Here is a 72,089-nt window from a genome sequence, read left to right as displayed (position 1 = left end):
AAAGGCAGGGTGTGTTCGGAGCAGGGGACAGCAACAGGCTCTGCCCTTGTGGAGAGTCCCCGGGAAACATACACACTCGATCTAACTTGAGTTTGTCTTACTCATAATCTTTCCTTCCTGCTTTTAATCAAAAACTCATTTCTTCTCCGTGTTCCCTCATGGCTTTTATCCCACCCTAAATGGCAAGGGGGTGAAAAGATTTCTTAAAATGACTAACCGAAGAACACATGTTCTGCCTACAACCAGCGGACTCCCTAGGACAGTCTAAATATGGGCTTCAATCTAAATCCAGGCTGAAGAGTTCCGACTGTGCTTAAAGACAGCACACTGACCAGCCGAGGGAAGCTTTTGCATTATAATGTGCCGTTTCTTTAAAGAGAAATGGCGTGAGTTTTTTGAAATGATAACCACTAGGAGAAAAGACACCGAAATTGCTCAATTTTAAGTAATTGCCTAACTAGGGAGCAGAGTCCCAGGAGAGGGCTGACAGAAATAGCTCAGGCTTTTTTTAGCTGCCAGTAGTTTAACTATATACAGAGAAAAATGAAATCTGTGTAATTAAAGTACAAGTATTCACAGTGTTAGAAGTTCCAGGCAGTTAAATAGGTAAAGAATTCATTCACATGATGTCAAACACTCAAATGTAAGGGTAATTTATACGCCGATAGCTAGAATCATGTACTTTAACCCAGTGACAAGCAGGTACAAGGAGCTTCAGGAAGGAGAGAAATGCACACAGTACAGTTTCACCCACATTTAATAAAGACATTTTTCCAGGGATCACTCTTATTATTTGTTTGATCACGATAGGTCTTTGAGAATTTTGTTGGAAAGCTAACTTTGTGATGGACATTAATGAAAACATGATGACGCTAGTCTTACTTCCCAATTCCCCGTCTCCCACACTGGAAACCCCAACTGGAAACCCCAGGAGCGTTGGTTTGAGCATCCTCTCTCTGCCCTCTGGTATTCCACCCTCTAGTGTTCCCATTATCCCCTTGTTTCCATGATCTGTCAAAGTACAGCCAATCTCTGTAATTAGGGATTTTAATAAGAATATGGTAGACTTGAGACTTGAGGTCAGATACTACTATTTTCTATTTTTCTGACTTGTTTTCTTTTTTTGCACGAGTATTCTGGATGTAACTTTTTGGAAAGCCAGGGGAGAAATGGCACTAAAGATCAAAATATTAGATCAATTTTTCCACTAACAGCTTTAGACAGCTACACTTTAGATGCCATAATGGCCTCCTTGAAAGCATACAGCTCGATGACTCTTGGTATGCTGTGCACACACTATTACCTAGGTGCTTCCTTTCTCCTCTCCCCAAACCCATATTCATCATTTCTACTCTCCCATCCCCCAAGTCCCTGGCAACCACTCATCTCCTTTGTCCTTATGGATTTGCATGTTTGTGGAATTTATATTGATGGAATCATACAATATGCAGACTTTGTTATATAGCTATTTCACATACGGTAATGCTTATTCATGTTCTAGCATGTATCAGTACTTAAGTACAGGACTTCTTCAAGTCAAACTGTGGTCATCTTCAAGAGCTGCTAGGCTTGCGTGCAGAAGATCACTGTATCTGGGCTTATTGACTACTTTCCTTCCCTTATAGAAGGAACAGATGAGGAAGGTCATGGGCCCTCACCTGAGTATCCAGCCAGCCGTCCCTACCAGTTGTATAGAATTTGTCCTAGTTGCATATAGCCTTATGGTCTTACTGGGTGGGGAAGATTGAGGGGAGGGGCTTCATCGACACTACCATCATTCCTTCTGGGTGATGGCCTCCCGTTGTGGCTGCTTCTGCCCATAACTCCTCCCCACTGCTCTGTATATAAGCTTAATTAAACTCATTGATTCTCCTTGGTGGACTTTTACAGAATCATACTTCATTTTGTTATTGGAACCTTAGGTGGAGGAGATGTTGTTTCTGTTATCACAGGGAAGGGATTTTAGCTGCAGTGCTTTATTCTTTTAAATAGTCTTATATGTTTAGTTGTTATTTATTATCTATGAATGATGGGTTTCAGGGGCTCCCTTGGAAGCCAAACTTCTCAAACATTTAAGTTCCATGTATAAAATGCATGATGAGAGCTGGGTGTGGTGGTGAACAGCTATAATCCTAACACTTAGGAGGCTAAGGCAGGGAGGTGGCAGGTTCTGGATCAGCCTGGTCTATGTAGTAAGACTGTCTCAAAAAACAAAATAATGACCAAAAACCTAACCAAAAGAATAAATAAATAAATAAATAGAAATGCCTTAGCATTTTCCTATGTATAGCCTGGCTCTATGGCTAGCTAGTATGGCTGCTGAGATTAAAGGCATGTATCACCATTGCCTGACTCTAAGGCTTGTGGCTAGCTTTGCTTTCTGTACCCTCAGGCAACTTTTAATAAATCACAAATAACATATCACCACATGAATATACAAGTTTTGTCTAGTTTCATAGATTAATGGATATTTGAGTCATTTCTACTTTTTGTCTGGGGTAAATAATGTTGCTAATGGAACATATTCAAGTACTTTCTTTGCATGTATACTTTTTACTTTCTTCTTGAATAAATTTAGGAATGGAATTGATGGATTGTATATTAAATGTTTGGAAATGTTAGCAGGCTCTTTTCCAAATTAACTTAGCATTTTATATTTCCCCAGCTTCCCTGGAGGATTCAAAATACTTCAAATGTGCTCTAACTCTGAGCCACACCCCAGGCTGAGCCACTCCAAGCTCTGACTATTCTTAAGACTAGAGTTTTGATTGTTCCTTTGTGTGAGAGAGTTCCTTGTATTCTCTAGACGCACATCTATTATCAGACACCAGTATTTTCTCTTATTTGTGGGCTGTATTTTTATGTCCTTTTTTTTTTGTTCAATTCACACTGAATTAACATTAAAACACATATTCATTTAGCCCACATAATACACCATTTTAAACAGTTATTTAAAACCAGATAAAAGAGCATTTAAAGCACAGAAGTTTTGAATTTTGATAACATCCAGTTTATCTATTTTTTTTTTACTTTGTCATTTGTACTTTTTATGTGATATCTAAGAAACCAATTCTTCGTCGGTGGAAATTTCTGTGCTGCCAGCAGCTCCCAAATAAACACACCGAGGGTTATATTAATTATAAATGTTTGGCCAATAGCTCAGGCTTGTTACTACCTAACTCTCACATTTAAATTAACCCGGATTTCCATTCTATGCTTTCCACATAGCTTGGTACCCTTTCTCAGCACAGCATGCCCATATTGTTGTTTCTCAGTATCTGCTGGTGACTCCTGACCCTGCCCTTCTTCATCCTAGCTTCCCCAATTTGATTGTCCCACCTATAATTCCTGCCTGGCTACTGGTCATTCAGCTTTTTATTAAACCAATTCTAGTGACAAATCTTTACAGTATACAAAAAGCATTGTTCCACCACACTTCCTAATGCAAAGTCACCAAGACTTACCTCCATCTCTTCTCTTCTTCTAAGATTTTTTACCTTTTTTTTGGTTATTGTTATTAATCTTATGCTGCAACCTGCTATCCATTAGAGAGCTCTTTGTATATGGTGTGAGGCATGAGTCTAGATTCATTCTTTTGCATGTGGGCATTGCATCATCTCAGTATTGCTTGTTGAGAAAAGATACTCTTCCACCAAATAATCTCGGCACATACATTAGAAATCAATTCACTATAAACTTAATAAATCATTTTTGTACTCTTCTAGTTATCTATATTTTGTTCTTAATGCCAGGACCACGTTATCTTGAGCAAGTGCTGTACCACTGGCCCACTGTGGTGTCTTAAATAAAAAATACCCCTCATAGTCTTGGGGATTTGAACACTTGGTTCCTAGTTAGTAGTACGATTTCAGGAGGTTTAGGAGGTATGGCCTTGCTGGGGGAAATGCGTCTGTAGGAGTGGGTTTTAAGAGTTTAGAGCCTTGGCTCACTTCCAGTTAGCTCCCTCTGCTTGTTTGCAGTTGAGGATGTGAGCATTCCGCTTCCTGCTCTTGACACTGTGCCTGTGCCTACTGCCATGCCTCCCTACCATGATGGACACTCTCCCTCCAGAATCCTAAGCCAGAAAAAGCCTTTCTTCCCTAAATCACTTCTAGCGATAGTGTTTCATCATAGAAACAGGAAAGTAACTAGTACAACAACATGCCTAACTGTACCACTCTATCTAGTTACTGTAGGTTTATAGTAAGTTTTGAAATCAGGAAGTGTGAACCTTTAAATTGTCATTTTTAAATTTGGCTGACTATTCTGAATCCTACCCATTTCCATATGAGTTTTAGGAAAGCTTGTTAATTTCTTCAATAATATGTAAAAGAAGATGGGATGTGGTGGCACCCACCTTTAATCCCAGCACTTGGGAGGCAGAGGCAGACAGATTTCTGTGAGCCTGGTCTATGAGCAAAATCAAGGACAGCTAAGGCTACAAAGAGAAATCTTGTTTCAAAAACCAATAGTAATAGTAATAATAATAATAATAGCTCTAGAGTTCTCAATAGTCACTGAGGAATAATTTATTACAATAACTAAGAACCACGGAGATCTAAAAAGAAACTCCATCCCCTTTTATTTATTTATTTATTTATTATTATTTATTTGTTTTGTGAGATAGGGTTTTAGTAGGTAGCCCCGGCTGTCCAGGTACTTTTTATGTAGACTGCTAACTCACAGAAATCCCCTTGCTTTTGCCTACCAAGCACATGAAACTACACCAACTCCCATCATTCTTACTCTTACAAAAATAAATAATCTACAAATATGTGAGTTATCTATTTATTTCCTCTCAACCCCAGATCCACTGCTCAGTATGCTCTTGGGTGACTGACAGGGTTTCAAATCATCTCCCTTGGCCATACCCTCAGTGCTAAGCTTTTTCAGCAGCATCTATTAGAACGAAGTCTACTGCTATTCCCAACAGCTGCTACATGGTGAGTCCAAAATGTGGGTTGGAGGACATCTTGGGAAACTCTGCTTCAGCAACATACCAAGAATGTGTAGACACTGTGATCTTCCAGTACAAAGCCAGCCTGGAAAAAAAGCTTTACAAAGGCTCCACATCATAGAAATTGAAACCCCAGAGGCTCCTTGTGCTCCTACATTCATGTTTGCACGAGGCTTGCCGGTACAGGGCTCTATTGAAACATTAATCTCTCTCCAGGCTCTGTGACTTGCCTGTTCCCTGGGTTCCCACATCCAGAATTTGTCTGTACTGCTGGTAATTGATCAGCTGGCACTGTAGAGGGCCCCAGACATCAGCAAAATTGACTCCATGATGGAAGTACTGCTCACACCATAAAACTCAGCATGTAGACAGTATCACCTGCCATGGTGAAAACAAAGGCCTAAGAGCTAGGAAAGTCTCTAAAATGAACTAACTTTGCTTTTTGGCTTCTGTAGTTCCACTTTTGGCTAACTGTGCCTTTTCAATGAAATATGTCAACTCAGGAATTTGTGTGTGTGTGCTTAAAAGCTCACCTTGAATAAGGCTCAATGCTACAATGGGGTCCTGAGTACCCAGTTTTAGCTGGCCGGCTAATATTTTCTATTGCCTTAAACCCGTGCCCTAGTAGTCCTCCCTGGTGACTACTGCACAACAGCACTGCCTGTCCTCTGTAGGGAAGCCTCTTGCTTTCTCAATGACTCCAGATCAGTCCTGGCCAGGACAAACTATTTTGTTTCCATAATGAAACTAAACTATACCTTCTCCATTGCAGTATGAGGGACTGCCTCTGCCCTTCCAACTTTGTTTATCCTTGGCTACCTCTCTCAAGTCTAGCTTCCTTATATTTGTTTACCTTTACTTTGCATGAGGGTTTACTAATTCTTTATTACATTTCTCTTGTTTCATGGGGTTCATAGTCTATTGGTGAGGGTATGGAATGATTTAATGAACAATACGACATGAACCTTGGAGGACTGTCTTTGAACTTGCTTATATTTTTAAGATGACTGCCTCTGCTTCACTTTAAGGGTAAAGACATTTACAAGACAAATTGTTCTGTTGATCCCAAACACATGTCCTTTACTTAGAACTGAAAAATATCTACTTGAGTTTTACTTACGAGGTTCATAGGAGTTGATGAAAAAGGCACTGGAGACAGCAGGAGAGCTATTCATAGGAACCAGTTAATTTCCCCTTCAAATGGATTATGTTCGCATACTGTTACGTAGAAGTGGCCTGCTTCAGGGTTCCTTCCCTTTGAAGTAGTCATTCATTATACTATTTAATTTAATCTCCTAGATGAACACCAAATGCACATTACTGTTTCCTTTCCTTTTTGCTTGCCAAGGCCTGTTAATTTTCCATCATCTCTTCACATATTTCTAATAAATAATTCTGATTTATGTAGCTATTCAAAGCACGGCCTTTGGAGAGGAAGAATTGGCATCACTTGGGATCTTATTAGACAAGCAAATTCTTGGCCCTGTGCCTTGGACTGTGGGCTTCCGATTCCCTAGTGTGTGCCACCCTGGCCATGCACTGCAGATCTCTTCTCCAGGAGATTCCCATGCAAGCCTAATTAACTGGTGTTCGGATCTTACTGTCCAGTTGGAAACTCTAGCTTGCCCCTGCATGGTCCCTAAAGCCACATTCCTCTCTCTCTCTCTCTCTCTCTCTCTCTCTGTGTGTGTGTGTGTGTGTGTGTATGTGTATCTCTCTCTCCTAACCCCACACCCTCTCAACAAAGCTCCAGTAACAAACAACAACAACAACAAAGCATCAGAAAGCCCAGTTGGACATTCCTGGCAACTATTGTAATTTCCTCCCCTCTTGCCCCCATCAGTCCAAGCCCCTGCCTAAGTAGTTCAGCTTATGACCATGCTTGGGCAGAAACCCAACTTGTGGCAGACACATCATCACCTGTCACCTATAGGTTATATAATCTCCCTGCTTTAGTTCAGGTGCCTGGCTTCTCTGGTCTCTGGGACTAGAGAACCCACCTGGCAGTTGCTTTGCTCAAATATACCTGTTCTACTCTTCCAATTCTGCTTGATCTGGCTTACTGTGTTCTTGGAGAAACCTATTATTGGTGTACCGAAAACTTATTACTTACTGACTGCATTTCACTTGGGGCATACATACTCTAGGATTTAAAAAAGCCATGAGCTTGTGAAAGCTGTCTGATCAATTCTGATTAAGAGTATGTGTCTCTAATACCAGCATCTACTGCTGATTGATTTTGTGTAGTGGGGGGTGGTGGGGTGGTGGATGGAGCTCATGATCTTACATGTCAGCCTGTGTTATTTGGAACAATTCTAAGCTGTGGGAACATATTTTTCTGTGCATTGAACCCAAAATGGCGTCAATGTTCTCTTTACCCATTATTCCCAAACCTCCTCAGGGGGAACAGAAACAAAGCTGGCTCCCACGACCCAGTCAGTGAGGTATTTAAGGCCCGTGTCTGCTCTGAGATCTGTCTTCTTGACTTCTCCTGAAAGTGTCTTTTAGATCCACCACTCTTAGGATGTGTTCTTTTTTCACCAACCTTCTGTTTAAAATGTGACCTCCACGGTCAGCAGTGGGGCACTGCATGGATGGCCCCAGGGTTACTGTCATGGGACTGCTGCTGGTCCTCCAAATAACCAAGCATGCTTAGACTTTATGAAATCTGCTACAAGTATGGATTTGTCACTGGATTTGGGCAGAACACTCACTTTCTCTGCACCTGACAATGGGGTTCCTGCATGGCTCTTAGCCTGAGGAAATGCTAGTGTTTAGGGAGCAAGCTCAGCCAGCGGCACTTTTGAAAAAAAAAAAAAGGGAAAGGGGTGGACTTGTCAGGAAAACATGACCAAACAAAAGCAGGGTAGAAAGCACTTCCATTGTTATTCGATTCCCTTTCTTGACAGGTGAGTCTTCAGGTCACAGAAGCCAGGCAGGACTCCAAGGCAGGTGTCTGATACCCAGGTATCAGAGCTTCCCCCAGGGAGTCAGTGTGTAATGATCAGCTGTGCTGATCTGTCAGTGTGCAAGGTTAGAGTGAGGACAAGCAGTCCAAATCTGGGTCACACAGCTTGTGAGGACAGCTCGCTACTAGAGAGGGAGAGGGGAGCCTGGATTTACAATGAGTAGCTACTGTCCCACAGACACACCGGGTGACTTTCAAGATCAGAAGAACAAAAGGGTAAGGCCCAGGAGCACAAAACTTCAACAGTGTCAAACAAGAGAGAGTTATTAAAACAGGGCTGGAGAGACAGCTCAGAAGTTGAGAGCACTTGCTGCTTTTGCAAAGGGCTTGGGGTTTGGTTCCCGGCACCCAAATCTGGCTACTCACAACTGCCTGTAACACCAGTTCCAGAGAAACCCATGCCTTCTTCTGGTCTCTCTGGGTTCTTGCACACCTGTAGTGCACTTAAACTGACTCCGGCACACATATACATGCTGTAAACAAACAATTTTTTTTAAAGAGAAAAGTTAAAACAAAGCCATAACCACCAAAAGTACAATTTTAACTTAAACCCAATAAAATGGTTTCATTGCAGTAAAAGGCTAAATTTCAATTGGCTCAAGGGAAGGGATTTGCTTACATTTTCAAACCGGGAAGAAGCAAGACCTTCCTCAAGAGTGGCTCCTTCACAGTTTAGGATCTTCCTCCAGATGCTCAGGCTTTGCCATGCTCCTCATGTTAGATTTAGCATCTGGCTGATGTTTTTCATGGCCACCAGGAATTAGTGGATCACCTCATTGGGAAGTGAGTGGGCAGCTTCTCTAACTGCCCAATGACTGTCTTGAGCCTTGTGTTGCCTGGCATGATCTGGTCAATCACCATAGCTACAGAGAACATTTTGTACCAGCGGACAGGGAGATTAGTATTCTTGACTCTTTTTTGTTTTTGTTTTTCTTTGATACAGGGTTTCTCTGTATAGCTCTGGCTGTCCTGGAACTCACTCTGTAGACCAGGCTGGCCTCGAACTCAGAGATCTATCTGCCTCTGCCTCTCTAGTGCTCTCATTAAGGGAATGTGCCATCACTGCCCAGCTGACAATGGATATTTTAAATCCTTCTCATAGGTGCTAACTAGTGGGAAGGATCAGCAACTTCCATATTGTTAAGCTGAAAATTAATTCCTCCAAAGTAGTTTCTAAGTTTTTAATTATAACAATATGTGTCTGTTGAAGACTTACAATCAGTTCATTCCTGGGCATTCAGGACATTCATAACAGCTGGCTCTTTGGGCATTCTAAAGTTTGTGGACAAGTAGTCAGCTGATTTTGTGAAGTCATCAGCCCCTTCAATTTGTCCAGGGGGGGAATATTTTCACACAGGAACTAGAAACAGTGTAGACAAACCGGTACTCTACTCCCTAGCTGCTAGCAAGTTACCTGTGAATCATTAGCATGTATATATTTTCCTTTTCAAAAGAATGAAGCTGAACTTTTGTTTTAAATGAAGTACAAACTGAACTCAAAATAGATAAAAGATGCAAACATAGCTGCTAAAGACATAAATGTTCGAGAAGGTTGCATAAAGATATGTATTCAGAAACAGAGCCTTCAGGAGGTAACCACAATAGATCTTGATGTGTAGTGGCTTCATGAATGGGGTTGGTATCTTTCCAAAGATCCCCGAGACCTATGTCACCTCTTTTCACATGAGGATACAGTGAGCCAACAGCAGCCGGTGAAACAGGAAGCAGTCCCTTGTAGGTTACTACATCTGTCAGCGTCTTGATCATAAACAGGGCTGTGAGACAACCTTGTACTGTCTAAGAGTTACTCCGTGTTTGGTAATTTGTTAATAGTGACCTGCATATACAATGACAGGGCCCGGGGCCTTTAGAAGATGTGTTAAGTCAGACTGCATTGGTCTTTAGGCAGTAAGTTAGTCAGAGCTCTCTATAGAACAGAACCAAACAAATGAATGCATGTTGGAAAAGAAATTTGCTAATTAGCTGACACAATATGGGCTGATTAGTCCAGCAGTGGCTGTCTGTACATCAGAGGGTCTGAGAACATTCTATCTGCTTAGTCTAGACAGGTTCCATGCTTTAGTAGTCCCTATCAGGTGCAGAAGGCCTGGAGGATTCCTGGGACTGGGGGGGGGGGTAACGGAGGGGGCAGGGACGACACTGGCCTTTAGTCTGTGTTGAAAGACTGGATCCCTGGGCCTGTGAAGGTCGGTAGTTGCGGCACAACCACAAAGCTGATGTTCTCATGAGCACGCAAAGAGTACCAGTGTTATGATACAGCACGAGGGGGACCTTGGCGGGAAGTGCGAGCTTATATGGGGAATTTTACTGGGGGAAGGGAAGGGACAAAGGGGAAGAAGAGAGACAGGAAGAGAGACAGGAAAAAGACCTACCCTGCTTCTTCTTCGGAGGACCAGTGGGGAAGAGAGACAGGGAGTGGGCGGAACTTGTCTCTTAAAGGGACCCTTTGTGCCTGTGTACAGAGCCATGGCCACAAGGTGCTGGGTCAAGCTGTGCCTGGATGCTAACAGCCAGTGCTTGCCCTCCGGTCTGTTTATATGTGGGCCAGAAGGTGGTTCCCCTAGGTAGTCCCACCCTCCCAGGCAATCCTCCTAGGAACTATCCTCACAGACCTACCCAGCAGTGTGTCTCTCACTTGACTCCATATCCAATTAATTTGACAACTGAGACTACCCAACACAGTGAGCAAGGCCGCTATAAAAACGAAAGTCTGTATGAAAGGGAAATGACCAAAATGCATCCCTGTCTATAAAGCAGGATGTCCTAGCTTAGCATATAATTGTGTAGACTCTCTGTTACATTAGTAGGATCGGAGGGAGGACTGGAGAGGCAACGTTCCATGGTGCATCGTCTTTTGTGAATCGGAAGCTTGAAACTAAGCTTTCCCGAAGGATAGAGAGGCTGTCTCTAGATGTTACCAGTCAAGAGCTGTTTATAACAAGATTATTGAAGTCAAGGATATTTTTGATCTTTAAATCACTACTCTTTTTTTATAATTTTTTTATTTAATTTTATATAACAAAGTCCAATTAAATGAAAACAAACATTTATACACAATATTTGGGAATTTGGGCGTCGCTCTTTCCAAACTACTTCCTGCTGGTAAGGGGCGCTGTCTTGGGGGGATTCGAAGAAGATTCAGATATCCTAGCTGTAGTCTGTAGGGCTGTTTTGTCCAGCTGTTTTAAATGTAGGATCAGCTTGTACTCTGTTTCAGGCGGTCTGGCGTGATCAAACCACATTAGTCTGGAAGGAATCCACATCTTTTCATTTTCTGTGGAAACAAAAATAGAAATCCTTTTCCCCAGTAACTTGTTCTTCAAGTTAAATTTTGGAGTCAAAGCATTTTTTTTTAATTTATTATTTTACATGTGGATCCCAGTTCCCTCTCCCTCCCTCCCTCCCTCCCTCCCTCCTTCTCTCCCTCTTATATTAAGGTATGTTACTGGGATTGGGGAGATGGCTCATAGGTTAAGAGTGAGAACTAGTGTTGCGTACGATCAAGTTTGGTTCCTAGCACTTACGTTGGGCAGCTCACAATTACCGTAACTACAGGATGCAACCCCCTCTTCTGACATCTGTGGACTTAGGTGTGTATACCTCCTCCCCATACACTAAAATACTCTAAATAAGGATCTTAAGAAAGTTACTACAAAAGCTCTTTTCTATAATATAGTTTGTTCCCTCGAGAACAAACTTTAATCCTATCTTTGGAATTTTGTCTGCATGTCTTAGAAACTGTTATCAAGAATGGCTGAGGGAGTTATCAAAGTCACAGGCCATGCTAGGAATTATGGGAAACTGGAGAGCAATGCTGGATATAGTGTTGATAAAGTGTGTTTCCCAACTTCTGAGCTCGCCTTATCCCTGGGAAACCACTAGGAAGACTGACTGGTTCCAGGACACTATGGGGTACCGGACTTGGACGCCAGGGGGTAAGTGAGAAGGCTGTGGTCTTGACTTGGGTCTCATCCCCTGGGGTGGGGCACTGCACAGAGCCGGCTAGGGTCCTTCTTTTGGGCCCGGGAGAACCTCTTTATAGGAGTGTGGGGCAAGAAGGGGGAGGCTCAGTGAGTCTAATCCAGGCCGTACCTTCTACTTCCTGATCCCCCCTCTGTCCACACACACACACACACACACCGAGAGAGAGGGGTGGGGTGGGATTTTATTTTTCAGGGCCATTGGGAGTTACGTATGCACTCTTTGTAGACGCTTGGCTGTTTTTCTTTTCCTAGTGTTTTAAAATGTGCTACATTCTAATTTCCTCTTGGTGTTACCTTCAACCTTTCAGTCATACTCATAACCAGGAAGTCGTTCTTCATAGGTCTGAGTTAAGGCCTCTCTCCTTACAGCTCACCTGGGGTCACTTGCTGCAGGCAGGAAGGGTTCAGCGCCCACAGTTTGAGGACACAGCTTCTGCTTTGGAGGGACGGCAGGGTGACAGGGGTCTTGAAGCTGGCGGCAGTGCAGCCGGGCTGCATGTCTTGGCACAACACAAAGCAGAGGGCAGACAGAAGCGGAGTTGGGCTGCAAAATCCACAAAGAGTACCCCCACGGACCCACTAACCACTCCCTCCACAGAGGCGCCAACTCCTAACGCCACCGGCTGGAGCCTGAGAGTCCACGCACACAGATCCATGGTGGACAGTCCACATTCAAATGACAAATCTGTCCTGAAAACGTGCTGTCATGGACTAGCGCTCAGATCAAGGTCTCTGCTGCCTCTCTGTGTGCCAGACGGTCACAGATAAATCTGATGAAGAAGTTTGGAGAGGCCTCAACGCTTCCCTATAAGAAAACGTGATCTGTATCCTTCTTCTCCTCCAAACACGTAGGTGGAGTCTGGCCCAGGATGCCTGTTCCTTTAGGAGGTGATAAACAGGGATTGAATGTCAAAACTGCTTTATTCAGAGAGCCAGAAATCTGAGAAAGCAGTGAATTAACATCCTAAAATCCATTATACACATCATTCCCAGTCAGCAGGTCATACAGGAATGAGGGGGGTGGGCGGGGGAAGCAGTCGGAGCTCAGCCTTGTTCTTCTGGTCAGGTGGCCAGCCATGCCTTCAAGTCTTGTGATGGCTGTGCTTTTATCTACTCTCTCTCTTCCTCCCCACCCCACATGTGCATGCTCATGTGTGTGAGTGATGGTGTGTGGTGTACATATGCCGAGGTAGACATATGTAGGCCAGAGGACATCCTGCAGTGTCAGGGTTTGCCTCTTACCTTGTTTGAGACAGCGCGTCTTTGTTGCTGTCTGCTGTGTACACAAGGCTAGCTGGCTCCCAAGCTTCTGAGGTCCCTCCTGTCTCTGTTCCCTAATTCGTAGTAGAATGTTGGGATTACAAATGCATGCTACCGCATCCAGTTTTACAAGGGTTCTGGGGATCTGATCTCAGGTCCTTAGGCTTGCATTATAAACACATTGCCCGTGGAGAGATCTCCCCAGCCCTGCCTGTGCCTCTCTCGTTATCATTCCTCATGTTCCTTAGTTCTGAGTCAAGGTAGTGTCTGCTAGTATCAACATCCTATGGGCCGGAGGAGGGGGCGTTGACTCAGAACAGACAAACTGTTAGCAGTGTGCACATACTAAGACATTACAACACATCTGTATGGATTCTTTTCTTTGTAACAGACTGTAAGTGTGTCTTTGTAATATGAAAGTGCTCCTATCTGTCCTTCTGTCCCCTATAAGGAGCAGAGCCCAGGAAAAGGATGATCTAGAGGTTTCGGCAGCATGACAAGAGGCCAAGACTTCAGGGTTTGCTAAGAGCAAGAATTTAAAATGACACTTTTAAGATGTTTCTGTTACTCCAGAGTTCAGTCCACTCTATCTCCTTCAGCAGAAGCAGCCTCTCTCAAAGGCTCGTGTGGAAAATATCTGCATTAGTATATTTTGGTGTGAGATTTGGAGAATGGAGATGAAAAGGGAGACAAGATGATGAGCTTCTGGTGTGAGTTTCCCAGACTGACAGCAGCAGATGAAGGCTCATGCAGTAGAAGCAGGACCAAAAGTGAGCACAGAGATACAGTGTCTTGAACATGGCTGGAATTGCGTGGACGGACATGGAGAACCATGAAAACACTTGGTCTGTGTTGACATATCCTGTGTTTATACTGCTTTCAGAGAGATGAATGAAAGAATGTATGGTCAGACACCCTGGCACACCTTGGATATACTGCCCCTGTTGGCACCGGGAAGTCTATAAACCTGACACAAGAAACCTTGTAGAGAAGAGAATCAATTCATGTGCCTCTGCTGAAGGTGACTTTGTGGTATAATGTCACTAATCTTAAAACAGTATAAAGTGGATGAGGGCAGGTCCATATTACGATTTGGGGCTGCCCAAGGCACACTCCCTGGCACCTATTCCTAAGCCTGCCCTGTAAGACTGACTCCACTCTGCTAGCCACCCCCCTGGTCCTTCTGGATTTAGAAATAATGGCTCATTCTATTTTTCAGCATCAGTTGAGAATTAGTTTTCCGCGTGTATTAGTCTGTGTTCAGTCTATGGGATTTTATCCATTTTGGGGACTAAACACCAGGAAGTAGGTGATTAGCAAATGGTTGGGATAGGGCAGGAGGGCAACAACTGAACAAGCACAAAGTAACTTTGCAACAATTGGGTTCAGTGGTGCCACAGCTGTGTGACACAGAGGTCAAGGTTTTGCTCCCAGCTCTGCAATGCGCAACGCCTAGCCCAGAAGTGACAGACACTGGAATGTGCAAGGCCACTCCCTGCAAACATTCTTACCGATCCAACACCTTGATTGTCAGCAAACACAGCCACAAGCATTTTCCACGCTTTCACCTTCCAAATCCTGAGTGCATGCTGGGACAGAACGTAAATTCCCCCCAGAGCTGTAGAAACAATAGTTTTGGGGAAGTGAGGTCTGGGCTAGTTTCCTATTGACATGAAAGGGGTGAGGACTTACTAAGGCCAGTGATTGATTGCACATGGAATACCCTCAAGTCCTAGTACTTTTCTTTTCTTCACTTCGAAACACAGCCATGCTCATTCCTGGCAGTCAACAGTCAGAGTTTGTGTTACTGTGACAATGCAGAGACCTTTGGCTCTGTAGGGGTGCACACGCCCCTCCATGCTCCACACGCCCTCTCGTGAGTAGTATTTTTCTGTGCTTGGTAAGTCTACCCTAGCTGTCATGTGCCGAGATCTTTGTGCTGTGTTGTTAAAGACGTCGCTGTCAGGTTGCAGCTCTGAGGGCAGAGCAGAACACAGAGTTTGGAGTTTGGGCTTTCAGCACACCCAGACTTCCTTTTATCCCCATCCTATCCCCCAGATGTCTGCTGATTCTCTGAGTCCATTTCTGGTCTTTGATGGGTGAGGGAAGGGGCGAAGGGACCTGGATTTCTGACTGCTTCACAACATAGTCCCGATTCCAGCTTGTGCCTTCCCTCACCTTACTGTGGGAACTCCTCTGGGTAGAACCTGGCCTGGGCACTCTGGACAGCAAATTGATCTTTACATTACCTCAGTGGACACTGATGCGATGTTACTAGCTTAATTATTCCTACTTCACCTTCTCTGCCACTGAATTCACTTAGGGTTATCTCATCTGCTCTTGTCATTTTTTTTCCTGTTTTTAAAAATTAAGTTTCTAAGTAAACATAAGGGGATGGGCTTCAGGTATGTGTGTTCATAATGTGCATCTTTATACTCTGTCCTAGTTCTTCTCCTCCGCCAGTCATACCCACTCTTCTTTCTCCCTCCATCAGATCCCTTCCCTCCATTCCCCCCAGACACACTGTTGCTGTATGCCATGCAACCTTCCGTTTGTACAGCCCTCCCTTAAAATCTCCTCTTTCTTCCTCCTGACCTCCTTTCCAGTTTCATGGTCCACCACTCACACACATAGTTCACACCCAGTTTTAAATTTTGGATCCATACATGAGCATGTGATATTTGTCTTTCTGGCTGATTTTGCTTAACAAATGATTTCCAGATCCATCGACTTTCCTGCAAATGTCATGTCTTCATTTTTTTTTTTCTTTTTATACGGCGGAAGAAAATTCACATTGTATACACTTAAACATGTGTACGTTTGCACAATCAAATTTTATCTGCTCTTCTTATATATCATTTCCTCTTAATTTTTCCATTTTCTCCCTCTATTGCCATGGATATGAGAAGACGGAAGTGGAAGCTTGTCAACTGTGGCACCTGATGGGAGTCTATGCCCTCCCCATCTCAGCTTGTATTTTCGCAGTAAGGCTTAGCTGATTTTTCCTGGGGAAATTCCATAAAGTTTAGAAATGCTTTTAGTGTACTTTCACATGTAAAGTAAATGAGGTTCAGGAGGATTAAGTAATGGATTCACTGCCAGGCTTGGAGGCCCATGTCTACAATCCTAATAATCTTGAGGCAGAGACAAGAGGATTGCAAAGTAGCCCCTAACTAGAGAGCTAATTTTAGGCCAGCCTAAACAAAGTATTCAAGATCAAATAGTAAGTGGCAGGATCAGGGCTGCAGGCTTGACTTATGGATTTCCACCGTAAGAATGACAACTAATGTGGCCTTAGGGATATATTGAAAATACCAAATTATGAAGAAAAAAATTCCGACAGGCTGTAATCCAGATTTCAAGCAAACTTCCCCATGAGGTTCGCCGGTGCTGTTCTTCAGGTGATCTGGGCTCTCATTTCATAAAGGTGTTTGGTTTCTGAAAATTCCCTTCAGGGACTCCCCTGAAGAAGGGGCGGGTCTTGGAAAAGGGCTGTGAAAGATCCTGAGTGGGCGGCTCTTCCGGAAAAGGAGTCTGCAATCAGATCTAAGTGTTGTGGAAGAAACCGCAGAGCCCAGCCCCGCACTGGAAATTGCATTTAGGAGACGGGGGACCGAGCAAGTACAATCAGGCAGATGGGATGCAGAAGAGGAGTCGATAAACCCGTAACTGAAGCAGGGGGAGCAGGGTAGAGATCGCTTGTAGATATTAGTGTCTGTAATTGAAAAGGAAGTCAGGAGACATGGACACATTGCCAAGTTTCCAAGAGTAAGCAGATGACTCGCTCCTTCACCCATTTGCAATGTCCATATGGCTGTCCAAGAGTCTGCTGATAAAGCTAGCTTGAGCATCGATGATGATATTCGAGTTGGTGTTCTGTAGTTTACAGGAGTGTAAGCACCTATGCGACACCTTAAGTTGAAAGACTGCTACGAGAAAACACTGATCTTATTAAGGATTTTAATTTTTAAAATATAAATTACTCACGATTCCTAAACCATTTGAGTATATACACTATTTTTATACTGACAATGCCCAACTGGACTATACATGCTAGTCCAGTTTTGTGCTTTCCAAATGTTCTTCGACTGGAGAGTGGTCGGCTTACCAGGGGCTACTCTTAGAGAAAACTGTCACTCAGCCTCTAGCAGTTGCCAACAGCTCTGTGGTTTGGGTGGATTGTGTGCTCAACTCCTCTTTCCCTGCTGGGATTTGGTTTGCCTTGGGCTTGCATAGTTTTGTATGTGCTGTTAGAACTGCAGTGAGTTCGTGTGTGCCGATGCCCTCCTGTGTCCAGTGGATTACTGCAAGGAAACAGATGCGTGTTTTTGATTATCTATCCTCACTCCACCGCACCCTATCTACTCTCTTACTGCTGTCTTTTGACGAAGAATGATTATGACCTTTCACACAGCTTGCACTCCAAGAAGTTTCTATTGTAGTTGGTTTTATGCTATTTTATGCTAATTTACAAAGACATCTTCCTATTTTTTAAAATCTCCTTTAACATTAAACAGAAATACCTTTAGAATTTGTTTGATTTTGGTATAAAAGAGTAGTCTCTATATGATTTTAAAAAATGTAAAGCAATGTTTCATTGACTGTGAACAAAAGGCCTGCTTTTCTCAGCTCCTGTCAACCTGGGGTTTCATCACATTTTTAAAAGAAATGCTAATTCATAAGCTGAGTATGAGCTTTTTGCCCCCTTTTACTTCCATTTTTACAATTAAAATGCAAGCATGCAGTTTTTCTTTTGTTTGTTTATAGTTTATATCCATTTAGTAAATGGCCTATTCATGTCCTCTTGCTAATGGGTTTGCTTTCTTAGTCCTCTGTGTACAGTCATTAAAGGGTGTACTCTTCACAGTGTTAAATTCCCAGGGTACTGGGTTCTGGGGTTTTGGTCCAGGATCTTCCACTTTTTAAAATTTTCTCTAAAGTTCCAGTTTTAAGTCTAAATTTTTGCAGGGATAAGATGTGAAACTACTCACTCAAAATTCCATCATTGATCTCTAGCAACACGTTCCCTAACCCCTTACTGTCGCCCTCACTTCCCTGGAGTGCTTTCTGAGAGTTAGAAGCAATGAATTGGAAAGAGTTCCTAATTCCCGAGTAAAGGTAGGACCACAGATTGGTCCCTGAGCACAAGCTACTCTGAACTTGATGGCTTTCGTTTTGGTTTTTCAATGCCAGGACCTAGACCAGGGCTGCACACTCTAGGGCAGCATGTTAACAGAGATTGGTGGCACGGATCATGGTTGAAACTTGCCAGGAGCAGAGTAAAGCTTTCACACAGCTCATAAGATCTCAGGAAATGTTTTTATATTTTTACTTTATTTCATTTTTGATCATTTAACACTCAAGTACTGCATTTACTTAATGCCCATCCCTGCCTTCTCCCCTTTCAACTCCTTCCATCTCCACCCTCTCTAAATTCAAATTATTAGTGTTACATAGTCAGAATGTCCAAATGCAGATTCGTAGGAATTCTTAAACTGCATGTTAAAGAAACTAGCAGGAAGCTGGATGACTTTGAAATAACTATAATCTAGTTGGACTTTGGGCCAGGTACCTTTCTGTTACTTATTTGAGAATAAGCACTTTATGCAGATTTACTGTACTAAAAACAACTGTGTTTCAGAGACTGATCTAATCACAGGCTTGAATGAAAATGTCATTGGGTTAACTGTGTGAAAAAATCCTCTGAGTTTTCCCTGAACAACCCCCATAAATAATCTATTATCAAAGAAGGTCATTCTGAGGACTTGAGGCCTAGGCTCTCATATGAATTTGATGGGGGACTAACTTCAAACTACAATAGACAAAAATAAGGGAAAATTGGACCTGTACAACAGAAGAGTGGAAACTTTTGTCTGAGTCCTCCACTAAATGGTGATCTCATCAGGGGAGACTATGTATAAACAAATCCAAGGACAAGGCTCCTTGTCTGTGTTGTCCCTGCCTACACATCTCCCTAATGTGGTTTCACTGTTTTGCTCAGATGGTCTTGAATTTACCATCCTCTTGATTCAAAGGTTGGGATCACACAAACACACACACACACACACACACACACACACACACACACCATTTGTTTGATTATACTGAAATGCTCATGGTAGTTATGAAGGTTTTTATTTTGTTGTTTATGGTCGACATCATCTAGCCACTAACGTTAAGAGGATGAATAATTTAGAGAACAGATATTGTGTGACTCCAGTTTAGATGATGGGAAGCATAAATTAACAGGTATAAAAGCAGAGGCCTGAGGCAAGGGATTTGTGAAAGTCTCCAAGTTGCAGCACAGCGTATGTATGAGCTGGATACTAACTGCAGAATGGGCTTCCTTCTGTATGCACCTCCATTCTTTATTGCAAGTTTCTGGAATGACACTTGTGAAACAACCTGTCCCCTGCTCCCGAAAAACACAAATGAGGTTGTGGGGATGGGGGACCTTTGATTTTATTTGAAACAACTTATGTGCAGTAGGATACATATGATCCCACATTGAAATCTAATCTATTCTTCACAAGGGTTTCGAGCCAAGTAAATGTTGACAAGAGTACACCAGACAATAGCAGAATAGTGTGCTATGGAGTTAGACATGGTCTGTGGTGGGGCAGGGGGATGGGCAGACAGAATACCAGTAAAGATAGAGGAATAGAGAGGGTGTCTTCTGCAGTGTCACAGAATTCTGAAGTGGAAATAGACATGTTCAACATTGGTAGAATGATGTACCTTGCTGTTTAGCAACAGAACTTTAAAAATGCCAATTTTCCCAAGGCTACTTGTCAGGATCACAGTTTTGAAAGGCACAGGAGGAAAGTGTTTTATCTGGTTAGGGGTAACAGGTGCTTGCTATGGAAGCAGATTAGAATGAAGTAGGTCTGTAAGATTGCAACCAGGAAGATCTGCCTCTTTCTATCTGCACATTGAGCCAATGCCCAAATGCCAGCTCACAAGCCAGATTCCACAGGAAGTGGCTGCTGACCTTTATTTCATGCCCATTGTCACAGAACTGCAATAATTAAAAAACTCCCAGTTGCTTTTGGCATAACCATAGGTGCCTGCTTCTTGTCCCTAGCTCTTTCTTTGGTGTGTGTGTGTGTGTGTGTGTGTGTGTGTGTGTGTGTGTGTGTACTTGCATCTGTGCACACATGCATGTATGTCTCATTCTTAATAGGCTTGTTCCTGAAATGCCACATTCTGGAATAGGAAATAAAAAGGGTAATGCCTAACCTTGAACTTACTCTGTACTAGTTGATATGAGCCACTTGTATTTTTTTTTAATCTCATTTAATCTGTGATCATCAGAATGCAGGAATTGTTGTCACAATCTTTGTTTTATAGATAATGAAACCAAAGGCTAGAGAAGTAAGTAAGTATCTTGCTGGTCTGAGCTCAGGGGATTAGGCCCTTAACCCCTTGTGGCCTCTCTTGATGATGACTCATCAAGAGCTACACTGGAAGGTACAACAGAAGAGTGGAAGGCAGATGTTAAAGTGCTGTGTGACCTGTGATGCTGAGGTTGGGATCATTTGGAGTTTCATGAAAAGCCTTATGTCCACTGTACAAAGAACTCCACCCTGCATCAACCCCCAAATCTGGTTCTGACAAAAGGCCACCATGAAAGCAATTTTGAGGCATCTGCTCAGGCACCTAAAAAAGCAGTAGCTGGGTCAACAACTTCCAAGTTCCCCTTTCCACCATTCCTTAAATATACATAAATGCCCTCAGAATCACCCCTAAATAAACAGAGACAGGATAAACAGTGTTTCAAGATTTTCCTCCTTCTCTAAAGAATGAAAGGAAGAGGTTGTGGGAAGTTTTCCTCTCTGGAGACAGTTCAGTGTCAAAAGCCTTTGAGTATAAACATACTCAATTTAGAATGTGTCTACATCTCAGCTTGACCTTAACTCATTGTTATCAGAGCAAGAAATTTGGATACACACTTCTCGCTCCTTAAAATTCTTTATAGCTACATCTTCCAATCTCCATGAAGCATATACCAAAAGAGAACTTGGCTTAAGATTAACGAACTATGCAAAAGAAGCAAATGGTGTCATTTCAGTTTGTGAGGAAAGATGTTTTTCTTTGACAATTTAGAGTTTTTGTTGAATTATTATTTTAATATGTGAAATATTAAGGGAAAATCAAATCAAGAATATTCCCCATTAAAGGCTTGCAACTGAAGTTTAGGGAACAAACAAACAAACACATGATGGGAATAAGCATAATTTGTTTTGGATAGAGCTGAAGTTCAAAGGCATCGATTCCTGGGCGAGGATTCTACCATTGACCCCCAAGCATGATCTCTGAACTCAATCCTTGGCTCTCAAATACCCAGAGCTATTTTATCCTGCCCCATGTCTCTTAGAATGATCTAGAATATTTCTCCTCACTTTCCCAGGACCCCCAAGGAGTCTCTAGACTCTTAATCTTGTGACTATCGTTCAAGTTGCTACTTTTTGTACGGTACAGACCCTTACAGGACTACTCTCAAGCACTGTGATAACGTATTTTTTTTTTTTTTTTTTTTTTTCAGAATTAGAACCAAAGAAAGCTAATGGCAGCTCTCCTTTTCCATCTGTTCCCCCCGGCAGAGAAGCAAACCAAGAACCTGGAAACAGAAGAGCTGCTTCCCACAGGTCAGTTCTTTCTTCCGTTTGTTACAAGTGCCCTGGGGTGCATTTGGCTCTGCTGCCCTCTGTTCTAAGGTTCTGAGTAGAAATTTTCAGAAACAAATGGATGTTGCAGCTGTAACTTATCCACTAATGAGTCAGTTAAGAGGTATTATTTTCCTTATTGATAGAAAGTAAATTTCCCCCTCATCTTAAAAGTAGTATATATGAATGATAAAAAGTAGGTTGAACTGTGATCTTTTAATTCACACAAAGCACATCAATCATGTTTAGCACCCATTCGTTACCCTCTGTTATTGGCATTTGATTCTGTTAGCTTCCCTAACTGTGCAGCTTCTGGCTTAAAAGGACAAGCATCACATATTCACCCTCACGTTTGGAAACTAGCGGGACTGGGTGAGAGCCAGGAGCACAGAATTCTTACAGACCCTGGGTACAGATTCCTAGCTGCCAAGCAGGTCAGCGTGCCTCAGAGCTCTTTCTCGGTGTGTTGACGGCCATACGAACTGACCCTGGCATCATGTCCTGTGAGACTGTGCTAAAGCTAAACTCTGCAGAATTTTGAGGAATATGAGCCTCACACAATAAACAAACCTATAGTACTGATCTGGTCCCTCGTGGTGGCTTTAGTCATTCCTTACCACAAGCTTATTTTAAAAAATTATTTACTTTTTTCAGATTATAATGTTATTTCCCCTTCCCTTTCTGTCCCTCAAAACCATCATCCTATCTATATACCCCTTTTCCCTCTTTCAAATTCATGACCTATTTTTTATTAATTGTTAATGTGTGTGTGTGTTTGTGTATTTGTTTCAAATTACATAAATACAACCTGCCTAGTCTATTTTACTTGTATGTATGTTATCAGAAAACCAATAATCTTCCGTGGGGGAAGACTATTTTCGCCTGCTCTCAACATTCCTTAATTACTTAGATTTTTTTTTTTTTTTTGTGTGTGTGTGTGTATGTAGGTTTGAGGTCTGGTGACAGCCCCCCCCCCCATCCCCATGTTTGCAAGTGTATTGTTAAGATCAGTTTAGGTTGTTGGCAATGCTTTACTATTGTTAGAACCACTTGGCCCATTGCTTTACTATTTTCAAAACCATAGCACCATCTACTGGCATATTCAAGAATTCCCTGTTTAGTGAGACAAAGGGAAACCAACTTTAACTGAGTGGACAGAGTCTGTTCTACACTCTTGGTGACTGGGTACCTTTCCTCCACTCTGTCCCCTCCAAGTTAGTGTTTGCAAACTCAAGCAATGATATCTGTTCTCATAGCTTCTACTGACACAGCATGTTTCAACTCAAACAAAAAGTTTCTTGTTTTATTCCTCAGTTAGTCTTTTCTCCTGTTGCTTGAACTGGGTATGTGTTTATTCTTTGCTAATCCAGGTGGATAAGCCTATCTGCCAGGGTTTGTCTTTATCAGAAGCCAGAGCTTCCAGATCTCATGGGGAACTCTTTCTCATCAGAAGCCATCTCTGCCTGATCTCATGGAAGACCTTCCCTGTATAATGTGTCTTTTTGTCTAGCCCCTCCTTCTGAAGACCAGACCTGTGTTTTGTTTTGTTTTGTTTCTCCTTTAGCCCAGTTCATTCCCCTAACTCCTTCCTGTAACTCACTCCTTTCTCCATGAATCCATCTTTATTATATTTTCCTTCCTTGGATGGACCTCTCAAGGCATCAACTTGGACAAAGAGTCCCCTGAAGGGATGAACTGGGTTAGCCCTCAGTGGGTTCTATAGCAGAACCTAGAAACTACAGGCCTTTGTAAAGCGTCTAGATAGATGCTCACCTTTCTCTTAAAATAATTCAACTTAGCAGGCTGCATGAGGCCCCCAGGTCCGCATTTTAACACGTGCTCAGGTGTGGGGTACAGATCTTGCATCCGAGAAGCTGGTCTACAGTGTATGCTGTTTTGAGCACAGACAATGCTGTAGGGCAGCTAAAGGTGGTCCTTGTAGCTCCATCCTTTGCTCTCTGTACCTGCTAATCTGCTGCATGCATTTTCTGTTCTCTTTGATCTTTCTCTTCATAGTTCTTTAGCTAAAAACTCCCCTTTCTCTTTTAAATCCCAGACCAAATATCACCTCCTCTTTGGGGATCATGTTTTTTTACTCTCCCATGTTTCCCCTTTCATGTACAAGGTTAATCTGTGACATTAGACCTCAATCAGAGTCCACATCCCAATGTCAAGCTCATACATTGAGTGTGGTTATGTGTGGCCTTAGAGACTTTGGAAACTTATACAGCAAGTGGTTTTCTCAGCATGGTCCATGGCATTTTTGCATCAGAATCATGTAGGGCATGTGATCCCTGAAAGAGTTCCATCCCAGATCGACTGGATCAGAATCTCTCCCACCATTTCAGCAACCGGGCCCAGCCCTGCTTAGCCTCTGTCATCAGATGAGACAGAGTGCATTCAGAGTGGTATGGCTAAACACCTGAGTCAGAATCTTTGAGGGTGCAGTCTGCAATCAAAAAAGCAAATAGCTTAGTGAGCCTTCTGTCCATTAGCACTTCAGAGACACTGGTGAACCAGCTATAGATATTCAAGACGCCAGCTGAAGGGGAAAGCCTGCATCAACTGCATTAATGGACAGGGCACATGCTGGGCCAGTGCACTTGGACCTTTATGGGAAGCAAGGCCAGGGTGTTGGCTTCAGTGTCAATGTTTCTGTTAATGGCCCTGCCACTTCCTTTGCATAGTCATTTTTGTTTTCAGTCAGGGCCACTACGCGCATGTGAAAGTATATACTTGAGAGTGGCATCTCCTTTACTTATTAACCCTTTTATTCAACCACAATGTTTTTAAAGTTTCTTGGTCACAGAACATGCCAGCATCCTAAGAGTAGAAGGTTGAGCTATATCATGCTTCTCCACTTCTTTCTTGAGTATTTTTGTTCCCCAACAAGCTGAAGGCCCACCAAAATAATGTAAACACTGGATCATTGTCTTTATAACTCAAGCTCTCCAGACCTATTGACAAAAGGTAGTCTGCTTATCACCTTAAGAAACATTAAGTGGCAAGTGGGTTAAATATTTTCTTATAGTTCTCTAGCAGACAACAACATAATTGCTATATATTCTGCATCCCAGACCAGTGCCACCCTGAACTTCTGAAGTCAATTTTCCTTTGACTTTTACAACAATGCCAACAATATAATTCTGTCAATGAAGCATAGACACATGTTGGAAGAAGACACAAGTTTAGCCAAAATGGGGACACTTTCATTATAGTTCGTAACAATGATTAAATGCCTAGTGTGTGATAAGTGAAACTCTGAGGGCCATATTGCCTACCCTGGAGGAAGTTAAAAAGTCTATAGAGGAAAGTATTTATACACAAGCAGGCAGCAGAAGGATCTGAGCTGTGCTCTTTTGATGTAAATAAAATACCTTAACAACAGCAGTTTAAGGGAAAGGGCTTAGCTTTAGTTCAGTTTTGAGGTCCAGGCCATCATGGCTGGGAGTTTGAGGCAGCTGGTTAAGTTGCCTCCACAGTCAGGAAGAAGAGAATGATAGCCACCAGTGTTTGGCTAGCGTTCTCCTTTCTATATGTTTCAGAACCAAGTCAAAAGAATGATACTGCCCACTTTTGGGGTTGCCAATCTAGATATGCTCCCACAGGTATGTCCAAAGTCTTGCCTCCTACGTGATTCTAGATCCTGCTTAGTTGACAATATTAACTTTTGCAAGAGGTGAAGTGATTTTCCTTGGCTTAGTTTAAAGCCATTATAATGTTGAAGGAAAACATGAATGGTTAGCTTCCATGCTTCAATTCATCCCTAGTCTGTTTCTTAAGTTCAAATCTTCTCTCCTCCCAGGACTGTCCATTACTGCGCAGTTGGGAGAATGAGTAGTTTTCTGTTATTTTGCCATCTAAACCATGTCATGAGTCATGACTTTGTTATTATTTTTTCCTGAAACGTTGCCAAGAATACTGCTTCAGTTTCATTCCAACATACCCAGTAGTTTCTTCTTAACGGTGGCAATCAGATAAATAGCCCTACCTCCTCTTGGTCTGAATGAAGAAAGAACATGGGTTTAATATTGAACAGTCATGAACATGAAAAGGAAACATGTGAGAAAGGAATTATTTCTCTCTAATCTTGCCCATTTCAAAGCCAGTCTCTGTGATTAGAAGATGGATTAGTCCCCTGTGGGTCACATGTGTATGTTGTGTAGTAAAAATTTTCCTAGGGGGATGCAACATAAGCATCTACTCAGCTCAGATAGGGAACCCATGACGGACCCAAATATAGCTACCACCCAACTTCAGTTTGGTGAACCAATGAGTTTATTGGAATTACTTGCAGGAATGTAGGGGAGGATGCAAAAAACCGCTGCATCACTGAATCCCACCCCAGAACAGGTGACAGCTCACAAAGTTGCAATCTGGAGCACATTGCACAGCCCACAGGCAGCTCAATTGGTTGAGAAGCTTCATTTCCAGGTGCCTAAGTTGGTCTAAATGCAGCTCATCTGGTTTCCACTTCCTTGAGGCAGCTGGTATGGTCACAGAGCCTTCTTTTGCAGTTCAGCTTGTCTGAGAGTCTTATCTGCAGTGTGGTTTTGTGGCATGTGAGGGAGACTCTCATTCAGCTTGTCTTGCTTACTCTGGAAGGGAGGGGCCTCCTGAATCTGGTCAGTTTTGGGAACTTCCTGAAGCTATTTTGTTTACAATCCTATTTAAGGAGCTTCCTGTTTTAATCTTGAAGGAAACTTATGCAACAGTGTACTCCCAAGGGTAATATGAAGTCATGCTTCCTTTAGCCCACAGAACTATAAGAAAGAATTGTGTCAGAACAGAATTAAAAAGCACAGCACTACAGTTGGGGAAAGTTGATTGTGAAGGCAAAAACCTCAAACTTCTCTAACCGTTAGTTACTATTATGAGGTAAAACCCAAGGTTTTCTCGTATCTGTTCAAATGCATTGACAAGATTCAATGAAACAATGTATGTAAAAGTATTATGGTAGTCCCAAAGAAGCTTGGTAGAAACAAGTCCTCTATCTTTATCTTTTTTTATAAAGTTATAATTTCTGTAAAAAATAAAACTATTTTGGGATTTCATCTTGCCCTAGTCAGGATGGCTAAGATTAAGAAAGCAAAAGGCAGGAATGAGAGGAACTGGGAACCTTGTGTGCTGTTGGTGGGAATGCGAATTGGTACAGCCACTATGGAAGTCAATGTGATAGCACATCAGAAAACTAGAAATAGACCTACCATATTTTCCAGAACAACCACTCCTGAGAACATTTCCAAGAACTCTATTTCCTGCTACAGAGACACATGCTCATCCATATTCATAGTTGCTCTATTCACAATAGCTAAAGCACAAAACCTGCATAGGTGCCTAATGACTGATGAATGGATAATAAAAATGTGGTACATATATACAATGGAATTTATTTAGCTGTAAAGAAAAAATAAATTATGAAATTTATAGGCAAATGGATGGAGCTATAATATTGAAGGAGATAACCCAGATCTAGAAAGGTAAATGCCTCTTATGTGGAATTTGGAGTACTTGTGGAATCCAGGAAACTAGAAAGGGACCATTTGTGGTTGTGGAGCAGAGAAAGATCTTAAGTTATGGGACAGAGTAGAACACAAGCAGTATGAAGAGGTAGGTGTGTGTGTGTGTGTGTGTGTGTGTGTGTGTGTGTGTGTGTAAGAGAAAGAAAGATGGGAGGATAGGGCATAGGGGTAGGAAAGAGGGATAACTAACATTAAGAATGTAAGAATGTTTGAAAAACCCATATGGAAACCCACAATTTTATAGGTTTCTTAAATCTATTTATTTGTCTGTCTTCCTGAAAGACCCCAAGAGTTCGGAGCCTGTCAGGGGGAAGCCCTTGCCCCAAGAGACGAGACCAGACCACTGGATGCAAGTGCAAGAGGCTGTTTAATGTTTACACACAGGTACCTGTGGACGCTTCAGTCTTTTGGAAGACTGAGAGAGCATGCCTGGTTAAAGCCTATGTAGTTTATATAGGGTTGGAGTGGCAAGAAGCAGGCTTAGAGAAGCAGAAGCATGGTTACAGGGATTTCATTGTTTCATCTAAATGTAGCAGTTGTAGTTAACCAAGGACAGTTGGTTATTCAGGTTGGGCACAAAGAATACAAAGAATTCAGTTATGACTCTCTCAGCATCCCGGATATCATCCTGATGACCTTGCTTTGGTCTAAGCTGCAGACCACAGATATCTGGTTGGCGTTGGATGAGAGCAGCACCTGGTTCCCTCCTGTACTTTTCCCATAACTTGACCTTGGCAAATTGGCAAGAGCAGTTCAAACAGGCAATAAGCATAGTGGGGGTCTTTCATTCCTACCTATCTATATCTAGCTACATATCAATATATAGTCATATAAAAGAATTTAGTTGGAGTTATCCAGAAGCCATAGCTTGCCCAATAAAAGTTCAGTTCCAGGTATGGAATACTTCCTCTTGAGCTGTGGGTCAAAGTTGAGAGGGGAGGCCCCTCCCCAGCCAACCCAGGGTATTGCCATTGCTTCTGGTTGAGGAGCAGTAGCAGAAACTTGATGGTGAGACCCTACTGCTGATGACACCACCACACTGGTCACAGGACATGTAGAAACCAAGTTGGTATTGGCTAGGATGCTTCCTACTGGATAACTTTCGAAGTTCTAAATTGTGCCATGTAGGAGAGAACGGCCATTAGAAGTATAACTCTACTTTGAATGCCATAAACTACAATTATGACCACTGTGGCAAGTTATATTCCCATGTGTGTAATAATGGGACGTTTGTTATGTGGTTAATCAACGACTTTTTGGTTGAATTTGGTCTGGCTCAACAGGAGGAAACACACTCCTGGTTCTTGCCAAAAACCCATGGTTGGGAGGCTGACTGGTCTCCAGGGTAAACTTGCTGTTATTATTCTTCTAAATGGACTTAGTACCAACATTCCCTCTAAATTGGTATTTATATACCTATAGATCAGAACAGCTTTCCAACCTCATCACAGAAGTTTCTTTGCGCAGTGGATAGTGATTAATTCAGGAACTCATAAAAATGGAGTGCTTAGCTACAAACAGGACATCTGTATCACAGAAGGCTTTGGGACCTGAAGGTTTTGGGACCATCACAGAAGATGAGACAAAATATTGTAAGATTCAGAATTCAGAGGTGATGGTGGACACCAGAGCCATGGCCCTCATGAACTTATAGCAGCTTGCACATGACCCGCATAAGATCAAGCTGGTTAACACTCTTACATTTTGGGTTGTGAGCCTAGCATTTAATGGCTAAGCCATCTCTCCAGGCCATTAATCAACACTCTAAGTATAGAATGGGCAAGATTTCATAAGCTCCCAACCCTTAAATGAGGAGCTATGACAGTGGATGGCTTCTAGGAGGAGAGTCAGTTTTCTGCAAGGGTGTTGTTCCTGGTAGGTGGACCATGCTTCAGTGGACGGCCTCACGCTGGAGATTACGCATGTTGCATAAACTGGATTTGATGGGGTATAGAAAAGAAGAAGAAAAAAAGAGGACACAATGTTGAGGGTGTAGATGAGAGTATTGACTAGGGTGGATCTGGGAGGAGTCAGGGGTGAAAATGATCAAAATAGACTGTATGAGATTCTCAAAGATTTAATAATTTTTAATAGTAATGTTTTGGAAAAGTACAAAAGACATAAAAAAAAAAAAAAAACAACAACCGGAAAACAAAACCAAAAAAGAACAATAGAGGTGATATCAGACTGCATACTCAATTAAGGTAGTATAAAGATGCAGAGAGATAGGTAAACAGCTATTTTCCTGAAATATGGCCAAGATGGGAAAGAAAGAAAATGTACTGTTCTCTTGTTAACCACATTGCTGTGATTCCTGACTACTTACTATTGGCTACTGTTTTACAGTGCTAGTGGGATCTTAATTGTGCTAGTAGCATCTTAATGATGCTACAGGGTAATTTTACAATACATATCAAAACGCTAAACATGCCAATGCCTCTAAGACAGAAATTTCACTTCCAGGAATTTTTCCTAAAGACATATCTTTATGGTATCTGCCCAGGGCATGTTCTGTTTTGTAAACTCCTGGAAAGGATACCCCATCCCACTCTCCACTATGTCAATGTGTTTGGGGAAAGGGAAGCCAGTAGGCACATAAAAGCCAAGGGGACTTGTGTTCAGGAGAACCTGCTGAATCCAGGGTATGCCATAATCACTGTTTCAAGTAAATAGTAACAAGTCGTCGTTATAAGAAGATATGCGGAAGGACTTGACAACATTACGAACAAGATGAACATCTCCATGGACCACAAGTAGAATTGCAAGATTGTAGGATGAGGTCAAGAGGCAGCCAGACTCGAGACACTTAAGTGGGAAGCTATATGTCCTTGTCATCACCCCACTGCTGACATTGTTGGGAAGTTCCTCTATAGAATGTGGGGTGCCTCCCCAGGGAAAAGATATTCAGATGAGGAGGGGTGGAAGAAGTGAGCAGCCCTCTCTGTTTGGATAGCAGTGAGTGGACAGGACTGTTTCCTTGAAGAAAGAGGTGGGAGTTACATTCTGACCAATTCATGAAACAGGAATAGACATGCATGTAAGAGAAGGAGACATTAGCATGACTGAATTTAGACATTCATATTCCTCAGTGTCTCTTAGGAATTTCTGCTGCGGGGGACTTTTTTTCTGGCATTGATCTCCCAGTTCTTAGCTTTTTACTGTGATGGGCATGTTTTTCTTTCTCACCAAATTCCTTTCTTTTCTCTTGTTCATCTTTGCTGTTCAGGGAGCTTCAAAACCCTTGTCATTATACATGACCTGGGGACCATCACTTTATAGTGAAATAACTCACCAAAGAACAAAGACTTCTCTCCCTCAAGAAAAATCAATATTTTTATCTTTCAGGCAATATTCTTTGTTCTTTCTGCTATGTATTAATTCTCTTGCATTCCTCTATAGGTATCATGGAAAACAAGAACAAGAGACACAAAATGCTTTCTAACTCTGAATAAAGAAGATTAATTTTTCCTTTATGACTTTCTACTTTAAAATTATCTGCACTGTACATGTAAATTTAAGAATCAAAAGAAAGTTATGAAAATTATGATTTGGGTAGTGTGTATATCAGACTTGGCTAATTGAATAAAAATAGAAACTTCTAAAATTTCAGCAGCTTACTACCAATATAAAATAATTCTTGCTCATGTAATATTCTACTTGAGTGACCCCCATCTTCTCCACATGTGAATTAGGTATGTATGCCTTTCCAGTCAGGGCCTCTGTTGGATCTTCTGAATTTAAGTAGCAGATAAGAAAGAAATAAATGGGAGAATATTGATAAGAGATTATTTATAGGATTTTGGTATTAGATTGGTATATTTTATTACTATACATGGTTGGGAGATAAAGCCTGGACATGTATGTAATTGGGAGGAAGAAATAAACAGGAAGTTTGGAGATGTGATACACAGAAAGCCTGTTGGTTGAAAAGCATGGGCTTTGGATGCAGAATGTGGCTTAAATCTCAGCTTCTCAATTATAGTAAAAGACCACATTTCATAATGCAAATTATCAATACTTAATAATAGTGAATTGGTGATCTATTACACATGACATGGCGTAGGTACCAACAATAGCACAGAAGCAGAGCATGTGCACACACACACACACACACACACACACACACACACCTTCTTTCTGACAGAAGAATGGGTAGGCAGTGGAGATTAAGTTTCTGTTTTCTCTGAGTGTGGAATGATGTCCTGTGGTGGAAGAGGACCCGTAGATGTCTGCATCAAGGCCCTCCTTACACATAGTGGCGAATGAGTGATTAACACTGAGAGATGGAAAGGGTTCCCTAAGGACCCTCTGGGGAGGTTTCATAGTAGCTTGAACTTTTAGGACAAATAGAAGTTTATGTGTAGAACTGTGTTTGAGGAAAGGCAGCAAGTCCCTCAAAGCAAGAGCATGGCCAGATCAGGGAAATGGGGAATGCACTCCGGGAACTAACAGAACTAAAGTCAAAGGAAAAGCAGCAGACATGAGTCACCCAGATTTCAAATACATGTTTCAAAAGCATGCCTTTGAGCAGATGGCTCAGCCCTTTGTTAGGGTCATGGGCTAATAAGCATTTGGGAAAGGAGGAAACAACCACATAAACAAGGTCAAAGGTCACCGAGAAGTAAACATGCTCTTTTGTTGGTTAAATGATTATAGTCTTTCGCTTATATCAATAAAGTTGGCACCATTCTAAAGAGTGCCATGGATTTTTTTTTTTTTAAATTGTTTTTGGAGTATCGAAGTAGCTTTATTGTGGAATGTGAAATGTGAGTGGGACTATCAAAACAGGCCGGGTTTAGGTTTTCAAAGGAAACATGGCTGACATATGTACTGGAAATGCCCCCATACACTTCATATGGATAATGGAAATACTCTTAATGAACGTTAACTTTGAACAAAGAAAGAGTGCATATGTGTAAGTTCGGGTCAAGGTGAATTTCCAGGGACTAAGTTCTAGGTCAAGGGTGGGAAAGATTCCTGTCAGTAAAGTGCTTGCTCTGCAGTCATGAGCACCAGACTCCAATCCCATAACTCTGTAAAATTCTGGGTGTGGTGACATATGCATGCAATCCTAGCACCGGGGAGGTGAACACAAGCAGATCTTACAGGGTCTTGGGGTCTCTGGGCAGTCAGCATAGCCTGTCCTGTGACCTACAGGACAGTGGCCAATGGTGTCTCTAGAAGAAGAAGAAGAAGAAGAAGAAGAGGAGGAGGAGGAGGAGGAGGAGGAAGAAGAAGAAGAATAAGAAGAAGAAGAAAGAAATAAATGACACCTCAGGAGTAATATCAGGTCTCCATGTGCACACACGCACACACTCACACATGCGTGTACACACACACACACACACACACACTAAACCATGAAGAAATGAAGAATCCATGGGTGGGAGGAAGAAAGGCATCAAACACAACTCAGGTACAATTATGTTTGACTCAGACGGCACTTTCAAAACTCAGAAGACTGCACGAGGTCCCCGTCATCTCCAATTCTGTGCCCCTATCTATGTGCCAACTGTTAATGGGCTATGGCCTTGTGCCATTTCTGCCTCTTCAGAGGGCATCGAATGTGACATGCATTGGCTTCAGCGGATACATTTAAAATGCTTAGGACTCAGCTATGTTTTCCTTAGGGAGGATGAAATATTCATAAAATTGATTTGCACTAATGAGCATGAGCTAGGGGGGGTAAAATTGTATTTTGTAGGGGGTCAAATTCTATTTGTGAAGTTGGAAGATGTTATATTCCTCCTCAGGAATTCTATTTATTTATTTGTTTTGTTTTGTTTTGCTTTTTGTTTGTAAAAAGGGAGGTGTTTAATATCCCTTCCAATCTTGTTTTGCTGAGACATCTACTTCCTGTTTTCTCTTGAGGACTGTGAGAACCACACAGTCATTTGAAAACCTTGACTTTGAGATTTCCCCCACCATGTCGACAGCCATTCTGTTGGGATTTGAATGTGAAAACATTTTGATTCTTTGGATCTTCGGAAGTTTTATATGCCTTACACATATCAATTTGGAGTTTTAGAAGCCTGGTTAAGCGTTCACCATCCAGATTGCATCATTAACCCATGTTACTGGAACAGATTGCAGTAGTAAGCACATCCATTGCTGTGCAGCCACTCAGCACCTGAATGCCCCTTTCTTTCTGAATGAGACTCTGCACCCAGTGTCCATTAAGTCCCTGTCTCCCTCCTAGGCCTTTGGAAACTACCATTCTGCGTCTAGCGTCTGATTTTGACTATTATGGAAACTGATCTTATACACGTATTCACATAACATTCACTCTTTTGTGACTGGCTTGGTTGCTTTGGCACAATGGTCTTTAAGATCCAATGAATGCTGTAGCATTCCCTCTTGAGGCTACAGAATATTCCATTCTATGCATACAATATGAGATGTTTATAGATATGACACACATGCCGTGCTCCTATGATCATCCACCTGTTGATGGATACTTATATTTTCAGATTTTGACTATGTAAAAGTGCTATATCATGGCACAGGTGTACAAATATTTGTTTCCAGTTCTTTTGATTAATCATAATTTAGTAATTAATATTTATTTCATGTGTGTGTGTATGCCACTGAGTTCATGTGATGGACAGAGGAATACTTGTAGGAGACAAATTTCTTCCTTCCATCATGTGTGTCCTGGGGATCAAACTCAGGTCATCAGGCTTGGTAGACAGTACCTTTTATGCACTAAGTCATCTTGGTTCACCATATTTAATTGCTGGAGGAGTCATCATATTTGATGTTATTTTTTTTAAACATCTGCTGAACTAGGTGAACTCTGTCTTATTTCATTCTTTGGAAGAGTCTTGTGTGGCATGGACTGAGTCCAAAGACAGGTCAATGTTAGTACTGTTGTTAGCTCATTCTTGTGTTGCAGACACTGGGTTGGGTTTGCTTCAACACACAGACAGAGCTCATTGAATGCTCACCACAGTCTATCTCGAAAGGCACATCTATGCACACAGGATATTTATTAGTTACATTCTTTGGCTTTTATGCCCAGTGTGGAAACCTTGAGGCACTCCTATTTCTTTTCCTGTAACCTTAGCTGTGTATCTTCTTGTTTTGATAAGCACTTGCAATCTCTTTATTCCTTGAAATGTTTGCCACCTACATATTTTGCTGATAATCACCTTCATTTTTTCTGGTCAGCATTGTGCCTAAAGGTCATTAGGAAGCCAAAATAAGTACCAGCCCTCTGAATGTGAGTTATGATTATATTCAAAAACTTCAAGAAATGTACACCTCTGCTTTGCTTAGTGTTGTTATATTCACAAGACACAATTAAGCTCCTCTTGGTCTAACTATAGTCTCATCATACTTTCCTATGGCTTATAAATTCACTTATCAGTTTAAGACATTTTTCCACATAGAAAGGAATCCCTGGTGTAGGGATATCAGTAGGAACCCATTTCAGGAACTTAACTGACATTTCTTCTACTGAAGGGCAAGCTGAACTTGCCACCTAGTATTTATAAAATAGAGAAATAAAATAAATAAAGGACAGGGAATTTATTTGTCAGATGGAACAATTTAAAGAAGTTATTTATTTTTCTCACTCTTTTATTTAGATAAAGCCAAGGTAGACAGTTGGAAGGAAGATACATAATAGGGGTTGAAGGCTATTGGGAATGACAAAATGTAAACCTCTGTGGTGGAAAAAGCCTTGACTGTATCTTCTGGGAAGAAGATAAATGGAAAATGTGTGGGAAATTGATTATTAATAGATAATCAAATTCCCTATTATAAAATTACATTTGACTGCCATATTTCATACTACATGAATCATCTTTTCATCAGAGAAATAAAATTGTGTTAAGTAGCATTTCAGTATTCCATTGGCACTGACTGTACTTCATTCTGGTAAAGTACCCTTTCTTTGAGTGGTGTTAAGCAGTTATGGAATATGATGACAACTTTAACATTGTACAGTTCGTAAAATGTCAATGGACCAGAATGATATTTGTTAAATAGGTGCTCAAAAGCATTTAAAATATGTCACAATATAGAGCAGACTTCCCTCTGAAACAGTTTCCTAATTCCTTTAATGGACAATAATTTGAAAACTAAATGATGTTAGAAGAGGAAAGAACCTTCCAGAAGTTCAGGTCTAGTTTTCACTGCAGAGAGAGCTAATCAGAGAAGAGAGATGGTGAGAGTAGGAGCTGGTCTCTCAATTCATAAGTTGATTCCTTTCCCCATTATATCCTGTATATCCTGTTCTTTTTTTGGCATCATTTTATTATGAGGGAAAATTGAAGTTACATTATTTTCCTGGAAGACTCTTACCTCTTTTTTTTTTTGGCTACATCTTAGTATGTTCTATTGCTATAACAAAATGCCTTAGGATGAATAATTTATATGATTTGAAATTTACCACACACAGCTTTGGAGGCTGCACAGTTCAAGATCAGGATGTGATTAAATTTGGTGTCTGATGAGGGCTCCCTAAGTGGCACCTCGTTGCTGTGTTGTCACATGGTGGAAGGGGCAAGGCAGCTGCCTTCAATCTCTTCCACAGTGGCGCTAATCCTATTCAAGAGGACAGAGCCTCTGCGATTTAATTACATCTTTAAAGCTCCATCTGTTAATACTGTCACATTGGAGATTAAGGTCTGACATATGCATTTTAAGAGGAGCCAAATTTCAGACCATCACAGAGAAGAGGAGTCACAATACTGTTTTGAGAGAAAGATTTAAGGATATAATCAGCGAACAAGTCCATTCAAATGCTTAGAGTTATTTAGTGAACATCAACTACATTCTAGGCTCTATGCAATAAGTTGAGGGTATAATGCTGGTCAAAAGCATCACGACACCTGCTTTCCTGAAGCCTTGAGAATAATAAGGAGAAAAACCAGTGAGTGAATCATGCCATGAATAATTACTGTGAATAATTACAGCTTGGATTAGTTCTGGGAAACAAGGGAATTAAGAGCGTGTCAAAGGAACTTGATCACGATTGGGCAATGAGGCTGCTTTCTCCAAGGAAATGATTTTGCCCCACAATCCACAGACTGAGCTGGATTTAATTGGGTGGAAGGTGGTACAATGCAGAAGAGGTGGCAGAAAGAAGACACAACCCCTAGACTCCCGAGTTAAGGAGGAATCTGCTGTGGTGGGGCCAGAAGAGGTCTTTGTTGTTTGAAACAGTGAGTGCAAGTTGGGTATGCTTGTAGTGCGAAAGGAAGGAAGGACCCAGCTGCGATGGGGAGTGGGAACGGAACATAGCGGAGAGGGGAGAAATGGGAGAAGTCACCAAAGAGATGAAAGTAGAATTTGGGTAAGGACTTTGTGAAGGGAAATCCAAGTCAAGACCACCTGTGGGAGCCATCAGCTCAGGTAAGTGTTGCATGAAGACCTTACAGGGAATGCCACATGAGCACATTAGGGAGAAGAGCAAACACTAATAAGAAGCTGTCAGGTCAGTTAAGTGTCTATGAAACTGGGCACAAGCTCTAGGCAGTTCATCCTGTTAGACAGACACAGTATAGGAAGTGGTAAGCCATTGCTTCCACTTAGCCAAGGAAGAACTTGAGACTGGGGGATGGAGAAAGCTGTCGCCATGCATAGTACAAGTTTGAAGTTAGAGGTGTAGAAGTGAGAGCCAGCAGATAGGAACCCATGGCCTGAGTTTGGGTCAACTGTTAGGGTCTAAGACAAGGTTCATCTTGATGAACTGTAGGGTCTATGGCAGTGGTTCTCAACATTCCTGATGCTGTGACCCTTTAATATGGTTCCTCATGTTGTGGCAACCCCCAACCACAAAGTTATGTTTGTTATGACTTCATAACTATAATTTTGCTACTGTTATGAACCATAATTTAAATAGTTTTTTGAGATAAAGGTTTGACAAAGAGGTCATGACCTGTAGGTTGAGAACCAATGATATAAGACAAATTTCATCATGATTAACTGTTAGGGTCTAAAATGAAGTTCATCATGAAGGCTATGGGAGGAGTTTACTAATTTATTGAATTTGTCAGAATTGAGAGGTACATTGCTACTGAAATATACTGGAGCTCCAGACAGTTTTGAAGGTAATATTTCCCCCTTAAAGATAAAAACATAAAGTCAGAGAGTCAATGCTATATAATAATTAAGTTGGTCATATTTATATAGTAACACATCTTCAAAGTCGAAGGTGGCAAACATTTCCATTTCACTTTCATTAAATTTCAATTTTCTTCTTATTAAAACTGCCATACAAAAACACTTGTTAACTTGATAATGCATTCATATATTGGAATTAAAATAATTATCATTATAGAAGGGAACAGTGTTACAATAAAAATGCAACAAAATGAAGTCATATATTTGCATGGTGGGTTATACCATATAAAACTAATTTAAAGTAGTTTTTCTAGTGCACTCCTTGCAATAGCCCAAGCCAGCATGTATTACAGCATGAAATAGGCTTAATAAACCCTAATGATACCAACATTGACATCAACACGGCATTATGTTTGTCCAGGCTAGTTTTATGTCAACTTGACACAAGTTACAATCATTTGGGAAGAGGAATCCTCAACTATATTAGCCTGTGGGTGAGCTTGTGATACATTTCTTGATTGATCATTGAAGAGGGAGGGCTCAGCTTTCTGTGGTAGTTCCAGATCTGGCCAGGTGGTCCTGGATGCAATAAGAAAGCAGGCTGAGTAAGCCATGAAGAACGAGCCAGTAAAATACACTTTTTCATGGCTTCTGCTGCGTCTCTGCTGCGTCCCCCTCCAGTTTCCTGTACTGACCCCTTTTATGATGGACTGTGATTGGGGACACGTAAGAGGACATAAATTATTTCCTCCCACAATTGCATTTTCTCATGGTGTTATTTTACAGCAACAGAAACCAAGACAATGAGACAAAGTTGAAGTAGTATTGTAAGTTGGAAATGTGGTCAAATATACATAATATAAATATACTAAAATAATATACAAAGCTGAGTGTGGTTGAGCTGATGGGATATTTGCACTGTAACACCCACAGACCTGGACAAAGGAGAAGCAGCCACGGTGGCTCCTTGCAGGTTCCAATGAGAAAGAAACATGGGGCTGCTCAATAAACCATCACCCGAGCGTTCTCATTTTGTTACTTGATGATGCTCAGAAAACATTAGCCTATAAATTTGATAGTGTTCTGTGACACCACATTTATCCTTTGTTCCTCTTCTGACATCGAAGAATAAAATGTGTATTAGCTATCTTTTCTGCTAAATCCAGTTAAAAGCAGAGATATAATCTGGGTTAATACCAAAGAAGTCCATACTTTTAAAAAAGTTATTTTATTTTCCTAATATTTTGAGACAGGTTTTCTCTGTGTAGCCCTGGATGTCATGGAACTCTCTTTACAGACCAGGATGGCCTCATACTCAGAGATCCACCTTCCTCAGCTTCTTTAGACCTGGGATTAAAAGTGTGTGCCAAGACTGTCCAACTTAGATTTACTTTTCTTATCCAGTGTGTTTGGTAATTGAAAATTTGCATCTTTATTCTCAGTAAAAAGTTTCAGGAAACTTCTATGCCTAGGTAGACAAAGCCACTCAATAGAAACATCACTCCAATGCCTGGCTAGCTTCTGGAACACAGGGTGGATAGACACCATGGCTCTGGAGGAACAGTATGTCAGAGTAATGGGTGACTTCCAAAGACTCTCCCCTTTATATCCATGGTCTGCTGACAGGCTGGCTTTGCAGTTGTGGGGCCAGTGCAGTCATGCAGAATCCCCTAATCAGAAGGATGACCAGCTTGGAGCTTAAGGTTCTTTAGTCTCATCGTTTGTATTTATTGGTGTGGTCTGAGAAGGAGGAGAGAGGGTGCTGGGGGCTGCAGCATCTGGTCCCTTCTGGTTCCTCTCATTTCTTTCTATTCTCTAGGACAGGCTCCTGGCTGCCTATACCTCACTCCTTTCTGCCATGGCCATGCTCAGCCTCTCCCTCCTCACCAGTACCTACAACTGTTGCTACTTTCTGTATGAGGTGGCAATCGCATTGGCAGGGAGGAAGTTGGAGGGGGCAGGGAGTATGGACAGGTCCTCTCAGGCCACAAAAACAGAAAGTATGTGGTTCATGTGGGACACAATATCCTGGAGTAGAACAAGGTAGTAGCTATTCCTGGGCTAGGCTGGTAACTACACGATATGCTTGCTGGGTGAATTGGCAGAGGAGACATTCGTCACTGACATCCGTGTGCTGAACGTGTTTGAGCATAAAAGTCTGAGACTTTGGGTGATCGTTAGCTACAGGTTGGAGTTGTGGGGCAACAGGACCATGGGCAAAGCAGATTTACCTTCCTGTCTCTGGCCAACCTAGCTCTTGAGTTGCTGGCTGCTGGGACATGAGTTCCACGTGAAAAGTTACAGGAGACATCCTGGGGTACCTGTGAAGGGCTGTACTAGGCATACAAGTGTCCCTACGCTCAATGGAGCATGGCATTGAATAAATAAATAGTACTTATTACATACTATATTATATGCAAATATTATAAATGTGTTATATGGACACATACTAAATAAATTAGTTAAATAAAACCAACAGCACACCAAGAAAGAGGGCTGACAGTTTCCCTATTTTTGTAAATTTTTGCAAATTGTTCATCCGTTGGCCTTGTTTGCAGAGCCATCTAGTGGGTGAGTCTTTTGGAAGGAAAAGACAGCAGAGGAGGAGATCAAACATTTGGTGTGGTGTTGGAAAATAGCTGCAGAGTCAGGCACAAGTTCAGTCTTGCTATATGGGTCAAGAGCAACAAGAAAGAGAGTGTGTGAAAAAAAAAAACTTGTCTGAGTTTTCAGACACAAAGAAACATTGAGGAAGTGACGCTGAACTGGGACCCCTAGGTCATTGCTGGGAATGTTGAGATATTTGACGTAGATGTGACTGGAAGGACCCCTAGGCTCAGCCTCGCTACCCAGTTGCCATAGTTTGGGAAAGGAGACTTAACACCCATATAGGAAGTAAAAGAGCTTGCATTTTCACACTGACGGTGTGGAGCTGCATAGGGACTGAGCCTGGAAGTTTGCATGCACTCAAGTGCTATGGGTCTGAGAAGACAGTCTTGCCTTCTCTGTGAGCCAGGCACAGAGATGGGTCAGCCTTTAAACAGTGCAGGGAAGGCAAGGATGGGCGGAGTGAGAGAAAAGCAGGGGGACTTTCCTATTGATGTAGGCTGGTAGCATGTCGTTCAGTAGGAAAAGGGATTCGGCAAATGAGCATCTCGAGTGCGTTACATGAGCCACACTGGCAATGATGCTATACAATTATGCTCTGATTAAAGGCCTCAGTGTCAAAATCAAATACTTCTTTTATATGTTCCCCCTGTTTGTGGGAATTCAGGAGGAATACTTCAAAAGTAGGTAACATTAATGTCCTTTTATTTTTTTATTAATTTATTTATTTTATTTTTGCAGTCCTATGACTCTCTGGCTAGGTATTGACCTGAGTGTTGTTTAGCATATATTAAGTAATAAATACTGAGTTTAGCACTTGTCTAGGCTGAGGGTGGGTACCATGTCAGGTCTCTCAATTGGCATTTGAATCCTTCATAAAATACTTGAGTTACAGCTTGAGAGTAAGCAAGGGAATTCAAATAAAAAAATCCATCAATTTGTTAGACAAATATTTAATAGATATTTATATATTAAGTCAGATGCTGGCAAGCAGCAGTAAATGTTTGTGCCTGCGCTTTGCATGGGTAGGAAGCACCTGGCAGCCTTTCCCAGACAATGTCAACTGTCCTAAGTGCTGTAAGGTGCAGAATATGTGAGGCAGTAGTGTGGACATGTAACACAGGCCCAAGAAAGTCTCTTAAACCAAGACATGGAGGATGAAGTGTAGGGCATGGAGAAAAAAATATTTCAGATAGAGGGAGTGACAGATCTGATGGTCAGAACCAAGCCAATGCGAGCAAAGGGGATTGTCATCAGTAATGAGGTTGCAAAGGAGCCTGAAGTTGCAACTAATTCTTGTTGGCTTTTAAGGGTGTGTTTAAGAACTAGACTCTTATCCTCAAAATGTCTTACAGCCTTGAGTTTGTATCTAGTAGTTAGATTCTTACCTTAAACAGTGAACAGTGGTTGGGGGTTTTATGTGGTTAAGTAGCTGCTATGAATGAAATTACACTAGCTACTGTGAACGAAATAGATTTTACTGAACTTGAGAAAACAAACACAATCCCAACTGTTTGAACACACAGGATTTTGCACTATAGACCAGATATATCCAGAAATAAAGATTAGCAGATATTTTAAGGTTTCTGTTATGCAGGAGTAATTTATTCATCCTTTTCATTTATAGCTAATGTTATAATAAAACACTGTTTTGTACAAAGGATGGCCTGTTTGTAGTTATCAGGAGTCAGGTATATGAAACTGAACTGATAGCCAAGGAAATTCATTAGAATATCCTAGTTTGAAAAATAATTTAGGAGGTATTTACAGTAATGTTCAAAAAGGAACGCATATATTGTATTATATGGTATATATTATACTGCATGTACTATAGGGTATATATTATACTGCATTGCTATACTGCATATATTGTGTTATATATATTATATTGCATGTGCCCACTGTTAGTAGTCAGGCATAAGTACTGGCCTATGCTTGGGGTCCTGACAGGATACACCTTCAGCCATAGTCACTAGGAGCACCACTTGTGCACATTCACTATGTTTCTTTTTAAAAGTGCCCTGCCCAACTCCCATCTCTCTCTCTTTTTCTCCCTCTCTTCTCTGTCTGTTCCTCCTTCCCTCCCTCTCTCTTGTCCTCTCTCCCCCTCCCTTTTTCCTGTCTCCTGCTGCTCCTGTCCCCAGAGACTGGTCTCTCTCTTTATGGTCCCTTTCCCTAATAAAAAGACCCTCTGCTTGAACCCTGTCGCATGGCATCTTTCTCTCGCACGATGCCTTTCTTAAATTACAATATTTAACATCCACTACATGTATTATACTGTATATACTATAATTATATACTAGATTGCATATTTCATATGTGCTATATTGGATGTACTATGCTGCCTATACTATACTGCATACATTGTACTGTGTACACTATACTGAATGACTCTTCTACACTATACTAGATGCATTATACTGTGTACACTATACTGAATGACTCTTCTACACTATACTAGATGCATTATACTGTGTACACTATACTGAATGACTCTTCTACACTATACTAGATGCATTATACTGTGTACACTATACTGAATGACTCTTCTACACTATACTAGATGCATTATACTGTGTATACTATACTGAACACACTTTTATGCATACATTATACTTCATGTTATTATACTGTGTACACTAAATTGAATGCACTGTGCTGCATACACTCTATGGTATGTACTATAGTGGGTATATTACACTGTGTATCCTATGTTGCATGTGTGTATTGCCCTACTATATTGCAAGTATATTATATTATACTGTGTATAATAGTATATTTTACTCCATGTATAATACTGTGTATATGATACTGAACACACTATTCTGTATTCACTATATTGCATGTACTATACATTATACACTATACTATAAGTACTATACCTTATACACCATGTTGCATACACCATTCTGTATTACTTTATTGCAGATACTGTATTGTATATACCATATTGAAATACTGTAATAGATATACTATATTCCTTATACTGCATATCTTATACTGGATATATTGTCTCTATTATCATGCATATGATATACTGTATGTAGTATACTCATAGTATATGAACTATATTGCTTATACTAGACTGTATATGCTATATTGCTTATATGGTGTTTCATATACTGTAGTGTATATACTGAACTGCATGCACTTACCGTATCTATACACTGTTTGGCATATACTCTACTGTAGGTACTATACTGAATATATTGTCCTGGATAGGATATGCTGTATATAATGCATGCACTGTATTTCATACACACTGGGATACTCTCTGTGAAGTGGGCTATGCCATATGGGTTCTGTAAGCAGATGCTATGATACTTGCCTAAGAAAAAAATGGCCTAATAATACGTTTTATAGAATGTGTTCTCATCGTTCAACAGTGCATGACTGTTTCCACTTTCACTGATGCAGTAGACTTCGTAGAGAAAGATTATTGCATGTCAAGGTATTAGAGATCATTGCATGCAGCATTTCCCTGAAAAAATTTTCTTCCTATACATATATGTACACATAGAGGCAAGAATACATCTTTATTTAATATGTCCTTCAAAGAAACCTAGTGGACGGATTTGGAAACTGGAATGAGGCTGAAGCAGGCATGAGTAAGTTACTTCTTCTCTCTTGTGATTACTGTGGGCATCGGGGCTGGACCACAGTGCACCTATATACATACAGGCAAAACACTCACATATATACAATAAAAGCAACCATTTTTTTTGTAAAGAGAAGAGATTTCTTGCTTTTGTTCACAGGTGCCAAGTGTGCAGACCACAGTCAGTTGGCCCCATGTGCTCAGACAGAATGTTACAGTAGGAGTACATGGCGGAGATGGGTCACTCAGTGGCAAACGGGGAGCAAAGAGATCTTGCACTGACTTTCTTCCTTGGCCCCTTCATTCCGTCTGAACTCCCAGCCCATACAGTGGTGCCACTCACATTTGGGATAGGTCTTCCCCACCTCAGCTAAACTACCCCCAGGCACCCAGAGCTGAGCCACACCAGCCTCCCGGGAGACTCCAGGTCCAGTGACACTGGCAGTGTGGACCATCCCTCACACACATCTAGAATAAAGTTGTTTCTGGGCTGAACACAGATTGTTAAGAGCTTATCGTTATCCTAAGTCATACCAGGATAGAAACTGTCTACAGGTGTTTACATTAGGTGTTGTAACTGACCCGGAGATGGGTTAAAATATACACAAACATGACTTCTGCCTGCAGCTCAGCACTGAGGAGGCTGAGGCAGGAGGATTGCTATGAGTTTAATGTAGCCCTGGGGCCTATATAATGAGTTCTAGCCTAGTTTGCACTATAGAGTGAGATCTTGTCTCAAAAACAAAACAACAACAACAAAAAACAACAAAACAAACAAACAAAAAGAGAAAGAAACCTAATAAAAGAATATTCCTCATTGTGATAACCTCAGGCACATACAACCTGGGACAGTGGCAGAGGACATTCAGCTCTTCCAACAGCTAGCGTATTTACCTTGTATTCTGGGCCCTTTTCAGATGTTGTTATATTATTATTATTATTATTATTTGACATAGAACTGACTGGGTTTCCTTCTCCTCATTGATTTTTGTCTTCATTACCCTCAGACTAGGGTCTAATAATAACAATAGCTGAAAGGAAGCAGGCAAAACCACACCTAACCGATCAGCTCAGTTTCCCAAGCATACACTCGGTGGCAACGTCAGAGGTGAACTGGTTTTCGTGAGCCCCTCAAACACGAGTACCAGAGCCCAAAAGAGACATGCAGAATAAACAAGAAAAGCAAGCCCCGTTAATGTCGTTTGCGTAATTATGTGCATATATTGGGTAGCGTTTATTTCCTTATTAGATTTCCAGTAGCCTTTGTGAACACAGTGAAAAACACATCTCTAATGTGATTTTGAAGGAATCCCATTTCTTCATTAACTCAGTAAATATGCGCTGAGAACACAATACCGGGCAGCCCCTGGAGGCTAGCATACAGCTGCGAGCTAGGCAGAAGAAAGACTCTTTTTCTTTTTTCAATGAACTTAATGTTGCGAAGACAGTAACATTTCCCAAGAAATTTCACAGACATCCGTTGTAAAAGAACAGAGACAGCGAACGCTCAGCAACTAATCTCAGGAGTACTTGTTACTCATTATATAGTGGAGCCGTCGGTGACCGGGTTCTACTGGATGTAGAGGACCTAGTTTTCCCCTACACATTGTAGCCATAACTGCGGGGTCAGAAAGTGATTTCGTGACCTATTATTTCAGAGGTTCAGAGGTTCTTACCTCTGAAATATCTCGAATGCCTGTTGGTACAGAATGGTCCTGCTGGGTTGGCATTCTACTGGAGTCCTGATGGCCTGCGCCACCATTCTCTGCCACTGGGAGGAGCTTTAGCACCAGAAAATAATTTGCCTAGGTCAACTAACTGCTCTTCTTGGTTGTTATTGAGGAGGTTTATGATTTGAGATACAATATTTTATTACTTATGTGGTATCCCTTGAGTTTTTTATTTACAGAGTCTGAAGGCATTTTTCTTGCTTTAGATCAGAGATGTTAATTTACTTGGACAGTTTCGTGACAAGTGGAGAAATTCTGGAGGAAAACTGTTAACCACAGGGTCAGGCGCACCTGAAGCTGCCGCGCAGGTCTGATACAACCTTCATAACTAGTGACACAGATTCAACTTTTCCGACACGGGGATCTGTTCAGTGCTTTTCTGCTGCCTTGAGATAAATTGCAGAAATTCCAAATCAGAATATTTGAGAGTTTTGCCGGTGCTTGTGTACTGGAAATTATATCTAGAGAAAAATTCCATTTTTTCTCAATATTACATCAGGAAACTTTCATCTTGCCTGAATGTTCAACGTCTATTGTCCATACCTTTCTGTTTAGAATCTAGGTGCTTCTGTTACTTTGAAATCACTCTGATGATAAATCTTTTAATGAAAAAAATGTCTCAAACCTACCATAACTTGCTCACTCTTTCTTCTTCTTTTGTTCTTCCTTCCTTCCTTCCTTCCTTCCTTCCTTCCTTCCTTCCTTCCTTCCTTCCTTTTTCCATAACTGTTTCAAGTAATCAGTAGGCTGGTCTATGTCTCTTGTAGTAGTTGAGGATTATCTTGAACTTCTGATCCTACTGCCTCTATACCCCGAGTAGTTGGATTAGAGGCGAACACTACCTGTCCCCTGGATTATGTGGTGTTTGGTACTGAACTCAGGTTCTTGAGCATGTTAGGCAAGCTTTCTGTTGCCTGAGCTGTATTCATCCCCCGTCACCCAACTAATTCCTGAATTACAAAAATTGGACGGAGAGTGAAAGTCTTACCCAAAGGCCAGTACAGGACTAACAGCTCCCTCACACAGGAAGTTGTCATTGTCTCACATCACCGTTGGCAGGAGAAAGGACATATTTAAAGACAAGTTTCCCTTCCTGTATTCTCTTCACCCATAGGCTAACTGGTCTTCTGCGTAAATGACAATGGTGTTTCAGAGCTGATGTAGATGTGGGAACTGACTAGGTGGGAAATAACCCATCCGGTGCAACTGACCTGAGCGTGGTGTGAGTTTGGGTTAGGGATGATTCTACCCATTCTATGATGACCTTTCCTATTGCTCTTTATAGGTTTCTTTTTCTTCAAAAATCGGTGATGGATGCCTAATAAAATGGTTCAGTGAAGACATGCAAACATTGATAAAGATTGTCCTCTACTTTGTGATTTGATAAATGTTTAATAAAGACTCATAAAACTCTCAAATTAGCTTTAGGAGACAGGTTGAGAAAGCCACCTTGTCTTCATTGTTTGTAATTTTTCTAGTTACTATTGTCTTTTTAGGAGGTGAAAAATATTTTAATGGAAACATTACTTAATATGTATTATTTTGCCTATATATATGTCTGTACACATAAATGTATGTATGTATGCATGTGTCTGGTGCCTGAGAAGCTCTGGAAGATGGTTCTAGATCTTCTTAACTTGAGTACCAGATGGCTGGAAACTCATGTGGATGCTGGAAATTTTATCCAGGTCCTCTGGAAGATCAGTCAGTGTTCTTAATTGTTGAGCCATCTTTCCATTCCCAAGAAACTATTTCATATTTTATTTTATTTTATTTTATTTTCAAGATAGCATTTCTCTGAGTAACTCTGGCTGTCCACAGAGTGAATTCTGGCCTCTGGTCTTTTTCTGGCCTTGAATGCAGAGATCCACCTCTCTCTGCCTTCCAAGTGCTGGGATTAAAGGCATGTACCTCCAGTGCCTGGGAAGAAACTATTTCTTAAGGCTAAAATTATAACACATTCATAGTGCAAGAAATGGTAAATTCTCATTTTAAAAGTATGAATCTATATTGTGATTACAATTGTTTTCTGAATTGTGGATCACCCAACTTAGTATTTTCTTTTGGATATTTATTTTAATCGATATGTAAAAACATAAAAATCAAGCCTATTAATGGGTTACCAGGTTTTGATTCATGTATGCTAATTTCTTTGGGTTGACTTACTCCTTAGATCCTGTAAGTTTTGCTCATCACACTTTTCTGTTGGTTAGACCTGATGTGAACACTAACTCATCTCTTTCTGCATTGGTCTAACGCTAGGCAGGAAGGATAAGGGGGGCAGCTGGACCATTAGTCCAGGAAATAACGCTGTGTAGCTCAGGCTAGCCTCCAACTCAAAATCCACCTGCTTCAGTCACCCAAGTGCTTAAGACAGGAAATCATGTCTAGAACACGATCCTTCGAGGATCAAAATGAAAACATCTGCCTGGGGGGGGGGGGGAGGTAGACAATACACCCATGTCTTCAATGTCATTGCGCAGGGAAGCTTTTGTTCTCTCTTCCTTTGTCTTTGTAACCGAAGGTGAGGCTCTCGTGCCCGGCCATCAGTACATCAGGCAGTCCTGGTGCCAAAGATGAAGATTGGGAGCTGGAGACTATTGAACAAAGAGCTCAGAGGCTGCACGGCAATTCTTCCTTCTTCAGAGAGCTGGGGATGTTACTGCATAACCACCAAAATGAGGGGACCTAGAGACCTAACCTACTTTCTGTTCATTGATTACAGGGACTTGGGAATAAAGATACAGATTCTGAAATTCTTTTTCTCAGTAATGTAGATTTTTTTTTTCAGGCCGGAGAGAAGTTTCAGTGGTGTCCCAGGGAACTTTCTATTGCTGTGAAAATACACCAAGAGCAGAATCAACCTGGGGAGGAAAGGGTTAATTTTGCTTCGGCATGCTAAGGATCAGAGTCTGATCACTGAGTGAACCAAGACAGAAACTTAAACAGGGCAGGACTGAAGCAGAAGCCAGGGATAAGTGCTGCTTATTGGCTTACTCCTCATGCTTTTCCTCCTGCATCTATCTATCTATCTATCTATCTATCTATCTATCTATCTATCTATCTATCTATCTATCTATCTATCTATCTATCTATCTATCTATCTATCTATCTATCTATCTATCTATCTATCTATCTATCTATCTATCTATCATTTATCTCTATCGCACCCTGTATAAGGATTCAGGCATTATTCTGGCCTGCCTGTCACCTGGCAAAATGCACTCAGGCAGTACCTTGGTCAGCCCAGGATTCCATGATTGCGTAGTTTGCTCGCAGGTGCAAAGGACCCCTTTAAAAGAAAGACTCCGGCTCCCCTTTCCAGCTCTCTTTGCCCGTTTGTCTCTTTCCCAGTTCTTTCTGCTCCATCTTTCCCGCTGTTCCCCTGGAGCAGGCAGGACTTTTCCATCTCCCTCTTCTCTTCTGTCCTCTCGTGTCTTTTTTACTTCTTTTCTCTTTCCCTCCCACACCCTCTCCTTTCTAATAAAACTTCTCACTTAAGCTCTGTCGGCCTGGCATGTTTGTGTTTGTCCCCTGCCTCGGTCACCCTTGCCTGCCATGGAATCAGCCAAGGTCCCCCACACAAAGTCCCACTCGCCCCCAGCCCCGGGGTGGCACTGCCCACAGGGCACCTGCCCTCACACGTCAATGGTTAATTGAGAAAATGTCCTCCAGACTTGCCTACTGACCAATCTGGTGGAGGCATTTCCTCATCTGAAGTTCCCTCTTCTGAGATGACCCTTGCTGTGTCACACTGACAAATAAAATAAAATAAACCACACAAGTAAGGGCTTTGGAGAAACCCTGATGGACTTGAGTAGAATAGACCAAGAGGTTCACAAGGTCAACAGTCATTAAAGTGAGGCTTTAACGTGGAGACTTGCAGTTCGTTCTACTCCTAAATATTCAAACAATGTTGCAGAGGATGGGAAGATGGTTCAGGGGTAAGACTTGCATGTAAGCATGAGGACCCAAGTTCAGATCCTTAGCACCTATGTAATGATGCAGGACATGACGATCTGTGCCTGTTACCCAGATGGATGCCTAGAATGGGGGCCTGAAGACCAGGGAAATCACGGGCCTGCTGGCCAGCCACCTTGCCGGGAAAACTGTGATCTTTAGGTTCAGTGAGGGACTGTCTCCAGAGAACAGGCAACAGAAAAGAGCATGACATGCATCTCTGGCCCTGATGTGAACACAGGAACATGTACACATTCACAGGCTCCTACCCACAGAAATGATAAACAATTATACATACACGATGTACATAGAGGACAATCTTAGACCCTAAAATAGAACATCAACAAACTAAGGCAAAATAGAGAAGGCAGGAATTCTGAGTTCTGCCTTGATGTAGAAGGAGCCCCTTTCTGTGGCACTCGAAGATCCTGAGGTCATCCACTTGTTAGAGCTGCCCTCAGCCAGGGTTTGAGGAGATGAACTAGAAGAACTGGAGTGGTTAGGTTCACCGCCTGCAGCTCAAGGAGGTGACAATCGACTACCACGTTTCCCCATCATGAGTCTAAAGATTTTCTTTGTTTACTTTGCCACAGTGTGGATGTGAAATGCAATGGGAACTGGATTTGATTTTGCTCTTTTTTTGGTGCTGGCAATGTGTTTGATCTCTCCTGAGATAGCAGGCACACAGAGCAGTACCAGGTCTCCCTCTCGGCCTTCACAAGGGCAAACAGCCAACACCCTGAGGTGTACTGTGTGGCTACGCAGTTAGGCATTTCAGATGCACCACTGCCATTCGTTGTTTTCAAATTCCAATTAGTTTTTTTTGGGGGGGGATGCAACTTCTACTGTAAGTGCATGGGTTCTAACCTTGGTTTGGTGTGGTCATTAGACCCTGTAATGATTTTTCTAAATTTGTGTCTTCTTTGGAGCTTTGTCCCCAGCTACCAAGCCAAGAGGGTATAAACGGAGTTCTGAAATATGTAAAGATCTGTATTTTCCCCTTTGTTTTAGAAGACTAACTTTCACCGAGATTGATATTATCGTACAGGTCCACACACTGTTGCTGTCTCTTGAGAATTTCCCCAGTGTTCCCACACTTAATCCCCTCAGAACATGAGGTTTATCTTTAACGTTGCCTCTCAGAAGTCGTTTCTATTTTTCTTAAGATGCTGAGATTTACCAGATCAGAAAGATCCACAGAAAGCTGTTTGTCAGCTTTTAAAGGCCTGGCTGTGCTTCTGGGAACGCTGTTATTTTATTTTATTTTATTTTATTTATTTTTTTCATTAGCAGAATGATACAGGAAATATCCTATGTTAATTGTAGTGGGGAATGAAATCTGGTTTTTAGTTTGAAAACTGCAATTTTTATTACTGAAAAAATTAACCTGAAGGTTGGAGAGGTGTTTGAATGGTTAAGAGCCCTTGATGCTTTTGAGGAGAACACCAAAAGTTCTGGTTTGATTTCCAGAAAACACATGGTAGGTAGTTCACTGGAACTCCAGTTCCAGGTGACCTGACTGTCTCATGACCTCCATGGGCACTGTGCACGTGTGGTGTGTATATATGCATGCAGGCAAAACGCTTATAAATAAGCATTGTGTAAATATGTACATTGCCATGAGTAGCGCCATCTTATAGACCAACTAAATACCTGCAAGTTTCAAACTTCTTAATTCAGTTAACTTTGTAATTTCTTCTTGTTGTTTTGCTTATAACACAGATCCCCAAATAACTTAAACACAATGGTAAAACTAATCTTTACATTCTACTGTTCGACTCAAAAATCCTAAATATTTGCCAAGTTTTTGGAGCCACTCCAAAGGTTAAGCTGATAAATGTGAGGTTATTGCAATAAATAATTCAAGCCAAGACCAGCCAGTAGAAACAGATGGTGCTCCTGGAAGAGGCTGAAAATTTCCATTCTCACATGAACGTAAACCTTCGGCTCGGAGTTGTGCAACTCCACGGATGTGCACACAGGCCTGTAAATCTACATGGTTTCTCTCTCTCTTTTTGTGGTCTTGAGTCACATTCTTTTAATTTGATGTTTCTCAAGGTATGGGAAGCAGAGGCTAACTCGAAACACAAGAGCAGAGGCTCTGGTTATTCTCAGTGGTGGGGCTGCCTTTCTGGGTCTGTTACTGTTTCCTGCTCCTCTGCTATGCATTTGGGAATGCATAGGAGAATGCGTGTTCCAGGAAGAAGACAAAGGGCATTTTAGCAAGCTTTTATTACACCTAAACCTAGGTTTAGTTCCCCAAGTTATGGATGAATAGGCGTGTAATCCAGGGGATTTCTTCAGGTAGTGAGTTGAGTGCATCGATGATGCCACATTTTTTTTTTTTTTTTTCATGAAAACTTTCAGGTGATTAGCAAGTCTTCCACAAACAGTTGTGTTAGAGAAGTTAAAGCTGAGTTTGATGAATAGTCGGAAGCAGAGGAGAAAAGTACACCAAAAGAAAGGACGCACTGAGGTTAAGCAGACCTAAACGTAAATGAACTTACATACAGTTAGATGGCATTCAGAATGGAAGTTGTGAGGTTTCACATTATTTATGCAATTGTTCACCACCCAAATCAACAAAATGTCCAAGTTTTCTTTAAATAATAAGGACATACATCTATATCTATGTATATTATATCTGTTCTACTGGTTATGTTCTAGAGAACCCTAACACATACAGTGAGTTGTTTATTGTACACAAATAATTGATTCTTGCATTATTATTCCATCTCAGAGTCTCTTTGATCAGCATGTTTAAGAAACTCATTGTTTGTCACTTGGACCTTTATTTCTCTATGACAAGTCTTCCTATTTTTCTGTTCCCTAAAATTTTGTGTCAAATAACTATAGTGTAAATGACATTTCCTCTGTGGCCATTTTAAACTTTTTAAAAAACACAAGTATGTGTGTGTGTGTATTTATGAGATACAATTTTGGTTGTTTATTTTTTTTAACTAGCATAAAATGCACATTTATTTTAAGAAAGGTAAAAATGGGCTGGAGAGATGGCTCAGCCATTAAAGGCTAGGCTCACAACCATAAAAAAAAAAAAAGGTAAAAATAATGACTTCATGTGATGATGCTCTTTTAAAGCTGCTTATTCAGGAGTTTTTGATTGGCATGCTGTTTGTAGTTATTGATAGGCCAGCAGTACAGAATGGCCGATGTGCAATGTGGACCAGTTGTGCCAGAAGTCAGCAGTCTCAGCTCTCCCATTATCACCATTTCTAGGTGCCAGCACGTTTGCCACTCCTCCCTTCTAGACAGTTTGAAATGTTTAATTAGTTGTTATAGACTAATTGTTATTTTACTTGTTTTGAACCATTTATTTGTGATGATTTCCCTTGATACATAAAAAAACGAGATAAACGAGGTGAACTTTTTACTAACTTATGTGGTTGGTAAAGATATATTTTGCCATATTAATATCTTAAAAAGTTTGTGTGTGTGTGTGTGTGTGTGTGTGTGTGTGTGTGTGTGTGTGGTGCAAGCACTCACGGTGTGTATGTGGAGGTCAGAGACCATCCTTAGCTGTTGATCCTTAATTCGTTTAAGACACCATATCCTGTTTGCTGTTGTATTGGCAGGCTCATTGACTAGTGGACTTTGGACACTGGCAGACATCTTGCCTCTGCCTGCCATCTTGTCATAAAGCACAGGGACTACAGATGCATGCCACCATGATTTTTAAGAGGGTTCTGTGGCTTTAAACATGGCCCTCATATTTGTGCAGAAATTCCTTTATTTATTGAGCCAGCTCTTCAGATTCCCTTCTCCTCCTACTCTTCCTCCTTTTCCTTCTCCGCCTTCTTTTTCTTTGACGAGGGACAAGTCTTTGCTTCTTGGAAATTGTAGCAGACAACAATGGGAGAGGAAAAAGAACATGGATTTGTCACCTGATTTGTCGGTGGGACGTTCACTGTTAACTTTCTATACTTTTATTATTTGTCACTATTTACTTGTAATTAAATGAGTCACTTTGTAAGGAAAAGCAACTGCTTACAGAAAGATATTATCTGAGTATGTGGGTCTTAGCAGCTAACAGACTTTAAAACGTGAGGGTTCAAGGTTATGGGGAAACTGGATCAATACTTTGATGCTGGGAATACAGAAGGCTATTGCTAGATTGGAAGTGGGGTGGTTTCTTAAAAGTGAAAACAAGAGGCTAGAACATGACTCAGCAATTATACTCTCGGCTGTTTTCCAGAGGGAAGTGTTTATGTTTACACAAGAGTTATAGCAGGCTTTTAGCAGATGGTAAACTGGAAGCAACCTAGACCTCTTTCAACAAATAATGACTGCAGTAATGTGGTACATCTTACTAAGGAATACTACTCTGCAATGAAAAGGAATAAACGGCTAATACACCCAGCAATTTGGATCGAAGTCTAGGGACCATGCTCTGGAAAGAAAACCAATCCCCAATGGCCACACACACAATGTGATCCTGTTTAAACCAGGGTATTTAAGTGACAAAGTAAGAACAATGGAGGCAAGATCAGTTATTTTGAGGAAGCAGAAGGTGATGGATGTGTGGTCTGAGAAGCATCATATCAGGGATCCCAATAAGAATGTTCTGTGACGTAGTTCAGATTTGAAAAGGTAGCCACAGGGGAAGTTGGGTTAGTGAATGTGTGATCACTGCACTAATCTGCAGTCATCTCAAAAACTTACTTTAGAAAACATCTAGCCAGACCTAGTGTGGCACATGCCTTTAATCCTAGCATTCTGTAATCTGAGGCAGGCAGACCTCTGTGTGTTTGTAGTCAGTTGAGTTTACATAAAAAGCTTCAGGCCTGTCGGGGCTACAGAGTGACTGTGATAATAAAAAGCTTCAGGCCTGTCGGGGCTACAGAGTGACTGTGATATGCTGTCACAGGAAACAAATAAAGAGAGGCATGCCAACACCTGGGAGGCAGAGGTAGAAACATGGAAAGTTCCAGGTCAGCCCAGGCTGCATGGCAAAACCCTGTCTCAAAACAATAACAGAAACAACCATATATTATGCATTTCCAGCAGACAACACCATACTGAATTGCTGAATGGGGTTTTCCCCATTTAAATAGATTATCGTGTGAGTTTTGGTCATAGTGTACAGAAGTGACTGAAAGAAGCTGAATTTTGATGCATCTTTAGTATTAACATTTTTTAAAATTTCATTCTAATATTCTTGTTGTGAGCTTGGTACATTGCTATTAGCAAAGGGGTAAATAAATGAATATTCCATGATGTAAATAAATGAGCTCACTAAGAAGAAAAGGTACTGACAAAATCACTTTCTGTTCTATGTTTTCATTACCATTGGCAAAACCAAAAGACAAAATCTTGAAGCTTTTTTAAAAAATTAAAAGGAAAAAAATGTTTTCCAGATAGCTTTTAGTTAGCTAAAGTTAATAAAACAGCTTACTCCAATAACCTTGCTGGAATTTAAATTAAAAATTTAAAAAATTTAACACATATTCTTTGACAATTTTGTATGTGTATGTACTATATTGGGATCACATTATGCCAGTTCCTTTCCTATCCCCATCCCTCTCCCTCTGAACCCTATCATATTCTCAACAAAGTTCCCCTCTATTTCACGGCACTTTGGTCTCTCTTTGAAAAAAATAATCTGCCAAGTTTAGCTAGAGTTGCTTCCATTGCTGTGGGCACAGGGTTATTAACTGAGTATAGGGGAATTTATTGGTTAATGGTTTCTGGAGGAGGCAGATGGAGACTCATTATTTATTTGTTATTGGTGCTGTAGCCAATAGTAAGTAAGCTGCCCACACTCAAGTTGATAATCTTACACTTGTATATACTGATTTTTAAGTCAAAGTTGTAGAAAGAGTAACCTCCTCCATTTGCAGTTATTTTATGTGTGGAGAGCCCTGGGGAGTACAGCAGTGAGTACAGTACAGTACTGCTGTGAGTTGGTCCCCACCAAATCCAAACAGTTTTAAATGGATCTATTCAACCGAGTCAGCAGACTATTCCAGTCTACACATCCAAGGAAACTGTCTTCTGCCCAATTGTAGACTGCATATTTAAGTTGTCATCATCAAAACACAGTTCTTAGTGAGTTCTGAATTTCAGCATTAGAAAGGAGCCAAAATACAGACCTAGAGACTCTTGAGCACTACAAGGCCCATGTGTTTAATGGTGTCCTGTGAGCTGGACCATCATTTCAACCATGGTGCATTTGGTCAGGCATAGTGACAACTAGCATGAGAAAGTGCTTATGCCGGCAGTATGTTAGGGTCTTAAAAGTTAAGAAGACGTACATGGTTGACACAAATATTAAGGACGATTTTTAAGACAGGAGAAGAGATATCTAAACTTGTAGGAGATTTATGGATTGAGATTAACATTTTAAAATTATTCTGTGAATTTTACTTTCTTTTTTCTCCTTTTTCTTTTCTTTTTTTACAAAAGTTTCTAACTGTCCCCACCCTGACCTGATGGATAGATACTTGATCTCTTTTAACGTACCTAATCTCTTCTTGACTCTTTGACATCAAGTCCTTGACAAATGTTTTTGTTTGTTGACACCTGTGATGTTCAGAAAGGTCGCACCCTTGGGAGCAGTGATGATCGATCATGGCATCTTTTCATGTTGTTTTTCTTCCCAAATATCATCCCTATGATTCATATTTAGAAAGGAGGATGTAATTCAGATATGTCTATTCTATATATGCCTTGTAAGATTAAATGTTTATATATAAAGTATTTGGCATAATATCTGACCATGTTATGTGTCTTAGCTATTGTTTTACTTAATGCTATTACACTATGTACTTGGCTCAATTATTGGCGACTATTTTTCAAAGTTAACCCTGCAAAACTAACATTTATTTGCTTATTTTCATATGTGGTATTACTTCAAGTAGTTACGTATGTGTAGAATTTTAATGTCACTTCTAATGTGGGAAACATTTGCTTAAGGACTTTCAGACTGAGGAACAGAACACACAGAATAGTCACACCAAGTAAAATTGAAGGCTGATGATATATTACAAAGTGAACACCCATGCAAACCACTAAGCCAAGGAATGTCACTTTACGCAAGTGCCCATTCCACCTTCTCTTTTAATTGCTGCCTCCTAAAGTAAACTAATATCCTGACAACTATCATAAACATATCATTGTTTTTATTATAAATGTACCCAACCAAGTACATGTCCATAATCACGACAGTGTAGCCTAATTAAAACATTGGTGTAAGTTAAATTGATATTTCTTGTGTAAATTGGCTTCTGTGTATCAACAGCTTTGCTTTTACGAACCATCCTGTAGTGCCATTTGAATTCAAGTCTGTCAACGTCTTTGTTGCATAGAACTCCCTTGTTTGAATATAATTAATAATTTCCACTGAATGACTGACATTTATATTTCAAATTGTCTACATCATGGGTAGTGTGTTCATAAACATCCTTTAACATGTCTGTGAAGTACATGTGCATGTCGTATTGTTTGTTACCTACCTAAAAGTGGAGAAGGTATATATGTTGCCTTAATTTATATTTACAATGTGTTAAAAGCTTGGTCCCAGCTTGTTGATATTAAGAAGTAGTAGTAACCTTAAGATATGGGGTCTAATGGGGAGTTACAGGTATAGGCTCTTGTAGGATATAATGGGACTATCGTCTCTTTCTATCTCTTTCACATCCTGGTCATGGGGTGAATGATTCTATGATTCCAACATGAATTACTTTATCACAGGTCTAAAATCATTAGTACCAACCCATCATGAATGTAAATCTCTGTAATAGAGGGCCAAAATGCACTTTTACTCTCCATAGGACAGTCATTTCCGGTGTTTGTTATAGTAATGGAAAGCTAATGCATGAACACATTTAAGGACTGTTCTATTATGTCCCACAACATTCCTATTTAATTTACTTTTCATCAGTGTTATAAATCTTATTGCTTTATGTACTTTCAAATATAAGTAATGTATTAATTGCCTTTCTCATTTCAGGGAGCAAAATACCCGCCAGAGGCAACCTGAGTGTGGGGGTGGGGGAGGCTTATTTTATGTCATGGTTTCAGAGGGATTCTCTGTAACCTTGTGGGACAAGACATGCTGTGGGTATGATTGTGTGCCTTCTGGTGGGAGTATGATGAAGAGCTGTCTATATGGCAGCTGGCTGGTTATCAGAGAGCATGGCTGGAACCATGGGAAGGTGAAACATTCAAAATCCATTACCAGTGACCCATTTTCCCTCACCATGTTCTACCTTCTAAGGACTCCACAGCCTTGAAAATAACACCAGTTTCTGGAAAGCAAACACTCAAAACAGGAGTCTTGGATTCATTCCACAAGAGGTAAAATCAGAGTTAGACTTTCCTTTCTTGCCATACTTGTTAGCTGTGGGTTCTCAAGGAGGCTTTTGTTTCCAGTCCCTTGCTACTGGGGATGTTGGACACTTCATATTTTTGACCCTTAAGATACCACACCCTGCTGTGAAGGATATATCTACCCCCTTGACCACATTTCTGTCTAAAAGCTTTAGATTTCCACATTGATTTATTCTGCATCCCCAACTCTTTTTGAAGTAGAACTTTGTGATGGTTAATTTGATTGTCAAATTGCTTGGATTAAGAAAGGCTAGGGGGAAGCCAGGTGATAGTGGCACATGCTTTTAATTCCAGCACTCTGGAGGCAGAGGCAGGCAGATATCTGTGAATTCGAGGCCAGACTGGTCTACAGAGCTAACTCCAGGACAGCCAGAGCTGTTAAACAGAGAAACCCTGCCTTAAAAACCCAAAGCCCAAAACAAAACAAAACAAACAAACAAGCAAAAAGAAATAAAGAAAAAAAAATTCCATTGTACTATTGTACCTTAGTTTTGTATTTTAAAAGAGGGTCTGACTGTATCTTAGGATAGCTCAGAACTTACTAGGTAGTCTAGACTGGCCTGGAAGTTGGGGTTCTTCTGCCTTAGGCCCCAAAATGCTGGCAATCACAGGGGTGGGCTGTCAGGCCCAGTGAACAAATTGCACCTTAATTGGCTAGAGAACATACTGTAGATTTCAGCTATTAGAATGTAGTGAAATTTGCTCTATGGCTCAAGGGAAGGTCATTTTTCTATAATTGATTTTTATGCACTTAAAATCCATGCTCTATGCTTTGTGGCATACGGTTCTTGGCATCTCTCAGGTGGGCTGGGTTTGTGGGTCGAATGCTCGAGCATCCTTTGCTTATTGGAATTCTGTTTATTGTACCACAGTTACCGAAAGAGGCCCATTAGGATTTTACAATATGACTCTAGATTTGTGCATTTGTCCATATATTACTGCTAATGTCTTAGATATTATGTGGCTATGCTCTGGTGAGTATATAAATTTATAATTATGTTTTCTTGGTAAATTGGAATTTTAGCACTAGTAATACCCTTTGCTTCATATGAACTGGTTTTCACGGTAATATAGTTGCATAATGGTTTTGACCAGATTTGTGTTGCTGTAACAAAATACTTGAGACTAGATAATTTAGGAGGAAAAGATGTTTATTTTGCTCCAGAGCCTAGGAAATCAGGGACCAGGGAGCTGTGTTTGCGGAGGTCCTTCTGGCTTCCTTTTTGCTGACTGAGGACTTTGCAGAGTCCTAAGATGGTACAGGGCATGACAGGGTGACAGAGAAGTGCATGCTGAAGACACAGCCAAACTGGCTTTTATAAAAGACTTGCCCTTGAGATGACCCATTAACCTAATAATCCATTAATCCATGACTCAGGGGTGCAGGCCTCTCATTACCTAACCTCTCAAAAGTCCCACCTGCTAATACCTCACTGTGGGATTAAGTTTCATCATGAGCTTGTGCAGACAGCCACACCATAGCAACAACATAACATTTATCCTGCTTTAATGTCCAATTCTCTGTATCTGCTTTCAGTGTGTCAGTTTGAAAATAACTCACCACTTTTTCTATTAATTGGAATATCTCATTATTTTCTGTTTTTCATAAACACTAGAGTGTTCAGGTTTAAGTCCGGGTGTGTTATACAATCACCCAAAGAAAGTTAGTGCCCTGAACTATACCATCTTGTTTTGTACTACTTCAGGATGGGCACAAAATCCCTCAGCTTCTTGGTCTTGTAGCAGCTGAATCAATTTCCCCCTGGGGATGAGTAGCTTCGGAGATCAGGCTCATCTCTTTGGGTGTCAGACCTTCCCAGGTCCTGCTCCTCATCCTCCCCTGGTCCTGCTCCTCAACCTTCCTTAGATTCTTACCAGGTGGCCCATCACTGTCTTTTGTCCTTCTCATCTTGGATGCAATTTTTGAAAAAAGACCTTTTCTTGTCTTTTTTGTTCAAATTCCCCTCTTTGCCATCATCAGGGATCCACCACCACCATTAAATAAAGATTAAAAATATTATTTATTTCATGTATATGGGTATTTTGCCTACATGTATGCCTGTGTATTATATGTATGCCTGGTACCTGTAGATGCCAGAAGATGTTTGATTCTCTGGGACTGGAGTTACTGGTGGTTGTGATCTACCATGTGGGTTCTGAGAAATGAACCCGCAATGAGAGCAGCCAGTTTTCTCAACTGCCCACCCATCTCTTTAGCCACCCCCAACTCCCCACTACTATGCCTTTTAAAAGTCAGAGGCAGGAGGATTTCTAAGTTCAAGGCCATCTTGGTCTATGGAGTGAGTTTCAGGACAGCAGGGCTACCCAGAGAAACCCTGTCTCCAAAAAACAAAACAAAATAAAGTTAAATTAAATACTTTGTTTAGTTTAGTCAGTTGACCCTACTTGAGTAACGAAGAAGAAATGGCTAGAAATTATTAGAACTTCTTGCCAGACTGTAGATGATGGTGATGATGATGATGATGGTGATGATGATGGTGATTATGATGACATGGTGATGATGACAATGATACTGACATTTCTTGAAATGATTTTTTTTTGCAGTCTTTGTGTTATCACGGCCCTAAACAAAGGTCTAAGCTCATGTGTGCATTTTCAGAATAGTGTGATGATGGCCTTGAAATCATCATCTTACCAGCCTGAGACGAAGTGAAGATTCAGGATACTTGTTCTCGAATAGAAGCCACTTATCCCTAGGAAATAAAATGTACACCATGGCATCATGCTTTTCTGTGTTATTATGACTTCAGTTAGAAACAGCTCTTTAATTCAAAGTGCCCTTGCTTCCCCCCATTATTCCTTTAAAGCAAAGACACCCCTCCCCTAGACATTGATTGGAACATGTACTTCATGGTGTTTAAGTAATAAAGTGATAGCTGTTTTGAATTGGATTTCCCAATTGACCTTGATACCTTGCTATTTAGCAAAATGTGGACACAGAGTCACACCTCTAACACTCACAAAATTTAAGTAGCTTTTCCTTCTGGACCACATCGCTGTTAATGCATAGTTTTAACTTAAATATTCACCTGTCAGTGTCTGTGGGGTATTAGCAACAGGATCTCTTTTCAGTAGTCTGTGGATGCTTAGAGCCCCTCTACAACACGCAACGTGCTTGTACATTACTCACACACATCTCCCATACATTTTATTGTCTCCACATTACCCTCAATCATCTGTAATACAAATAGGTAGCTGTTTTGTGGTAATGTTAGGGAACAATGAGTTATATGGATACAGCTATTGCAGACCCAGATACATCATACAGGCAGAAGAATGGGGAGTGACAGGGAGTGTTGGGGAGAGTCTGAGGCTGTGAGACAGTGCGGGTTTTGGCATGTGGGTCTACACTGTGTCTCACTTATGCAGTTGAAACGTAGGGCACTTAAAACTCAAGTTTAGCTCTTACAACTTTCTGGAGTTTTGAATGAATATTTCAGTCTGTGGTTGGTTGACTTATACATATAGGAAGTGACTACATTAATATCTCTTACTCTAAAACAACAACAAAATGGAGACTGAATGTGTATATTCTACATTTTCATGAAATGTTCAACAACAGCTATTGTGATTAGGAGCCTAGTGCTGTTGGAGATATTTACCAACAACCTTGTTGTCTTGATTTCCTTCCTCTTGCTGTGATAAAACACCATGGCCAAAAGCAAGGAGGGAAGGAAAGGGTTTATTTTACTTTACAGATCACAAGTCCATCATTGGGGGAAGTCAGGGCAGGGACTCAAGGCAGGAACCCAGAGTTAGGAACTGAAGCAGAGACCATGGTGCTTACTGGTTTGCTCACCTTAGGTGACTCAACCCTACATCTGCCAGGGCCACCCTGAGCTGAGGGCTCCTGTATCATTATTTGACCAAGAAAATGCTCCACAGAGTTGCCTATTGTCCATTCTGATGGAGGTGTCTTCTCAGTAGAGGGTCCCTTCTTCCCAGATAATGCTAGCTTTTGTCAAGTTGACAAAATACTAACTAGCACACTTGCTATGATAACCATCTCCACCTGGGATGAGTATATATACTATTTGTGTTACCCGTGGGCTCCAACAAATGTCTGCTTTTTTCATTGGACTTTGGAGACACATCAGATTTCCAATCTAAGTTGTGGCTCTTTCCAACTTGACTTTTGGTTACTTAATATATTTTCTTCAACCGTCCTTAACTGGTTAAGATGGAGAAATCTTTGTATGGAGAGTCTAGAAAACAAAACAAAGCAAAGCAAAGCAAAGCAAAGCAAAACAAAACCTGGTCCAGAGAAACTTTTATGAATTCCACATCAGGATGAGAGTACTTGGGCCCATGTCACAGGGGATGCATGCAGGTGTATGTACAACAGAACTTTATGAACTTTACTTAAACTTTATGAACTTTACTTAAACTGTTAGACATGCAAACATACCCTCATTTTACTTTATATAGAAATATTTTTAATATTTTAAAATTGTATATGAGTCCATAGGTGAAGGGTTTGCATTTACCAGTCTGGAGTGGTTACTGTTCTACATTAAAATTACCCTTTAATTAAAAATTTTCCCTAAACATGAGATTTTGTCTTATGTGTGACATTTGTTTAAGAAAACAGATTTTAAAAAAAATTGTAAGGAATCATTTGTAAGTGAATCATTAACTGTACATTTCATGTAGGTGTATAGTTGTATGCATTCCTATAGTAGGTGTACAGTTGTATGCATTCCTATAGGTGGACGTACAATATAAAATTTAAAACTGGTTCCAAAAATCACACAAATGCTTTAATGTAATGAACTTAAAAAGTCCTTTGTGTATATATTATAGTTTTTGGTTTAATGATTTTATGGGACTCTTGAATGTGTGAATGAATGATCCTCTGGTGCCTTCTCGAACTATTTTCTTTCTCTTGGGTTGTCTTGTCCAACTTTGATGCACTGGTTTTTGTTTTATCTTATTATACTTTATTTTTTAAAAAATAGATATGGTTCATAGCTGTAATTCATACTGTTAGAAAGTGCTTCACATAGCTTCTGTAACATGAAAATGTCTAATGGGCAGGGATCCATTTTTTCCCCTCTGATTCTCTGCACATAAGCCAAATGTATCCTTTACCCATCTTCAATTATTCCTATCATTAGTGTAGACACATTAGAGGTAGCTTCTCCTGTGAGAGAATCAAGTGCTTTTTTGATTCTAACAGAGTTCATAGTATTTTGCTCAATTCACAAGGAACATGAAGCTATTGATAGAATAGTGATCCCCCCCCACACTCTTCAGGCTTGGACATGTCCACCCAGATCAAAAGTTATAAAATTGATGAAAGTGAGTTCTCCTGAAGACGTTCTGTTTTTGTAGATAATTTGATACAAGCAGTTTCACCATGATCACTCTTTTCTTTAATGTATCATTGTTGTATTTGCCAAGACATACACTCCTCTCTGGGATAAAGAGCTAGAACATGTTGTCCCACAGTCTGCCACCTCTTAGTATGTGCATCTTATCCAAACTAAGAAATATGAACTTACCAGTTTCTACAAATAATCCTAAGAAACAGAACACCCCTGAAACATCCAGGTGAGGGTGTTCTAACAGTGGGGCAAAGCGGAGTCAAGGGTAGTTTTCATAGTAGGAGGATTCTTTTCACATTGCAATTTCAGACTCTGGCATCTGAGCAGAAACAATTTTCTGAGACATCAATGCTGCCTGTGTGTTTGGGTTAGGTAAACTACCGCTCAGCTTCCATGGTCAGGTTTATTTCTATGCTGTCCCCCCCCCACCAATGTGTAGTTGTCAAAATTCTGCTGTAACTATCTCTATGTAATGGTTTATTCATGTATTTTGGCTCAAAGCTCTATGTCACATTCCTCAATATCTTACTCCTTGAAAATATGACTTCTGCCTTTGGTCACACATTTGGCTTCTGACCAAATGACTGTACACAATAATGACCAATAAGGTAATTAATATGCTTATGATAATTGTCCATGGTCATCATAATGTTCTTGTTCATACTTATTAAGATTTCATGTAGGCAATGACATAGATGCTCATTTGAAAATAACGTGATCTCTGTAATTATATTCAGCTCTTAGCGTGTTTCATACTTATTGTTGCAAGCAATTGATTTTAGATTTTAGCTCTCACAGTAAAGCTTGTGGTGGATACCATTTTTATAAGCTTCTAGTTTATAAATGAGGAGACTGAGGCGTAGTTTAAGAATGTTGCAAGGCAACATAACTATTGAAATTCAAGTCAGTTTTTTTCTAAAGTTCTTGATAGGCATTGTGTTATACTGCATATCTACATGTATGTATAATATATATGCTAAAATTAATATTTACTTATAAAAGCACACCAAAAGACTTTTTGAATAGTTTGTTTCTCCAATGAGTGTAAAGCAAATTTTCATTAATATAGAACATTAAAATTGTAAATAATTTGTTTTATAATGCATATTGCAATTGTAAGATAAACACCAGTCCCCTTGAGTCATACTGTATTTTTAAGCTAGTTTGACATCCTGTATTTTGATTTACACATGCACCATCTTTTAATGAAAACCAGACAAAGAAAAGTAAAGAAAGAGTCAATACACTTTTGCCAAGGCCAGAATTAATGGCTCTGGGGTGTTTTCTATGAATGACACTTGAGGATTTACTGCTGATCTCCTGGCTGCTTCCTTATCTTACAATGAGCCTTGTAAGATGGAAATCCACAGTGGTACCCCAGAGTCATGTGTTGAGTTATATACTCAGCTTTCCCTAGCATTGCTTTTCAGCCCTAAAGAATTCCGTGTGCTGTGTAAAGTTGTACTTTGTATACTGGAAGAACTTGGATATGGTATCTTAAAGAGTCCTCAGTCAAAAATCTGCTTCCAGCAATGACTAGCTTCATGGTATTAGGCAAATCACATACCATCTAAGCTTTATTTACATTTTGGAAAGAATATGTAGCTACATCACACAACTGCTTCTGAGGATTAAGTGAGACAGCAAATAAATGTATGTTCTGGATATTAATTGATCTTCAAATTGTTATTAGTATTATTTTTTTGATATTTTGTAAGGATAAAATGTGCATATAAAATGATTTTGAATTTACAAGTTGAAAACTATGTAACTCATCATTTTCTCACACTCTTTCACTGAAATTGGTATTTGTAGTATAGAGTATATCACTCAAAAGTAAGAGTGATGAGAAAGACAACCACTTCCAAGAGTAGTTTTTTTCAGGGTAATACTTAGGCCAGAGATTCTAAATTATTCATTCTGTTCACATGGAAATCTGTAATTTTTCTCTTTGTTTCTCATCAAATTGAAGCAACCAGTCCATGAGGCATGGAAGTCATATGTGATGTTAGCTTTATAGACTGACACAAATGGAAGGTATTTTAGTTCTATCTTTTGCTGGTTGGTTTTTTTTGTATCTGAAGAGATAAAGGACCTTCTTTAGAGGTCTGTTAGTTCATAATTTTCATCACAATCTCACTATGCAGTCAGAAAAATATCATGTGCTTTGATGCCATGAAATTAATAACTTCAAATGACAACTCTAGTTAGACGACAAACACCACTCAATGTCTGCGTAACATGCATTACTGAATATTTGACTTGGCAGGAAGAGGAGGTTGAAGATGACTTCACATCCAACTAATGCTGCAGAGAAATTGAGAGAAAAGCAGAGTCACTAGCTGCATATTCACAGGCCTCTTAGAAAGTATTTGCAAGTGCTATTTTATTTAAAATTAATAACCCTTTGACACATTATAGTGATGTTTTAGAGGAACACTCAAACACATGCATACACTAGATAAGCCATTTAAATATTTATCCATGTGTACCCCAAATAACAAATCCAGAAAGGCACCTCTCCCTCCCTCTCTCTCTCTCAAATACACACACATGCACACAAAATAAAAAAAAAATTAACAGTGTTATAAAAGCCCATTCAGAAAAGAGTTTTCTAGAACCTTCTGGATGGTTCCATTAATGTTCTGGTGCTTTGTACAACTTCTCTTTCTAATTCATACTAAAGTGCTGTGAGAAAGCTAATAATGTCTGCTCATTACTGCAGCAACACAACCTTGTTCTAGGAAGCTCTTGTTATTTATCAGAAGTGAAGCATCAGTGGCTAATAATCTCCCCAGTGGTTGAACATGAGGCGTTGTTAGCTAAACCAGCCACCTGTGGTCCTTTTTGGAGAGGACTGTGATAGTGCCTGCTGCTAAAATATGAACAATTAACAGTTATGTCTCAGTGATGTAGAAGTATTTACCTTATGGTCTTTTACTGGAAGCCATAGTCATTGGTAAATGTATTCTTTAAAGGAATTTGTTTGCATTAAAAAAAAAAAAAAAAAAAGACAGAGAAGAGGTGACATGCATTCCAACTTCAGTTAGTCACCAAATTCCTTGCAATCAGCATATGAAAAAATCCAAAATGTCTTGTCTAAGAATCTGCTAAAATAATAGTGTCTAAAAGATAAAGTTTAAAGTTGTAATCTTTTCTTTGCACATGGGTCCACATACAATGACATCATCTGGCTCTTGTTGGGTGTAGTAATTCAATTCTCTGTCTTGGATATCTCAGATATTCTCTTTGTATTCTCTGTTTTTTATAGCATGGAAGCTCTTCTCCAATGCCCGTCCTCCAACCAGCAAATATACTGCTTTTAGAGGTATTATTTCCTACCAGACAACTCTTTGTCTTTCCATAAATTTTAAGGGGCCATATAACAATTTAGCACATTTAGTAAACAGACTTTATATGGAAATAATTTTATGATTTGTAGCAAGTTAAAGTTTATCTTAAGACATTCTGTTTCTGGTTTGCTAAGCAAACGAATCATTAGGTGATTTAAGATCCCAAGGTAATGATAATTTAAATAAAAAGTCTAATGTAAACCTTCTGCTCCAATATTCATTCACTTTTCCTAAGAGGGAAATCTGGACTATGTTCTGGGGTGGTGTTTAATAAGACAAAATATCTTCATAAAATTATTTTGCTTACATTTGTAAATGTGACAGCTTAAGAGGCTAGTCTAATAACTCTGACAGAGGGATAGAGAAGTGTAAGCTCAAACAGCTTCCAATGGGCTGAGCCGCTCGGAATCTGCGTCTGTGCTCACCGGTTCACATTTGTTTGGGTCCACCGTTCATGTAGAATGTCTTCTTAAGTTTATTTACGTAATTTGTTCCTACCCATGCCCTGGGTCATTTATTATACCTATTAGCCCCTCTTTCTGAAGAGATTTTTACCAGCATTCCTTAACAACTGTCTTTGTGTCTGTTTCTTTTCTCTGGAAATTTAAGATCAGGATTTTGTTGGCCCAGAGTATATGTTGAGTCTGCTTTGCTGCTGGACTTGCTCTGGATGCATAGACGTGTATGCAGTTTGCCGAGCTGATCTGGTTCTGTGAGGGGAAGCATGGGTACAACTAAACAAAAGCTCACATTGAAAGCCAGCTGAACAACTTCTTGGCATTATATTGAGATACTTCCGTGACTTCTTGGCTAACGGTAGCTTTCTAGTTCTTATTAAAAAGATTTGTTTTATTTTTTTAACATGCATTTATGTGTATGTCTGTATGGGGTCCAGCAGAGGCCTGGAATTGGTGTTACAAGCAGTTATGTGCTGCTTGATGTGGGTGTTGGGAACTGAACTCAGGTCTTTCTGTGAAAGGAAGCAGGTTCACTTAGTTGCTGAAGCACCGCTCCACTTCAGCTTTCCATCTTTACTTTTATTTGTTGTTCATTGGGAACACTGGCCTGTAGCCTATATAGTCCTCGTTCTCGGTAGTGTCTTTATTTGGCTTTGATATTAGATTACTGTCTTCATATGAGTTGGAAGTTTTTTTTTTTCTCCTTCCCTCTTCCTCCCTCCCTCCATCCCTCCGTTCCTCCCTCCCCTCCTCCCTCCCTCCCCTCCTCCCTCCCTCCCCTCCTCCCTCCCTCCCCTCCTCCCTCCCTCCCTTCCTTCTTCTCTCCCTCCTTCCCTCTATCCATCCCTCCTCCATCTCTCTTTTGGGTAACTTGAGAAATATCAGTTGTTCTTTTTTGAAAGTTTGGTAGAATTCTGCTATGCATCCATCTGTACCCAGAAGGTTTTTAGTTAGAAGTTTTTTTTTTTTTTTATTACTGTTTCAATCTCCTTGATTGCTATGGGTCTATTTAAGTTACTGATCTCTTTTTTTGTTTGTTTGTTTTAATTTTGGTGGTTAAAATGTGTCTAGAAGTTATGCCTCTTCTTGTAGATATTCCAGTTCAACAGAACATAGGTTTTTAAAGTAGTTCCTTATAAGTCTGCACTTCTGTGGTGTCTATTGTATCATCTGCTCCTCTCTGATTTTATTAATTCACATCTCATATTCCTTTTTCTTGGTTAATTTGACTAAAAGTCTGTGTGTAGATTTTTTTTTTCAAAGAACCAGATATTAAGTTCATTGATTTCTTTTAAAAGTTCTTGTTACTCTTTCATTAATTTCTGTTGTGGTTTTTATGATTTACTATTGTTTATTGCATTTGGGCTTGTTTTATCAAACTCTTGTGGTGCATCATTAAGCTATTTATTTGTGCTATTTCTGATTTTCTAAATAACATTTTAGATCTATAAATTTCTGTCATAGGGCTACTTTTAGCATGCCCTAGAGATTTGGATGTGTTGCATTTTCATTTTCAGGAATTATAAAAGAAATCCTGCTTGATTTCTTCTTTGACTCAGGTAATCAGTGATTTTAATGGCTGTATCTCACAGATTTTTAATGTTATTTAAAACCTGATTAATAAAAAGTATAGAAGATGCGTCTATAGTGTGAAGGTGCCTCTTCCTGCTGAGGATTACTGCTTAATCACTGTGGCAGTGTCTAATGAATTTCCAGTAATCTGCTGGGTGGCAGAGCTATTTATTGAAGGAGAATTGGATTTTGACTGTGGATCATACACTGTGAGCAAATTAAGCATAATTGTGGGAATAATAAATGCAAATATGAAATATATTCCTTTCAAAACATCTAATTTCTTGGAGCACATGGACATGTAAATACAAATGCAAGAGAGTTGCTTGATGATTAGGGACTAATTGAAAATTTCACAAAATAGAATAATTATTTCATAACAATCTAAATATAACTAAGGCAAACTAAAGACAACAGATGTATTCTAGTCTTCTTCAAGTCTATGACCATCTGTGTTGCATATTGTTACAAATTATATGAAAAGTTAGGTATGATATTTCTGGCTTGGGTCTTAAGATATTTCTAAAGAACCAAAACGGCATATATGTATTCAACTTTATCTATGCAAAAGAAATGTCCTGGGGTCAAGGAATAGAAGGAATTGTAGATATTGCAGCTGTAGCCAGCTTAACTTTAAATCTGCTTGTTATGCCATCATAATCTCACTGGAATTGATCTTCAATTATGCAAATTGGCTGTAATTCTGAATTATTCAAATTCCTTCCTGTTATAAACAGCTCTGGCAACATCTCATACACTTTTCTTAGAAGCCATTGTGGGTTCAATGATACTGGATATCATAGGCTTACATATTTGAATACTTGGTTCCTAATTGGTGGGACTGTTTGGGAAGGGTTAGGAGTTGTGACCTTGTTGGAAGAGGTGTGCCGCTGTGGTGCAGGCTTTGAAGTTTTAAACGCCCATGCTTTCTCAGCTCATCTCTCTCTCTCTCTCTCTCTCTCTGTCTCTCTCTCTCTCTCTCTCTCTCTCTTTTTACCTCCTTTTTGAAGATATGAATGTAATCTCTGAGATACCGTTCTAGAGCCATGTCTGCTGCCTGCTTCTCTGCTCCCTGACATGGTGGGTTACAGACTCTAACCTTCTGGAGCCATGAATCCCAAATTAAATGTTTTCTTTTGTAAGTTGCCTTGGTCATGGTGCCTTGTCACCAAATCTGGTCTTTCTGATTTTGGTCCTGATGTTTTCCCATGTCTCTCCTTATGTGATCCTGGCAGACCTTAAAGCACACTGATATGTTACAACACCTACCCTACCAGCCTAAGTAGTCCCCATTTCTTCCAGAAAAACCATTCTACTTTATTTACTTTGTTTTTCCTTTGGGACAAGATCTTGCTGTGAGCTTAGGTGGTTGTTGAACTCAATGTGTAGCCTACGCTGGCTTAAAACTTTCAGTTGTTCTTCAGTCTTCTGATTACAGGAATTGCATGTCTGCATATTATTCTTTTAACACATGAAGATCAGGCTCCATCCCTTCATGCTTGCAATGCCTTTAGTGTACTCCCTTCCTTTCCCCATTCCCTCAAAGGACACACCCTTTGGAAAACTTCTGTGTTACTCACATGAGCGTTCCTTTTTATTGTTTTATATTTATTTATTTATGTTGTCTGTGTGTCTGTGTGTACATTTGTGGGTGTGCATGTACTACTATACAAGCATGTGGAGGATGGAGGACAATTAGCTCTCATAGGTTGTCCTATAACTTCTATGTACATACCGTAGCACACATTCAACTGCCCAATACAAGTAAATAAATTAATAAGTGTGATAAAGTATTTTTAAAAAGACTGAGCAGATACACTGACTCATAGCGGTGTCTTCTTTTACTGCTTCTATAATTATACTCATTCAAAATTTACCAACATATAACACAATTTGTTATTATTCCAGAATAGCAAAATTAGTTTTGTTTTGTAAAAGTCACAAATTACATTCTTCTGTATCTTAAAATTACATAAATAGCTGACATTCTCCAGGTATTGTGAACCCTAAGTTTCTCTTTGTAATATTTAGGAGGAAGTGTGGCTAAGTAAACACAAAACCCATATGAACCCGGTAATCCATCTACTAATCCAGCTGACCAACCAATCACATAAATGAAGCAACTTTAAGAATCAGAATCTAGTTCCTAAGTATCATCTTTCTAGCCCTTCTATGTCCTACAGCTTGACTTTGAGAAAGTCAATCAACATTGCTAGTTTTACTTTCCTCACTTAGGGAACTGCTATTGATAATATCTGTTACCCAGAGTTGTTACAGATCATGAGAATACAGTGGAAATGGGGACCTGGATTTAGAGTTATATCTTTTCAGTTATACATATTTCTAGATTATTTGTTTTAAAGAACAAATGATTTTTTATGTGAGAAAAAGAATATTTTATTGGAAATGAACTTTTCCTAGATGAGGATAAATATTTTCTAAAATATTTATCACTTTTATCTGGAATAAATACTCTTATGTACAACCTCCCATAATTTTAGAAGTATTTTAATTTTACATATTTTTTTGGAATAGAGAATACATATGTCTTCAGAATAAATAGAAAGCATTTTAGTTTGTGTTGTTACAACAGAATAAAATAATGGCAGAACTTCATTTAGCTCATGATTCTGGAGGTTGAGAAATCAAAGATCTAGAGGCCACTTCTCACCAAGGCCTTCTTGTTATGTCACCCGTGACATTCAATAGAAGGAAAAGAGAGGGGTGGAGAGGAGGCTGATGATGAGGAGGAGGAGGGAGAGGAGAAGGAGGCAGCGGAAAGGGGGTGGAGGAAAAGGAGAGAGAGAGAAATTGATTTTTTATAAGGGGTCTACCATTCTTGAGATAATGTCAAAATGAAGCTCTCAAAAGTGAGAAAATAGCAGGAAAGGCACTTGCCATGACCTGATAATATTTTACATTCACCTGTCAATAGATATTTACTTTCCTCAGCTTGTCTTTTGTACGTAATGACACAAGGATATAGGAGTGTTAATATTTCTTCAAGATCCTGATTTTTATTTGTTTTGATAGATACCCAGAAATAGACTTACTAGATCATACGGTAATTCTGTTTTTAATCTCTAAAGGAATTCACAAATTTCTGAAGTGGTTGTACCAGTTTTGCATTCTTACTGATAGTTTGTGAAGATTTCAATGTTGCCACATTCTTTTCAACCCTTGTCCCTTAAAAAGTATTAGTCCCCAATTTACTTAGGAGATCTTATCTATTTCTCCTTCCCAGAGCCATCTGTGTATGTCTCTCTTAGGGTCCTCTTTGTTACCTAGCTTCTCAGGGGTTGTGGATTGTAGCCTGGTTATCTTTTATTTTTTGTCTAACATCCACATATGAGTGAGTACATACCGTGCTTGTCTTCCTGGATCTGGATTACCTTACTCAGGATGGTATTTTCTAGTTTCATCATTTGCCTGCACATTTTAAGATGTCATTGTGTTTTATTTTTTTTTTTATTTTTTTGCTGAGTAATACTCCATTGTGTAAATAAATGTTCCACATCTTCTTTATTCATTCTTTAGTTGACGGGCATCTAGGTTGCTTTCAGGTTCTGACTATTATGAATAATGTGGCTATGAACTTAGTTGAGCAAATGTCCTTATGGTATGAGTGTGCATCCCTTGTTTATCTGCCCAATAATGGTATTTCAG

The sequence above is a fragment of the Phodopus roborovskii genome, unplaced genomic scaffold (assembly GCF_943737965.1).
Source record: "Phodopus roborovskii unplaced genomic scaffold, PHOROB, whole genome shotgun sequence".
NCBI classification, from domain to species: domain Eukaryota; kingdom Metazoa; phylum Chordata; class Mammalia; order Rodentia; family Cricetidae; genus Phodopus; species Phodopus roborovskii.
Note: the sequence above shows the minus strand (reverse complement) of the source record.